The 66,070-nt window shown below is 26.1% G+C and overlaps 5 protein-coding genes across 5 annotated transcripts in view; 2 read left to right on the top strand and 3 right to left on the bottom strand.

Moving 5' to 3' along the window:
* Window positions 1–11,366: 11,366 nt before the first annotated feature.
* On the top strand, window positions 11,367–14,002 carry LOC145838394 (uncharacterized). Its single transcript, XM_082945977.1, has 3 exons — window positions 11,367–12,003; window positions 12,375–12,947; window positions 13,117–14,002. Exons 1-3 carry the CDS (start codon window positions 11,374–11,376, stop codon window positions 13,321–13,323), a joined length of 1,410 nt encoding a protein of 469 aa, XP_082802103.1. The 5' UTR covers window positions 11,367–11,373; the 3' UTR covers window positions 13,324–14,002.
* A 9,710-nt stretch (window positions 14,003–23,712) lies between these two features.
* On the bottom strand, window positions 23,713–25,581 carry LOC145839164 (glycogen synthase kinase-3 beta-like). Its single transcript, XM_082946773.1, has 3 exons — window positions 25,465–25,581; window positions 25,094–25,297; window positions 23,713–24,450 (listed from the first exon to the last, which is right to left on the bottom strand). Exons 1-3 carry the CDS (start codon window positions 25,579–25,581, stop codon window positions 23,713–23,715), a joined length of 1,059 nt encoding a protein of 352 aa, XP_082802899.1.
* Window positions 25,582–37,370: 11,789 nt separating this feature from the next.
* Window positions 37,371–43,680, bottom strand: LOC145837795 (WW domain-binding protein 11-like). The gene is made up of 7 exons (XM_082945242.1): window positions 43,509–43,680; window positions 42,822–42,893; window positions 41,342–41,706; window positions 40,948–40,994; window positions 39,267–39,389; window positions 38,396–38,632; window positions 37,371–38,180 (listed from the first exon to the last, which is right to left on the bottom strand). The coding sequence occupies exons 1-7, from the start codon at window positions 43,662–43,664 to the stop codon at window positions 37,744–37,746; spliced, it is 1,437 nt and encodes a 478-aa protein (XP_082801368.1). The 5' UTR covers window positions 43,665–43,680; the 3' UTR covers window positions 37,371–37,743.
* Window positions 43,681–43,702: 22 nt separating this feature from the next.
* LOC145837796 (uncharacterized) lies at window positions 43,703–45,219 on the bottom strand. Its single transcript, XM_082945244.1, has 2 exons — window positions 45,015–45,219; window positions 43,703–44,650 (listed from the first exon to the last, which is right to left on the bottom strand). The coding sequence occupies exons 1-2, from the start codon at window positions 45,191–45,193 to the stop codon at window positions 44,167–44,169; spliced, it is 663 nt and encodes a 220-aa protein (XP_082801370.1). The 5' UTR covers window positions 45,194–45,219; the 3' UTR covers window positions 43,703–44,166.
* A 19,737-nt stretch (window positions 45,220–64,956) lies between these two features.
* Window positions 64,957–66,070, top strand: part of LOC145839163 (kin of IRRE-like protein 1) — an 8,703-nt gene continuing 7,589 nt past the window's right edge. Inside the window, exons 1-2 of the mRNA XM_082946772.1 lie at window positions 64,957–64,984; window positions 65,956–66,070. The exon at window positions 65,956–66,070 is cut by the window's right edge and continues 86 nt beyond it. Of these exons, the coding sequence (XP_082802898.1) occupies window positions 64,957–64,984; window positions 65,956–66,070 (143 nt within the window). The remainder of the gene's footprint in view (window positions 64,985–65,955) is intronic.

Raw genomic sequence — 66,070 nt, 5'->3', positions numbered from 1 at the left:
CTTTAGTTATTAATACAGTTTAGAAACTTGGCTTTACATAATGCTCACTAAGCTTTTTACACTTTTTGAAAAACTGACAACGCTTTTGAAGTGGTTTAAGTTAAAACATTGTAAAAGTCCAAGTATTACCGGTGGTTTGAATGTATTCCAAAACTACTCTTTGCATAAAAAATTACAGAACTATACAAAAACTAACGGAAATAAACAAGTAATATAAGTTAACTATTTTCAGTACACTACAAAAACTTTTGTTGTTTTCTTAGAATCTTTTGTTTTTGTTTTTAACTTTCCAATAAAGGCAATTAGTTCGACAGTATATACCAATGTTTTGCTTCAAGTGTTTATTTTCTCAATCAATATAGCGCCCGGCCATTGCCTATATTTAACTTTGCTGTAAACATTCAAACAACTACACTAAACAAATTCGCTTAAAAAATCATGTAAAATAAACTAGAAAAAAACTTAAAAAAAAAAGTTAAAGCTTTTGTGTTGACATTTTTAACATGTGTATAGTTTGAAAAAACACAGATTTTCACTTACAGACTTTTAGTTTTAAACTTTAGGTACATGTTAAAGCTTCATGTTTATTGATTTCATTTTCGTTACCTTTAGCCTGAATGTCACATTTTAAGGTCAGTAATTTGTCATGTTTTAGACGTCTGTTCTGTTTTAAAAGTTTAATTAAGTTTTTTAAAAGGTTTTACCGTTGGCAGTAGTTTTGCAGATTTTTTTAATAAAATGACAAAACAAAAATACAATACATAAAAAATAACAAAAACAGTGAAACAATTAAAACAAGGTCAAGTTCAAAATTTAATCGGTTTAAAACCTTTTAAAATGCAACAAAACATTAACTAATTAAAAAAGAAAGTTTTTGTTGATGAGTGAATAACACCACATTCAAAAACTTGAAAATAAAAGTCATAATCTAGGTAACATGTTTTTAATCCTTTTATTCCGGTCTGTTGCTTCTACAAAAACTTATGTTTCTTTTACTACTAGCTGCAATGCTTCTTAATGTATTTTAAACTTTTTGTTTTTGTTGTGTTACGTAATCAAGTTGTTTTCAGAAGCTTTTCGGCTGATTTTAAACGCTTCGCTCGAAAATTCGATGAAAATCAGCTAAAAGTGCTTTAAAATCAGCTAAGAGCGGTAATGGAAGTTTTAAAGCTTAAGTGGCTTTGAAGTTTAAATTTCAATTTAGCTGAAGTAAATAAAATTTAGCTCAACTATGTGACACAACAGCATTAAGTACGCACTTAATTAGTTTCATTTTACCAAAATATAAGTGCTAACATTTTAACTTCTATAAAAAACTATATACCATTGTTTTGTAAACCTCAAAAGTTTTTATCAAACCTTTTTTTTTTTAATTCTAAACCGCTGGTTTTATTAGGGAAATTTTCAAACCTTGAACTTTTCTTCACGCAGTAATGAAAAACCACATCTGTTTTGTAAACAAAGTCTGCAAAAGAATTCTCTTCCTTTCGAGATTCACCTTTTTTATCTTGAAACGACATTCCTAAGAGTTCATTGTTGAAAGTTTCATGTTTTGAGTTACAGCATTGTTCAATAGTTTTGAGTGGTGTTTTGAAGATAGTTATACAGATGTTATACGGTTGGTATAAAAGATTGAAATGTTAAACAGCATCTGCATTATACGAAGTTCTATTTTAGTTTTTTTTCTTGGAATATTTCTAACAAGGATTTGTAAAGTTTTTTCTAAGTCATTACAATTAACTTCATCGGCTGCAATTAAAAATCATTAAAAATACGAATAAACAAAAAGTGTAATGTAGTGACTGTTTTTATTAGATCAGAAATAAGTAAAATGTGTTTTACTGATTTTGTTTAGTAGGTTTTATTTTACTAAAAAATGTATCGATTAAAATATAAAAGCTTTAGTTTTAAGAAGAACTTTGTTTTTATTCACTTATTTTTCTTAATAGTATTAAATAAATTTTGGCTGCTGGTTAAATATTATAAACAGACAGGCGAAAGTAATTTATACTTGTTGTATACTTTAAATAAAGTTGTGGTTAAATTACACTGTTTTTGTTTGTTTTTAACAATGTATAAAAAAACTAAAAACAAAGTTAGATAGAGACTTAAAAAACAATAACAAGTAAAGGAAAACATTCTGATTGATAAATGCGTTATGTCAAAACATATTTCTATTCTTATATACCATTTATAAAAGTAAGTAAAACTTCATATTTTGAGTTTTAAAACAATTTTTTTTTATGAAGTATTTTTAAACGTGTAAAGTTATAAAAGATTTTTGATATGTTAATTAACTTTACGTTTACAGTAACCTCTCGCATCTTTACGCACTCATGACGTTACGCACTCTCGTTTAGTTACGCATTTTAAAATTCTAAAAATTCAAAAAGTAAAAATTTTAGTTATTTTAGATATTGCACAAATTACGTTTGTTGTATTGATTTATTTAAAAAAATGTTTTTAAATGCTATCTCAGCTCTCTATATCTTTAGACTTTGTAAACTTATGTTCCTTGACTAATTGATAATCATTTAATTATACCTCAGTATATCAGATATAATGTTAACAGTAAGAGATTAATCTAAAATTCTTAAAGAATAATGAAAGCGTAATGAAATAATGACATATAAAACACAAATAAATTGTACAGCACTCTTGCCCTTTAATAAGATAAAGTAACACAAATTTTAATATAGACACCATACCATTTCTTAATTGTAAATAAATACTTAATTATATATTTAATTTGCTAAGTAGGATATAATTAAATGTTACATTTACATAAAGATAACATCTACTTATTATAAAAATTAGTAAAAATTTTCTACAAGTTTATTATTTTAAATAAATTTAAATACTTTTTTTTTTAATTTATGTACAGTTTAATCATTTGTTTTCATTTTTATAAATAAAGTAAACAAATTGTTAAAAGTGGGAAAGACCCAAGTATGCTTTTAACTAAAAGCAATTTCAAAAAACAGCCATTATGGTAAGTATATTTGGTATCTCTCGTATCTTTACGATCTCTCATATCTTTACGCACTTTTTCTGTGGACACAATGTGCGTAAATAAGCGAGAGGTTACTGTACCTACTTATACGTTATACATGTTTGTATTGTAAATAGAAAACAACTTTTTATATGAAAAAATTAAATAAACAAGTAATTAAAAACCGTCGTTATATTATATGAAACCATAATACATTTTTACAATTTAAGTTAGTGAATTTACCAACAATGATTATTTTAAATATAAAACGATTAATACATCAAAAGTTCTGCTTAGAACTTATTAATTGCAGTAATAGTGATTTGTTACACAATCAAACTGTCTAGTTATATTATTAAAAGTAGCATTGTAATTAGCTTGAAGTATTGTCTAACTATAGCTAAGTATTGTGAAGCACTGTTATAGTTTTGTGTTTTTGCTGATTGGCAAATATTTTCAATTTTTTTACAAATTTTGCTGAGTTATGCAGTAAAACCTATGAGCTTTAGCATTATAAGTGCATTTAGTTAAGTGTATTGTTTTAAAAATTTTATATGACGTTGTTAGTTTTGCTTCAAATGTAATTTTTTTTCAAATAGAAGTATGTAAAATTTAAATGAGTTCTTTTTTACATTTAATGATAAGACAGTATTTTTTCAATAAATTTAGTTTTTTATAAAAAGTTATTGTTTTTAGTTAAAACTGGTTTAATTTTATTCAAGTGATTGTATGTTAATGATTATTTGATATGATTTTTGTGTCAAACATCAGTTTTTATGGCAAGCTCAAGTTGTTTTATATGATAAAAATCACAAAATATTTCTAAAATAAAAAATTGAAAACTGAAGTTTTATTATTGATGTTTCAATTAAATATGCACCTTTAATTTTATTTACTCGAAAATATCAAAATATGGTGCAGTTTTTATAAACTTTCAATTTACGAGAAAATTGTTACAGACACAATATAACTATGAAAAAAACATTTTATACTTAATATTAACAAACTATAACAATACTTTACTAGAAGTAATTTTCAATCTTTTAAGAAATACTCAAGTTTGAAACTTTTCAAAGCACAAATTCTGTGAAATATATTTCCGAAAAACAATTACGGCTGTTAGCGATATTTTCTACTTATATGGATAGAAATACTTGGTATTTTTCATTCTTTAAGTTTAGAGTTAAATTGTTTTTTACTTTGTTAATACAAATTCTAAAGAAACACATTTAGCCAAAACAGTTTTTTTTTCACATATCATCCTGAAAATTGATTTTAAGTATGCATTTTAAATTGTTTTGATTCGCTCTTTTAACTTGTTCTCTCTAGCACCGCAAGTGGTTGTTTAAAACAGAAGTAGAAAAAAGGCTGGTTATTATCTATCCTATGTACTACACTTCATAAGACAGTTTCAAATACAACTTGCTATTTTTAACTAGCTCTAGTAGTGTGTAGCAGGCTGAGCTTTTATTAGTGTTTTCGTTCATAGCGATATAAGTATTCGCTTTTCAGTTACAAATAAAAGCTTATGTTATTTGCAGTGGCTTTTGAAAGATTCTATTATAATTCAAATACCGAATTTTTTTCTGATATTGATTGATGCAGTGTAAAAGTATCTTGATTTAATTGCACCTTTGTTTTTTTGAATAGTAATAACTTAAATAAAACAATCTAATTATAAGCAGTAAATTGAGTGTTAGTTGACTAGTTCTAAGCGTTTGTTAGGTAACATAAACAAAACAAACTAAAGTTAGTTTTTGAAGGAAATATTTTCAAGTACACTACGAGTTTTTTTTTATAAAGTTAAGAAATGTTTAATAATTAAAATTGTAGGAAAATAAGTTCTAATATCCTTTAAACTCTGTACAACTAGCATTTGGTTATCAAGTAATTCAAAAAATTGAAATAAAATCAATTATTTAAATCTTTTCGTACAACTTCACTCTTACATTACTAGAAGTTAAAGAAAATACATGACTTTTAGTTCTTTGAATTTCCCTAAAGTCATGTTAAATGAAAATATACATGAAATTTGGCTGTCCTAAACAAACTGTAAATTTAATTAGATTTTTACAAGTTATCTGTTGTGTAAAAGCACTTTTAAAAGATATGTATGTAATTAACTGTTTAGTTTTTATGATGTATTAACAAACGTAGAGTTTACAAAAAATAAATATGATGATATATTTAATACAAATATTTTTATTTAATAACTTGTTGCAAAATAAGTTTAGATATTAATTTATTATTATATAAGATTCTTTTTCTTAATAAGAGTTGTGAAAATCAATTTAATTTTGGTTCGTTTGATTTTGAAAATAGTTGTAGATCTTTACTTCACTTTAACTTTAGTAAGTTTTTCAGGTACATACTATCAAAAAGTTACAACAGTTTTTGAAGTCATACAAGTTAAAACACTGTAAACAGTGTATTTAAACATTAAAGCTTTTACATGTCTTACTTATGTTGGTATGTAGATACTATCTTATAATAATGTATAATGCATGTTTTTCTCACTATTTACAAACCAACGCTTTTATAGTTGTGCAAAAAGAGTAATAAAATCAAAAACAAAAGCTTTTTTAAATAGTTTGAACCTATTATTATTTTTTGTATTGCAACACAATCAGCTTCAAAACCAAATAATTAGTTTCAACACGATTTAAAGTTAAAACAAAAAGAACAGAAGAAAAAAAGTACAAATAATTCAGTTAATTTGTGTTTTCAACTTTCAGAAAACAAAACATTTGGCAAAAGAAAATTATAAATTTTTAAGAGAAGTTCAAGAGCTTAACATCATGTTTTAACAAGTTTTGAAAAAGGTTACTTTAGCATTTTTTAATGAAAATGATTTCTTTAACTAATAATTATTAAAAATAAAAAACATATTTTTGAAACAACAAATAAGTACAAAAAGTACTTTACAAAAGAAGCAAGCATTTGGCAACAACTTTTTTCTTAAAATGACAGCAAGGCACAAAAACTAAAAGCAATTTGAAAATAAACGTTTTTACAGTAAAGCACAAAAACTTTTACTCATTGCCAAAAACGTTTTTATTCTCGAATTATAAGTTCTCAAATAACGGAAATTAATTCAGTAATTAATTTCAAAGTTTTACTTCAAATAATGCTTTTCTCAATTAAAAAAAAAACCGACTGAAAATATTGTCTTCTATTAGAAATTATTGTACTTGTTGCAACAACTATAACTTTTTTGTTTTTCAAAAAAAAGCAATTTACATAAATTAACATGAAACTTGTAGCAATAGTGTTTTTCTTTATTGATAACTATAAGGAAGTACTTATTATCATTCAAATTTTGTTCGGTAGGAAAACAATATGATGCATATAATTTAATATATATGGCTTCAGGTATATTTTTTGTTTGTTTTATCAAAACCGTTTAGCTATTAAAGTTAATTATTTGTCATGTAAAACTCATCTGTTGTTTTTCACAAGCCTTATAAATTCTATTTAAAGAGTTTTGTAACTGAAAACAATTTTACATTACATTTTTTAAATAACGCAACTATTAACACCTTGTAATTAAAAATTAAATTACTAACATGCTAAGCGAAAACTTTCAGGTATTTTTCAATGTTATAGTAACGGTAACTAAACTGGCAATACAATTAAAAAAACAATGCACTATACAGATTATTCAAGGTTTAATAAAATTTATACTTGTGCATGGATAAATAAAAAAAAAATTTAAATTGTCAGTATTTAATTGGTAGTATTCGGCTATTAATTTTGTCCTCTGTTAAAATTAACTTAATTAATTAAAATTATACTTATTTTTCAAGTTATCTTGCTTTATTGCGATTTTTTGTATTGCTGTTTGTTACATTAATTTTCAAAAAATAAAAAAAATAAAATATATTATTAATTAAGAAAAAAAATATATGATATTGAAAAAGTAAATAACAAAAAATTTAAATACCGGTATTAATTGAGGATATAAGTTCGGTTATTGCTTTAAGTTCACTGTAAAACGACTGTTTTTTTTAAATTACCTTGCTTTATTGCTTCTTGTTTTTGTTGTGTTTCGTGACCGAGTGGTTTCAGAAGCTTCTTAGCTAACTTAAAACGGTTCTCTCAATATAGTTCAATGCAAATTAGTTGTAAGTGCTTTTAAGCATAATGGAAGTTTTTGAAGTTTATTTTAAGTGGCTTTGACACTTTAGAACAGTTAGCTGCAAAAAAAAAAAAACCGTAATTAGGTAACAAAACGTTTTTAGTTTGTAAAAATAATTAGTTTTTATGTTAACTTGTTGGAAATAATAAGTTTAAAAATTTAGAAATATAAGTAATGGTTTTGCATTTAAAAACTTTTTTCTGTGTTTTAAAACCTAGTACTCTTATTTTGTAGCTTATTATTTTTTAAAACTTTTAAATTTTTAAGATAGTTAAACTAAAGTTAAGTTGGGTTTAGTAGTACATCTAGAAAATTAATTAAAAAGTTTGCGTAGTTTATTCTCTGTTAGTGAATTTCAAACTGAAAAGACGTTTGAACGAAACTAACTTCCAGTTGTTTAAACTTTTTTCAAGTATTAAGTATTTAATGGCATGTTATAAATTTTTTCAATGACTTTAGTTTTTTATTTTATAAAAAAGTTTTTTTTTTATGTAAGGGCATTTAAATACAATTGATTTAAAACAGTCTAACATTTTCATTTTGTTAAACTGTTTTACGCTTTTTATTTAAACCTTGAAAACTTTCATCAACGCAAACAATGCCTTTCGCACTATGAATTTTATCAGTGCATTCTTTCGAACATTGCATTTAGCAGTAATGAAAAACCACTTTTATTTTGTAAACAAACTCTGCAAAGGAATTCTCTTTCCTTCGAGATTCACCTTTTTTCTCTTGAAACGACATCCCTGAAAGGAAAGCGTTGTTTATTGAGTTACAAAGTTTAAGCGACATTTACTTTCAGACTACTTTAACTCTAAATCGCGCTATTAGAGTTGTAAAAGTTTAAAAGAGTTCAGTGGTGTGTTTTGTAGTTTTAAGCTTTTATTGAAATTCAATGGTTCTTTATAAAAAAATATGCTGTTAAAGATTTGGTTAAGTATAAAAAATAGTATGTATTTATTGAATAGAACACTTTTGTTTAGTTTTATGACAAATTTCGCACTTAAGTGTTTTTAGTTTTGTTAAACTATATTAGGCAGTACAAATTGCTAGCCATTAAAACTAAAAGACTACTTTCTATGAAGTATATTTGTGCTGCTTTAAATAAGTAGTGTTTATTTGGTTTTATATTCTTTTTGCTTGTTTTATATAGTGATTAGAAGGTAGTTTGTAGAAATACAAAAGTTTGTTTCGTTGTTTATGAAAACACTTTATGTTTTTTTATTTGTTTTATTAGCTTTGTTCAAATTCTAAAACAAAGTTAGTTACTTTTTTGTAATTTGGCAAAGTGTTCGGTTAAATTGTTTTTAATTAATTATTTGTTTAATAAATATTCAAGAAAATAAAACTACAAACTACTTTACATCATATAAAAGTATCTTAATTTTTCTTCGTATACTACAATTGTTAAACTTAGTCATGTTTTTTTTTGTATGAATTTATTGTATTAACTTTCAAATTCAAAATAGCTTTGCATATGTTTAATTTTCTACAGTAAATTATCAAAAAAAGATAAGGTTAATTTTAAGTTTAAAATTAAATTTAATAAAAGAAATAAATCAACAAGCTTTAAGTACATAATTAAATTCCTTTTTTTCATACAAGTAAGCTTTTACCCTGGCAACTAACAACAGCAAATTTAAATTACAAAAGACTAAAATCACCAACGTTGAAAAAACTTTGGTACACAAAGCCTGAAACTTCTTATCTTGCTGTGTTTTTCATTCAACTAAACTAAGAAAGGCTAACATTTTAAGCACAATGAAAGTTTTATTCCAACTGTCTTATCGTCAATTTAAAAATATGCTGTAAATTTGTTCTTTGGTCAAAGTAATTAATGTACATAATTGTAAAAAATAATTAATCTTTGTAAATTAATGTACATTTTTAAACTTTATTAAATATTACGTCCTTTCACTTTAGGTAGTTTTAAAGCTGATTTTATGAGCTAACAACAAGTATGAACCACAGAATTAAAAACTAATTTACAGGACGCAGAAAACTGATCTAATAGTAATATTTTTTGTGGGGGCAAAGTGGTTATCAAAATTACTAAGTTTTTTATCCGATTATTTTTCAAAAACATCTGATCGAGAAAAAAAAACAAAAAAGTAAACTTTTGGAAAGTTTAAACAGTTGAGAAAAATAAAAGTGACACGCAGTTACTTAACTTTTAATAATACTTTGAATAAGTTTTAATGTTTTAATATATTATTTATTAAACTGTCACTTTTGTAAACAAAAGTTCAGAGACCTTTTTATCAAATTAAACCACTTAAATAGATTAATCAAATAAAAATAGCACACACTTACTTAATTTTCTAAAACATTTCAACTTTTTAAATGTTTCAAAAATATAGCTACTTAAAACTACCAACAAACAATCTGTAGAACGGTTTAAATTAAACCGTTAAAAATAATAAGATAAAAATGGCACATAATTTTTGAGTTTACAAAAAAGTTTTAGTTAGCTTAACTGCTTTGATAGCAAAATACTTATAACTGTCGCTTGTATAGGAAAAAGTAAATAGTAATTAATCAATTTAAACCTTAAAGAAAAGTCAAATAGAAACAGCCCACACTTTCTTAACATAAAAAAGATATTTTTATTTTGTTAACTATTAATACTCTAAACTGCCATTTGTGTGGGCTAAAAAACAGTTTGTGGTAAAGTTAAACCACAAGGTTAACTGGTAAAGCACACAGTTAACATTTAAGACAGTTTCATAACGGACGCTACTTTCAATAAACACTACAGAACTGTTAGCTCAACAAACTAAAACTGAAATGTAAAACGTTCTTCTCTTATTAATTAGGACAGCGGTCGGCAAACCGCAGCTCCCGAGCATGTTTTTACTATAGATGGGAAGCAGTTTGCTGAGAAAACTTTGAAACGTTCACTAGACAGTCAGGATTTGAAAAGAAGAGTGAAAAAAAAAGTCGCAAAATTTACAAAAAATTTGAAACACAGACTTGATATTTAAAGGTTATTAGAGTAAAAACTAGAACTGTGGCCCGCGTGTATTTTTATTATCATAGTTTAGTCCGGGACCACTAAATGCCTGCCGACACCTGAATAACAGCAGTTATTGTTCTTTTTGTCAGTTTTTCAAGATATCTACTTAACTGTTTTTCTTAACCGGTGTCAAAAACTAATATGTATCAATTGCTCAGGCAGAAAACAATACTTTTAGTAAGAAACAAATTTAGAAACATTTTAATATCTGTAAAACCGCAAAAAAACAACGGTTATTTATTATAGTTTATTGAACGACAAAAAAAATCTCTCAAAATATTTAGTCTAGGACCTGGTGCTCGAAGAGCTTTTCGGTTATCGAGTCGGATAATCGAAACCACGGATACATTTTATCTTCTTTTCAACGACAAGACACAACTAAATTAACTAATCTTTTTATCAGACTTTACAAAACACTTTTACTTTTAGCATGACAAAATGCAAAGCTGTGTTGGCAGTTGAGACGGAATTATTGTCCTCTATTACGATACCGCTATTCGTTTTTAAATAGGAATCTTTCGTATTAAGTTGTTATGCGTCGCCATTTTTATGATACGGTTTTGTTTGTTTTCATTAAAAATTTCCTGACCGGTTTTTACCCAGATAAAAGTTTAAACAAACAACCAACTTCTCACTCATCAAGTAAAGCACTTTAGTTAGTAATATAAAACTAACCAGCTTTGAATTTTTTTAAATACTTAAAAAATACTTTAAACTGTCATCTTTTTAGATAACTTTAAACACAATCGTTGCTATGATTTATTAAACTCCACGTATAAGCTGATATTTTAACAAACCTTTAAATTTCGTTACACTTTATCCATCTATTTTAAATAACAAAATAAAGTTTACTCAAATTTAACTGAATTGTCAAAGTTTCATAAAGACATTATTTGGTGAAGTTTAAGCAAACTTTGTAACTTCACCGAAAAAATTTTTTTTTTTATAATTCTACCTGTTTTCGCTAACAAAACATACTTTCAGAGGACTTTAACTGAGAAGACACAAAAAAATTTTTAACAATTTTCTATTCAATTTAACTAACAGTTTAAACTTTTAAGAACCTTAACTTAAATCTCTTTTAAAAAGTTTTATTTTGATTATTACCTAATTCCACTAAGAAAACAATCTTTTTACAGATTTAAACCGTAATGTCACCAAAAATTCTTTATCAAATTATTACCTAATTCCACTAAGAAAACATTCTATTTACAGAGTTTTCTTAAAATGTCACCGAAAAAGTCCTTCCTGGTTTTCGTCTTCCTCATCCTTGCCCTCTACTTCACCACCTACTTTGAAACATACTCCTACCACCAACCAATAGACCTCAGAACTCACTTCGACCTCGGCTGCCCGGACCAAATAGTGTTAACAAAAACAGAATTGAAAGATTTACTGGATTTACTGTACCCGGGAAATTTAACCAGTTACAGCCAGTACAAGGGCGAAACGGAACAATCACCCGAACTTTATCAGATTCCCGCCAAATGTTTGGATGACGTCAGAATAGTCGTTTTTGGCGGGAAGAGCGTCGGGCTGAAGAGGACGTTGAGGGAGCACAGGAACAATTTGATGGGGGAGTTCAAGGGGGAGCACGAGAACCCGAAGAACTTGAAGGAGGGGGAGAAGGGGTGCCGCGAGAAGCGGTGCAAGCTGGAGCCTTACAAGAAGGACGACCCGCAAAGGTTGAAGCCCGATGACGTCATAAAGGACAAAAAACCCGAGAACGATGACGTCATAATCGACGAAGAGCTGGAGAAACTGAAGAGGTTTCATTTAAGTCGGGGGGACGACGACTTGTCGAAAATGCCGGAGGTTTTGGAGGAAAAGATAAAATCGACGTTGGCGGGGTACAAGGTAACCAACAATGTTAAATAATTGTAACTTATCAAGTAAATAACTTTAGGTAATAAAATAAAACTGACAAAATTTACGGTTTTATGAAATCTTTAAAAAAAAAATGCATTATATGTCACCATTTTAGATAAGTTAAAAAAAAGCTTTTATTTAAATTTAAAGCTTCATATATTAGTTAATACTTTTATAAAAATCCTTAAATTTAACTTATTTAATATTACACCTAATACTATTTTCAGTTTGTATAGTTTTGAAATTTAGAAAAATATTTTTAAATATCATCTTTTTAGATAAGCTGCTTTTACTTCAAACTTCACAAACCAGTCGATAAATTTGTACAACTTTCTTTTATAAACCTAACATTGTTCAAGGTTCCCAACATCGTGCATTACGTTTGGTTCGGATGCGGAAAGTACAAGATCTCGGCTTACCTGTCGATGCTCAGCGCGTTGAGGTACCAAAACCCCAACTTGATCCTGGTCCACACCGACTGCCCCCCGTCGGGCGTGTACTGGGACCTTTTCAGGGAAGCGGCCGGGGACAAATTGAAAATCGTCAAGAAAAGCCCCCCCGTTGAGATTTTCGGCAAGAAGATAAAGGTGGTGGAGCACCAGGCGGACGTGTCCAGGCTGCAGATTTTACTGCAAGCGGGCGGCATGTACTTCGACACGGACCTGCTCGTGTTGAAAAATTTAAACTCTTTACGGCGCGACAGCGACATCGTGTTGGGCGAGGCTTCTCCGATTTCGTTGGCCAACGGCGGGATATTGGCGAATGAAAAGTCGTGGTTTTTGAGGCGGTGGTTCGGGGAATACCGGAATTTCGATGATTCGAAGTGGGGAGAAAGTTCGGTGAAGACGCCCATGGCGCTGTGGCTGGTATTCCCCGGGAAAGTGAGAGTGGTCGAGGTGGCGATGATGCGGCCCAACTGGATGGAATACAAGGTTTTATAATAGTTTTATATATTTTTTTTCTCGTTTTCATTACTTTTGATTAACTATCATTGGGTGCTGTCTAAACTTATGTTTTTTTAGATTTATAATTTCTTTATGCTAACTTTTTTTTTGTTGAAAATCTAGTGCTATTTTTTTTCATCTATTTATTTTTTTTCAGATGCTGCAAAAGGGCTTCTTCGATTGGTCAAACCACTTCACGCTTCACCTGTCGACAAGGTACATGGACCAATCGGACCGCAACAGGACCATTTTGCAGTTTGCCGTCCTCAACACTTCTTACGGGGAGGTAGCCAGGCACGTTTTGTGGGGTAATCCCCAGCAGAAGGACATATCTCCGTGGATACTTCATCCTCGCCCTTGCTAGCTTGCCATGGTAACTTCACATTCTTCCTTGTTAGGCTTCCATGGATACTTTACCCTTGCCCTTGTTAGGCTGTCATGGATACTGTACCCCAACTACTAAGAAAAATCAGATTTATCAACCCATATTGATTTAGTATTTACAAGTTATTTACACTTCACCCCAGTCCTTTACTCTGAGAGGTGTAATCACAAGTGCTGTCACTGTGACCTCACTATACTTGTCTCGGTTGCTGTACTCTTGATGTTAATTGCAGGTATTTCTTAATAAATCCTCTTGTTGAAAACTCGAGAGCTGTCATGGACTCTACATTACCAAATTTGATTAGTTGGAAAGTCGATACTTTTGCTGATAAGTCACTTTTTAGAAATTACATGTTAAACCCTAAAAACTTTTTGAAAGAATTGATATAGTCACTAACACTTTTATTGATGACAAATCTGCTAATAGTTATTTCTTCTTCATTTCCTGTTGGTTAGGAAATTGACATTAATTAGATAAAAAGACTCTTTTTTTTAATTGGTAGTGATTTACCAACTTAAACTTTTTATTTGAACATGTTGTTAGTACAAGTTTTTAAAATTATAAATATTTGTAACTAGTTTTTATCTTTCATAATGTGTTAGAATTTTAGTTTTCATTCAAATTTAATTAATGATGGCTTTAAACTTTAACAAACTTTTTAATTAACTCTTTGCAAGTTTGCACTTGAATGCTAGAAATAACTATTTTTTTGATGCGTGCTATTTTACTACACGAGTTATAAATAATTTCTAGGTTTTATAAATTACAAGGTTTTAGTATACTCTGAAATATTTATTTTGTGTGAATACACATAACTTTTCTTTTGGGCTGTCTAATAGTTTATAAGTTGTCTTTAATTATTTAAATAGGTTAATCTCTGTGATTGAGGCAATGTTTTTTATTTTAGTTTAACGTCGTATCTATTATTAATACTGCTGTTAAAAACAGCTATAAACCTACTGCCTAATATATGCACTTTAGTAGCAAGAATTCCCCTTTCTTTCTCTTAAAGAGCTGATTAAACTTTGCTGCTTTAACTACTTCTTAAACATGAAGTACTTCAAGTACTTGACTAAAAATAAAATAAAATCTTACTCAGTAGATTACAACATTTGCTCTACATTGTCAGTTAGTATTTTTTACTATTTAGACACAAAGTGTATTAAAGCTTTAAAAATTTTTGCTTAACTTTATAAAAATGTTACATTGTCTAAAATTTACAAAATTCAGCACAATTTCTTTAAGATTTTTTGACTTGTCTGTTAACGTACTTGGAATCACTTTGTACAAACAATTCGTTAAAATTCAAACAGAATTAAAAGATTGCTAACCGAGCGTGTCTTATACGACGTTGTTACGAAGAAAAATTGTGTTTTTAACAATGCAAGTTTATTATTAATGTTATTAATGAGATTTTATGTGTCTTTAAACTTGATGATACCATTGAAAATGCTTCATTTGTACTAATCTTAACAGTTTTTCACAGACTTTTTATTAAATGTTGATATTTATAAAAAGAAAAAGTAAGTCAAAGTGTTTATAAATTTTTCAAAGCGTGCTTAAATTTTGAAAGAAAACTCTGATAATTTTATTTTTACAACATTACATACTTTAATTAATAAAATGAGATGATAACTGGCCACATAATACTTCATTAGAACAAAACGATGTCTAGACAAGAAAATGTTAAAAGTTTTTTTTTCAAAAACCGATGTTGACATTTTACTAAAAGCTCAATTTTTTTTCTGCAAAGTTTAAAGTTACTTAGTATTTTTTTATCAGTATTTTTGTGCTTTTAAATTTTTTACGTTCTAATTTCAATCTTAAAATCGATTTTAGTAGTGAAAACACAAAAAAGTTTTCTGCCTTACTTGTTGAAAAGCTTTCAAAATTTTTAGTTTAAATTTCTTTAGACAGATTTAATAACTGTTAAAGTTGTTTTTAGTTCTTAATTTTACCGTTTATATATTGTACTGTTGCTTATTAAAACTAATGAGAAACTTGTTTTATTTTTTAAAGACTTTTAGCTTCATTGTGATTTCTTTGTTGAATTTAATATATGAATTTTGCAGTGTGTAATATAAAATTAATTTTTCTTATTCTTTATAGCTGTTTTTGTTTATAATTTTTAAGGACATTTACTTATAGTTTGTAATAATAAATCGAACAGCTCATGAACTAAAATTTTGGATTTATAATAAGCTTAAAACTATTAAAATAAAATTGCTCGAAAGTTTCAATGTGGTAAACTATAACTTTAAGACAAAACTTAAAAAAAAATATTTTTATTTCTGTAAGATATTAATGTTACAAAAAATAAAACGAGTCTTAAATGTTTCAAAAGTTTTTATAAATCAGTAGGAACAGTATAAAAAATTTGCTTTAAATCATAAAACTTTAAGTTAAAGTTGAAAAATTGTACGTAAAAAAATATTTTACCACTTTAACAAACACCTACAATTAATTACACAAGTAACAAACTGACTAAGTAAGATACTTTTAAATTAAAAAGTAAATTTTATGATTAGTAGATTCAACTAGCTAACAGTAGTTTAGAAAATTTTTATAAATAACTAAAAGTTAAACTATAAGAAAACGTTATAGGTTTTCACCAACCATATGAGATGCACAACCATTTTTTAGAGAGTTTTTGACATTGAAGTTAAAATTTTAAAGCCTTTTACTTATTGAATTTTATCTTAAATTCAGACTTCATGTTGTCATAACAACAAGTTTTGCGGTTTTTCTCGGCCAAAGTAAAAACAATATGCTGGTTTAAGTTAGGCTTAATATTGCTTAAAAGAAAGCTTTTTCAGTGCTCAAATTAAAGAAAAAATAGTAAATAAAAAGCTGATTTGTTCAAAGCACGTATTTTTTTAAATCTTTTTATCTTAATTTTGCAAAACTAATTTTCTCGTGAGTTTTGCTGAACATGCTAAAAAAATGTGTTACTGTTTTTTTTATAAAAAAAAGTTTAAAGTTTCAAGATAGCTGTATATATGTGATATTTTTTTACTAGTAAAATTAGTCTTTTATTTTTATGTGTAAAGCTTTTAAAATACTTATTTATTTATACAAGCACCACATTAATCGAAATTCCATGTTTTAAAAATTTTGTGATCGTTGTACACTATCAAATGAAACAAAGCACTAAATGAAAAGATATTAGCTCATTGAAAATTTACGATTTTGTCACTATATAACATTTCAATTGTCACTTTAATTTTAAAATCTATCAAAAGTCATAATAAAATAAGAAAACAAATGTTTTTTCTTTTAATACTAGTCAGCATAAAATTTTTACACTTGTTTTATTTATTATGAATGTTTAGTTTTCAAAACAAAAAGCTTCCAAAAATATAATTCGAAACAATTTTGCATGTAAAATACTAAAACGTTATTTGTACAAGTTCAACATAGTTCAAAATAGTTTTCGAGTGAATTTCCAAACATTTTAAAGACTTCTTCTAAAAGACTAATTCAAAAAGCATGAAACAACCTAGTTTTTATATTAGTTTTAGTTACGAAAAAACTACGGACGTATAAAAGATAATTTTTACAAAGTCGAAGCTATACTTTTGCTGGGGTTTCCCCTAAAACCGCCATATCATCTTAAAAAGTTTTTGCTGTAAAACGTCAGTTGATGATCGTGTGGTGCAGTGACGTGGTTGTTGTGTGTTGGCAAAACGTCTCAGCTTTAAAATATTACTGTTAATTAACTTAAAAAGTTAGTTAGTTGTCAAATTTACTTGTGTTTTGTTTATTAATTTTTTTTAAATAATTTGAAAAGTACTCATACAGTTGAAATCATAAAACATGATATAATAAGAAATAAAATAAACTTTTATGTATTATTATGTTTTTTTAAAATTAACTATTAAATAAAAGTGTTTTTTTTATTTTGCCTTTTATTTATCATTTAAAAGCAATATTTTTTACACTCCAAACTTAAATGAAAGGTTTTCTAGATATCTACTGAATATTTTAATAAAATCCCCTTTGACCTACATATAGATTTATCTTACATGTCTTAACTTTTATCTCTATATGTATTAGAAACAAATCTAATTTAGCATAGAGAATATGACGTATCTTATATTTTACGTAAAAATAATATCAACAACATCAATAAATTTAAAGTGAAAGTCTATCAAAAAATCGATAGATATGAAAATATTGATAAGACATATAAAAGTAAGCACTACAGTCGAAACAATTTTTATACAGTACAAAGTTCTACATTTTTTACTTAAATTTTCGTAAATTTGAACGCTGATATGATAAAAAATCTGTTGGTTGATTTAAAAATACAAATTGTTTGTTAATTTTGATTTATTTTTTATATACTATTAATTTTCGTATTTGTTATAGTTATAATCCATGTAATTTTTATCTGAGTTGTTTAAAAATATTTAAGCTTAATACTAAGAAAACAATTTAATAATACGATGAAAAACCTGTTTGACAAAACTTTTTAGAAATTTATAACAATGACTTGCTTTATAATAATGAACAATGGTCCTCACTACATTTAAACCTGACATTACCCCTTTTTACCTTGAAAATCGAGCGACATTTTTTCTCTTTGTATTTACAATCAATTACAAACAAAAACAATTTTTTAAGTGAATAGTTTTGACAAGCTTTTTTTTCCAGTGTTTTTTTAAGTCTTTTTGGTTGTTTTATTTAAGTTTAAATTTTATTGTGTCATTTAATCACAAGAATTGTTTGTAATGTCATACTAATTCAACGTCAAATTTTTAATGTCTTTTAAACGTTTTTGTATCCTTATTTAAAAAAATAATATTAGTTTACGTAATATTTATAAAATATTAAACTACAGTAGCTATTTTATAAACCTCTTTAAGTTATTGTAATCTCTATAAAACTTGTTTTAATTTGAAAACTTTAAAAATAGAAACATATCTAATAATATTTATAATTACAATAAAATAATTTTAAACAGCATTTTGAGTAGAAAACCCAAAAATTTTATAAAACGTTTGAACTTTCATGATCATTGTCAAAAATGGATTGAATTTAAAACCTTCTGCTATGAAATAATTAAAAAAACTCTTGTTATTAACGCAATGTAAAAACTGATAAGCTCTGTTTGTATTTTATTCTTGTACATTTTTATTTTTATTGTTAATTTTTTTGTACAAACTAAAAGAAGTATAAATTTTTGAAAAATCGAGTTACTTTTTTAAGTAAAACAATTTTGTAATATGTAAAATTCAGTACTTTCGATTATTTGGTAAAATTTTTGTTTTAACTGTTTAAAAAAATATCTATTTACAATTTTAGAAGTAAATTTTCATAATGAATAAGTTTTTTTGGTAAAATTGCTACATAATTTTTGAAGAAATATTAAAAAGCACAAAAATTCTTAAAAACTGCATAAACATTTCTATTAAAATTTCAATATTTACTTCAAATTGATGATTTTTTAAAAACAATGTTTAATTCTCAAAAAATTGCCTAAATACAAAGACTTTTTGATGATAAAATATTAATAACAAAATATGTGACAATTTCCTTTATATATAAGCACTTAGTTCAATAAATTCACACAAACTTAAGTATTTTTTATTTATAATAGGTTATATTTAACGCGACCTTTTATTCAATGTAAATTTTCTCTTTTTTTTTTAAACTTTTAATGTCGTATTTATATAGATATAGCCTCGAGCCTTCAAAATACATAAAAACCATTTGAATTTTTCTTAGTGTTTAAAAACCGATATACTTTGTAAATCAGCAAATTTTTGTTTTTTTATATGATGACAGACAGTTTGATCAAATAATTTGTATCGAGTAAAGTCATAAAGTTTGTCATAAATTAGGTTGATAACCTATTCTTGTTTTAAATGTTTTGTTTTTATACATGCCACGAAACATTATATTATTTGATGATTTTATATCGAATAATTTTCGCAATCACTTTAGTTTAAGCATGCCTGAATACTTTTGACGTTTTTTGGTTTATTACTGTTTGTTACGAGAAATAGTTCTCTGAAGTAGTTTTGTATGTGTTTAATGTTGGTACCTTATTTATTTTCAAAAAAATATGGTTAAAGAAGCATATATTGCTTTTCATTAAATCTTAACTGTCGATTTTAGTTTATTGCTATCACATCATTTGCCTTTTAAAAGTTAAATTCTATAAACTTTTAAAACCATATACAAGCAGTATTTTGGTTATTGGATATTTAAATAAAATGATTTACAAACTTTTTGATTTATAAAAAACTTTACCCTACTAACAATGACAGAAATTACTAAGCAAAACTTAAAATTTTATTATACTAAATAAGTAAATATGTGTTACTCTACTATAATAAAATAGCACTAGTAAACTTACAGCAAGTTAGGAGTAACATTTAGTTGAACTGTAATGAATTCAAAACTATGTAAAACAATTCATAAAACATAAAAATTTAATTCAGAATGTCTTGTATACACTGCAATTTTATACATAGTTTTGAAAAAATTTATAATCAAAATTATAAATAAATAAGATTTACTACAAATACAAATTTGTATTGTAATATTTTTTTATTTAAAATTTTTGTGTTTTTGAAAAACTACTAAAAAACATTAGTAACTTTGGAAGTACTTAAACTCTTTTTCAATAAACATTAAACAGTTTTGATTTTTGTTGTCTTTCCCTAATTTACTGTTTTAAACTCAAATCTAATTATATTTTAATGTCACAAACGGGAACCGCTCAATTTTAACGAGCGCATAATTCCCACCCGATCAAGCCTCTTACCGACCAAGGGTAAGGTTAGAGGGGTACAGTGATAGTAAAGAAACAAATAAATAAAAAATAATCAGATAAATTTGGTTGGGAATTGTGCGCAGGTGGAGTAAATATACCGTCACAAACAGCTACGGTAGGTAAAAAAACTTGTTTTATTCTTTAAAGTAAACATATATATATATTTAACTTACTTGGAAGTAAACGTTTTAAATTAAGTATATTTAGTGTGGGAGATAAGCTGCTCTGTTGACATTAGAAAAAATTGCATATTTTGATTGTAAAAAAAAATGTAGTAGATTAGCAAAATTTGTCTGAGTAATAAAAACAAAAAAAAACTATGTGTTTTTTAAATATTTAAAACTTCAAAAGTGATGCATTTTTTTATAAGCATTATAACAGTAGATAAAATTATTAACAAATGATACTTTATAGTTTTCGTAATATACGATGTTCAATATCGTTCAACAGAAAATAGAAACAAAAATATAATGTAGGAAAACTTTATAAAGAACAACAGTCTTATTTTTACAACCATTAAACATAAAATACATTTTTTTGATAGCTTTATTATCAAATGTTTTTGTTTAACTGAAAATAACTAAATCTTTTTAGCATTGTATTGTCGTCAAGTTTATAAAATCGTAAATCTTAATACAAGCTGATTTACAATTATAAGAAAAAATATTGTCAAAAAAGTACTAGAACTTTATAACTTAGCTGTAGTAGCTATTTATACGACTTATCATAATACATAATTAACTCAACTACAGTATCTTTAAAAATATCTTCATAATTAATTTTAATAAAATTTCAGGACTATAAGAAAATTGCTAACCACTATTACTAATCAATCAAAAATCGTAGTTTTTAAATTTATGTTTGCACTATAATTTACATGAACGAAACTTTAAAGAACTAATTTGTTATTATCATTTGAACAGAGGCCTTCTAATTTCAATAAATTTCTCTTATTTTAAATTTATATTTTATTTTTGTCCATCAAAATTAATCTAACGTTTTATGAATTTAATTTTTTCGCAAACTCATCGTACTTCATTAATCAAATACGTGTAAAAAAATGTTTTTCAAAACTTTAACTACTGTATAGCATACAATAAAAACTCATTTGTTAAAAGGTTCAAAGAGCTGACCTAGTATTATTACTTTGTTGTATTGAACTTTTTTTCTTTGTTGTAGTTTTATAAAACTTTACAAAAATACTAAATTAATAGGTTAAGCTAATATTTGAAAACGTTTTTCTGTTCAACGTTTTTTGATTCATGACTTGCCACTTAATCGGATTTTTTATTTATCATAAGTAGTATCAAAAGACTAACAATAGTTAAAAGCATTCTAAACGCCAGTAATGTATGTAATGAAAGGACTTTTGTAAAAGACGTTGAAATTTTTATGCTTTTTTATAGTTTTAAATATTTGAGAAATTGTTAAAAGTTTCCGAAAAATTTTTATTAGGTGTTAAATTTTTTTCCTGTTAAACGCATTTCATTCATTACTTAAATTTATTAGACGTTATATGCTTTGAATAGACTAGTTTTTGTCTATTATTTTATTAAAACACTTAATATAAGCTAAAACCTCTTTCTCAAACATAAAAAGCAGAGGTTTATTAAATGTGATTAAAAAATCAACGTACAAAAATTTTTAGACAAAGAGCTGTATAGATATAAAAACAATTTTTAAATTTTTTTGAACAAAATTTATTGTAAAATAAATTTTAGGCAATCACTTAATTTATATTTTTTTGTCAAATCTAAACAAATATAATGCTTAAGTTAATGATAAACCATTTAAGTTAATTAAATCATTTTCTTTTACTATCAAAGTATTTTTAATTACTTGTTTATTACATTGTTCAACGTAAATATACTTGTAGAATATTGTTTTAACTTAGATTTAATTAAAATAAACATCTTTTTCGATATTTAAAGAAAAAAAGGGAAGTAATAAATTTTATATTACTTGAAAGTTTAGTTAACTAACTTCTACAACAAGCTTTAGTAAGGATGTAAAACTAAATAGGATACAAAAAAATCTAGAAAAAAAAAAGTTAATACAAAAGTTATCAACTTCTTTGTAAAAGTTAAGAGAAAGTTTATAAGACAAACTTGAAAATAATTATTTACTCGCAAGTTTTATTCTTACGTTTTTAATCTATAAAAAAATAATTTTCAAGTAATCAAAAGATACATTCTTGCAAAAATGTATAAAGTTAAGTTATAAGTAACAGTGTTTAGAAAACGATTGTCTCTAAAAAAGATGCTTCGTTGATGCTAGTCAACAACTTAAAATTTAAAACAAGTGAAAGTTCTTTATAATTATAATAAAAATAAGTAAAAGAGAGCTTACAAAACTTATAGAGTAACCGTAAATAAAACAAAAAATTATTAACAAATCTAAGTTTATGTCAAAGTCAAATGTATACGACTTTCAACAATTTCAGTAAAATTAAATTAAAATATTTTTTTAATGTTTATGAAAAGTATTTAAAAAAAAATTTAACACAAATTTTAAAAGTTGCTTTACAGTCATCAATTTAAAAATTTTATTCAATTTTAAGTAAAAAGTTTAATTAAAAAATTGTATCGATAAAATTTGTAGTAAAAATTGTAATTTTCTATTGTTTTTACAATGTTAAAAATTATCTTGTTTATCTTTAATTCAACTTATGTTTTGATTAAATAAATCTGCTTACTTTTGTACTTATTAAAAAACTGAAACAATCTACTCAAAGTCATTGTTAAAAACTTTAACATAAACTTTAACATCTTTAAACAGAAATTGTTTTTATTGCTAGATTTTTCATAGAATAAAAAGAAACTGTTTTTAACAACTTGCATCAAAGTTTATTCGTCAGCTAAAAATGTTAATGTTTAATTAGTATTTTATTAATAAGAGGTTCCTTAAAAAATTGTTTATTATGAAACATAAGTATTTAAGTGGTTAACAATCTTATTTGAGATTAGCAAGAAAATTAAGATATCTTTTATTTATTTATACACCTTTTAAGATATTGAAAGTTTAATTTTTAAACTTCCAATAAACTTTTAGCTTAAACACTAAAATAAATTTAGTTTGCTAATCTTAAAACTTGTAGAAACTGTCTTATACAAAAACAAAATAGTCTATACTTACTAGGTAAATAAAATCCGATTAAAGTTTTTTAAACGTTTAATAATTTTTGATTTATTAACACATTTTCTGCTTCTGTGACTAAAAACTTATAAAAAAAAGTTAGAAATTAAGATATTAGATTTTAATAGTTTTGTTCGTTTTTGAAATACTAAGCTTATTAAGCTTATTAGATTAAATTACTTTAGGCAGTTTTTTAGAAGTTACTTTACAAAAAAATAACATTTGTTATTAAGCTTTTTATTGTATAAAATTGACTAAAATAGTTTTATTGTCAGTTTAGAGTTTTTAAAATAAAAAACTTTAATGAGTAATAAATAAACTGTGTATTGATATCTAGCACAGCTATATTGTATATTTAAAGGGACTTTCCAGTTTATTTTTCACCCAAAATATAAACAAGTTGCATTTATTTTGTTTTAACGAAATGCAACTTTTGACAACTTATGAATTTATTTCTGCTTCAAACCTTTTGATATTGAAGCCGTCTTTCTGTACAGAACCAAATCTTCGGGTAGCTCCTTCAGTATGAAGCTGAAAACATCAGGAAAGAGCTTACCATTTTTTAACTTATACTTTTGCGTCCTCAGCTCATCAAAAAACTCTCCCGCCATGGCCTCGTGCGCGGAAGGCCTTCCGCTAGGAGAGTAACAGAGCAGACTTTTTATAAAGTTCAAATTTCCAACGGTCATCTCACAGGGAAAGTGTTTGCGAAAAGCCAACACTGGCATGCTTTTTGGGATGAAAATGTTCGGTAACACAGGAACCATTTCGGTGATTTCCCTATTTGTGAGCGACCCAATGACGTAGATAATGTTCTCCAACACGTTTTGGCATTCTCTCCTGTAAAAAAACACCTTCCCCGTGAAAAGTTCGGCCGAAATGCACCCGACCGACCAGATATCGATCTTTTCAGAGTAACTTTTGCTTTTCAACAAAAGTTCAGGGGCCCGGTACTCCCTGGTGCACACGTAAAAATGGTTTTCGGCCCTTTTGGTCAGGTCGGTCGCCAGCCCGAAGTCGCACACTTTCAACACCCCGGTTGCCACGTCAACGAGCACGTTCTCGGGTTTGAGGTCGCGGTGGCAGATGCGGTTCCTGTGGAGGTACCCGACGCTCCTGAACAGCTGGAAGAGGAGAAGCTTGATCTCGTGGACGGGCATCTGGCCCGGAAGGTACTGGGATCGGACCTGTTTTGTTAGAATAAGCATTGAAATAAAAACAAAATTTGAACTGTGTAAGAACAAAAAACGTTCGTTTTTGACAAGTAGCCTAAAAATTTTGTTCGTGAATAAGTATCTAAACATGCATAAAAAAAATGTCAATAGGAAAAAATTGTTTATAAATTGATTGGTAATCAATAAGCATATTCGTTTTTTACTAGTAAGTTGAAAAATACTTTTCCCTAAATTTAGTTTTAGCTTTATTCCAATCAAACTTTGTAATGAACACTGACTACAAATGAAAAATATATATTTAACAGTTTTAACTAGCTTTATATCTTTTCTAGCTTATAATTAAATGAACATTTAAGTACTTGTAAATTATGTTTTTTCCTAATACAGGTTTTTGGGCAAGCACTCATATTTAATTAAGATAAAGCTTAGCTAATCTTTTAAGTATTTATTTTGAAAACTCCTACTTAGTACAAGTTTTTAGGTCGGTACTCATATTTAGTTTTAATTAATTAAGTTAAACTACTTAATAATTAAATATTGTGACCAGATAAAAAAATTTAGGCAATTACTCTATCGCTATAACTAGTTATTATAGTTTAAAATAGCTTTATCTTTTATATTTAAACAAAAACAAAAAATGTTCAAACATTCTTACCTGATACAAATTTTTAGGCAAGTACTCCATGACCATGTGTTCTATCTTCATCTTCTTGTGATTTTCGTAATAACAAAAGTACAGCTGAACAACATTGGGATGATTCAAACTCTTCAGTATTTCAACCTCCTTGCTCCACGGATTGATCCTGAATGATCTCTTCACTGCCACCAAGCGGTCAGATGAATCTCTCGCGACGTAGACCTTGTCATTAAAAAATATTATTTGTTTTAAGTAATTTATTTTACATAAGTTTTTTTGCGTTAAAATTTGTTGAAAAATTAAGTAAAAACTTACTATTTAAATATTATTATTTTTACATAATTTGTAACATTATTATCACTCGTATTGTTTTTATATTTTTATCATACCTTACCGGTAGCTCCCTCTCCTATCTTCTCTATGTACTTTGTGATCTTCATTTGATTTTTAGTAATCTTTGGTTCAACTTTCTTTTGGGTTGAACTTCCCAGTTCGTCATTATTCATTTAATTTAAATATTATTTGCTTTTAAAATTTTAAAAGAGAAATTTTATTTGTTTTTATATTTAAAAAAGTAATTGTATGAATGCTTATATTTAAAACTAAATCAATTTAAATAAATAAATGGTAAAAATTTCTTAACATTGTCTAACAAACTAACAAGACATAAAGGTTGCTTGGAAAAATGTCGAAAAAGTATGAATGTTGTTTTTTGAAAACTATCGAAATCAGTTATTTTGTTTTACAAACATAACCAAATATAAAGAAATCTATGTAGTTTGCGATTCTTTGTTCAATTTTTTTGGTTAAATTACTTTTTGGTTTTTCATTACTCGTTGAGCTTTTTAAATGTCTTTTTAATAGTTTAGTAAGTAAGTTGCTGTATTATATAAACTTTTAACACTAACATTTATTTATTTTAAAACTTAATGTATTTATTTTTCGCGTTTTAAGTAATTTATTTTATAATAATACTTTTATACCAATATAGTAAGCCTAATTATGTATATATATCTATATATATATATATCAACTATACTATTACTTAGTTAAAAGTAGTTTTCAAGTCATCATGTCGATTTTTCTATTTAGTATAGTTAAGTTCTTTATAAGCACAAAGTTCCTTTAATAAAAGTATGCAAAAAAAAATATACCGTCAATATTTTATTTACAATAGGTATTTAGATAAAAATTGGTATTTAAACTTGCTTTTTACAATAAATGTAGTACAAAGTATTTTTTTGACTTTTTGAATAAATTTCAATTAAATAGTATATAACAAAAAAACAAATGCTTGAAATTTTAGAAATACTTTAAAGTGTTTATAAATTGCAAACTTTAAAAAAGTAATTATAGTTTCTAACTACTTGTTTATAAATCTAAATTTATCTTAAAGTGTTGTACTGTTAAAAATGTCTAATGGAAAATTAAAAAAATTTCATTGAAGTATATTAAAAAAAAACTTATAAGAAATGCTTTCGTTTGTATTATTAAGCTAAAAAAGTATTAAAAAAAGCTATATGTAAGTATGTTTTTACAAACTTCTATACAAAAATTTTACGATAAGAACTAGTAAGAGTTTCAATTTTTTTTAATATAAAAACAATACTTTTGGTACAGACAATGTATGTAACAGATTTATAGTTAAACTTGTGTACAACTAACAAAACTAAGCACTTAAACAAACAGAGTTTCACAAACTTTTTATGTATTTGTTAAAAAATGAATTTAAAGAACTAATCATTATTCTTCATATTTCACTATTTTCGGCTACTGTACTCTCTACATTCAATTACAATTCTAGTAATGATTAAACAGTATTAAAAGATTTTGGATATAAAGTATAGTTTAAATTTATGTTTTAGTTTGTAATTCTTACACTAAAAAACAAAATAATCATTTACAAATTAATGTAAACTTTCAACAACATTTTTATTAGTATTGTACGTTCCTTTTTTTATATGTGAACTTTATTATTGAGTATCACTTAATCTTCAAAGTTGATAAACTAAATTTTCCTAAAGAAATGAATACTGGACACTTTAAACTACTTAAAATGTTAAACTTGAATTCTAAAAACGTTGTTTTATTACCTACTTATACGTACAAAATGCAAATTTATAATTTGACATAAACGCATAGTAAACGCTACGTATTATTAACAAATAATAAGTAAACCCTTAGGTTTTTAAACGATGCATTTTTTCTTTATTTTAACTAATATTTATAACAGTTCAAATTTAAGCCTAAGTTAAATTAAACAATTTGTTTACTTATACAACGTGAACTTTTTTCTAAATTAAGTTAAACTTTTTGAAAATACGTAAGTTTAAGTAAAGTTTTATAAAATGTATTCCTTACGCAAAGCAAATCATCTTTAATATAAATAGTATTTTAATGTATTTTAGACTTTTGCTTGTAAATAAATAATTCTTTCTAAAAAAAAAGTTTTTTAAGACCTGTTTATAATTTTGAAAAAAATAAGAGCTTGGTTTTTGGAAGCTCTTAAAAAGTTCTTTTAATTTTTAATGAATTTAGCATAAAAGTATTACAAAAATAAAGTTGCTTTATGCAAATAATCTTATTTTATAATACTAAAACACTTAATAATAAAAACTGTAAGAGTCTAAGCTATCTATAAGAGTCTAAGAAGCTATCTATAAGGCTAAGCTATATCAAAGCAGAGACAATAATTGATTCTACTTTTGTACTTTACATAAATTAATGACTAAAAAACAAAATTAATTACACAATTTGTAAATAACTTTTCACAAAAAAAGTAACTTAAAAAAATAAAAATATTGGCGACTTAAAACAAATATCTTAAAACTTTAAAAAATTTAGACTATAAAATTTTTGAACTTATTGTATAAAAAAAACTACTAATATAGTTAGTTCTAAAATAACATTAAATCTTAAATTATTAAAATAATCTTACCGTTTATAACTGTTGATAATAATCAAATAAAACAAACTTTAATTCAAAGAAACTTTAAAATATATTACCAAGATTTATCTCAAATAAAACTTCAATTTAGAAGTTTAAACGTAAAGCCTATTTTAATTATAGTAGCAAATTAAAAAAAAAAAACTTATATTCTGAAAAACTAGCTATTATACCTTGAAAAACAAATTATTAGGTAGTAATTCGGTTTAGAACTTCGTCAAGGTTTAGTTTAGTTGTTACTAATTTTTGGTATAAAATTGTATTAAGTAGTGATAAAGTTTAATAGAACAGAAATTTAAGTTAAAAACTTTTAACATAAAAAGTTTTCGAAAACGTTAAAAAGTTAGATTATGTGTAAGTTAATATTTGTTAATAAAACTCGCTGAGGTCTGCGTAAAATAAATTAAACTACTTCAAATGAAAATATAAAAATAAATTTTACTGTAACAAAAAACACACTTAGTGTTGTTAAAACAATAACTAAGTTGAAACTTAAAACCGATCTTAAAACTAGTTGAAACTATGAAACTTGAAATTTAGATTAATACTTTAAAACTATTAACCAAAAGTTTATAAACAGTAACATACACCTTCAATTTCCTTTTAAAATATTAGTAGTTCATTGTTTTTCTTTTTGTATTCTCATAAACAAAAACGCTAAGCTCAAAACAACATTTTAAACTAATCTAAAAAAGATACATAGTAAGAAATCGTAGTTTTGATAAAATTTTCACGAAAATAAAAACAAAGTTGAAATGTTTTTTAAAATTAGTATTTTTTATATGCATTTAAAAACTAAGTGTTTTTTAAGTATTACTCATAAGTAAAAAGTTTATTACTATGAATACTTATTAAACCAGCTACTAGATTAGTTTTATAACTTCTTCCAAATCAAATTTAAATTGTTAACTTTGTTTTCCTTTTGTGTTTACAAGAATAAAACACTAAAACTAAAAAAAAATTAATTATTATTATATATGTTAAAGTATATTATCACACGATCTGTATTAAACTTTTAATTATTTCTAAACACTTCATTTATAGTTAGTTGGAAAACTTTTAACTGGTAATAAAATTTTTTTGTTAGTATTTTTAAATCAGATAACACTTGACTATCTAACTATCTATTTATTTTTTTAAGGATTTCCCTTAAAATTAGTACACAACCGGCTTGATGGAACAAAAAATTAGAAACCACACCAGAAAAAGTTTCACACCTTACCAGACTCCGTGAGTTTTGTGCTAAGAAACAAGAGAGTTAAGTCAAACAAACCTCATTTTTTTCTTTTTCCAGAAAGAGTTCTAATATTAATTAAACTATTTATGATGTAATCTGTGTTCGTTAAGTTAGTTTTAAACTTTAAAAAATTTTGTTTTGTTTTTTTTTTGTTTGTTTTAACTCTTTAGTTCGTTGAAGAAAGTTAAAATATGTTAAATCCACAAATAATTAAGTGTACGTTTGTATAATAAATAAAACGCTATTTTGCTTTTATACTTTACTTAAAAAAAAAACTTGCCCAACATAGCCAGATAAGCGAGGAAGCTCTGTACTTTAAAAAAAAAAATATGTGTTTGTAGTAAATAGACAGAACTAAAACGCTTTGCTTCACTCACCTTCCAACAATACTTAATTATGTTTTACAAACTTATGTTTATCGAAATTTGAATAACATGGTATTATATTATATTAAGCTTACAGTTCAGAAAAAGATTTAAACTTAAAAACTTTACTATAACAATTTGCTTTATATGTTAGCACAGCTAATATACTGAAAAATTTTACTTTCGCTAATTGAAACAATTTATGTATTTTACGTATAAGAAACTATTATATAACCATTAAGTCAATATGGATCAGTATTGATTATTACTTTAAATCATTTATTGATTTATACAACCTTTTAAGAACTTATAAGTTTGTTAGGCTTGCAGTTTTTGGTTATGCTAGTTTAATAAAACAGTTTTATAAAGTTATAAAAAAAAATTCCTTCTAAAAAAGTTTATTCTGAACAATAATACTTAACTTAACTTTTTGTTTAGTTAAAAATAAGTTTTAGTTCAATCAACTCTATCTGTAAAAGAATTTGATATAGCTTAGTTACACTAAGTATTATGCAACTCTAATAAATTATACTTTTAGGTTGTTTTATATGCATTTTTTTTTAAGCTTAAAAATTTCTATAAGACTTTAAAATGCGTGATAATTGTGTACGTACATTTTCAAAACTATTGAAAGTAAAAACAGTTTTATCGGCATTCATAATTCTTTCAGTTTTTGTATAAACTATTTAAAATTTTTAAGGGTTCAACAAAGTAATAACTATTTTTATACTTATTTTTAGTATTTCTAAGACTCATTTAAGTGTTTACAACCTTTTTGTTATTTTATTAATCACATTAAGTTAAAGTTAGCATAATTATTGAAGCTAAATAAATTGTTGAAATTCTATTTAACAACTTTTTTTAAACAAAATTTCTTTATATGTACGTCACAAACACACAGTGTTTCATTATTTTTCGCTCTTCAAAACAGTAAGCTTAACAATTAAGATTACAATTAATCTTGTGATTTTGAAAAAGTTCTTACAAGGTTCATCCTTGTATTTTGATCATTGTTGCTTTTTTTCAAGGATCCTCCTGAGAATCGCTCGTTACATCCGAGTGATTGAGGTTTGAGTATTTTCTAAAGTAGCTGTTAGCCCCAACAAAAGTTGAATTTGAAGTTAATATATTTTGATTCCGGGCTTTTTTCCACTTATTTTTCTCACTGTTATTAGAACTACTTTTACTGTTTTCTTTCAGCGAACCTTGTTCACTATTGTAGCTGCTCGTTTGGTGATTTTTAGCAGTTTTTTGTTGGTTTTCTGAATGTTTCAACCTAGCAACATCGTCAGATTTGATTATTATTGGTCGGTGCAGAATTATACTGTTTTCTGTCTTCTCACAAATATAAAACGGAGTCTTCCTTCTTCTTTTTTCTTTTACTTCCAATTCTTCTTTAACGTCTGATTTTGATGTTGAGCTGTGTAAACGCTTAATTCCTCTTTTCGCATCTTTTTTCGAATACTGACTGCTTTTGTTTTCTTTTTTTGCTAAATTGTTTTCATAAACTTGACTATCCACGTCTAACAAGGAATCGTCCGAAATACTACGTTCATCTTGCATTCTTAAACCTTTCGTATTGTTTGCCTCAATAAGGTTTTTGTTTTTGGTTTGCCTTGTTTGTTTTTCGGATAAAAATGTACCTTCAGAATCAAATCTTGATGAGGGATAGTTCTCAGACATATTTTCTTCGGAGTTTACTTCTGAACTACTGTTTCTATCAACATTATTTTTTGCTTGCTTCTTATTGCTGCTCAAGCAACAGTTCGAACAATCACATTCTTTTACTAATTTACTTTGCACTTTACTGTATATTTCATTTTTCGTTTGATTATTAAAAACAAAATAATTGTTATCAAATTTTTTTGACAAATCTGAATTGTTTTCTTTAGGATTTCTGCTATCAATTTTATTATCAGGGTACGGATTCTTATTTTGATATTTTTCTGATTTTCCATCACTCAAATAAGAATCAACGTCGCTAAATTCTGAGCAGAAGTCGACATTTTTCATGCTTGCACTTTCTAGTATGTCTCTGTAATCTAAAATACTTTCTTTTTTATTTTCATTAGTCCCATTGTGTTCTACATTATCAGTTTCCAAAACATCTTTGGAGTTAAAGCTGTCCGGCCTTTGGAAGATAGTTACCAAACTTTCACCAAAGCATTCTTTTTCCTCGCTTCTTAATGGTTTATCTGAAATTTTCTTAGAATTTTCAACAAATTTTTCTAATTTACTTTTAGGAAGGTCTTTAACGGTTGATAGTCTATCAAAAATAAAGCGTTGTAAAGTGTAACTTTTGTCTTCTTTCAACAAGCTGAAATCTGTATTTTGATCTTTGTCTTTTTTTGTGCAACTATATTTAGTTTGTTGAAAATCAATGCGTATTGAATCTTTAATTGTGCTGATTTCGTTGATCACCGTTTTGCAGCTCACCTGTGACACACTGACAATATTTTCATCATTTTTTTCAGTTCTACTGTTATTTATCTTATGTTTTGAACTTTTATCTACATCACCCTTTTTTGCAGAAACTTTTGTCATGTTATACTTTTTATTGTTTATAATATTCCTAATTATTTCATCCGATTGTACGCTAGTATAAGGCTCAGTCAGCTCACTTTCATTACAACTACTAACCATCATATTTTGCTCGATATGTTTACTTTTTCTACTGTAATCTTCAATGTATTTGCTTTTCATTGAATCCTTTTCTATGTTTGAATGATCATCTTTACAAGTAATTTGCTTCCTAGGAGCTTGGTAGTTGAACAAACTTGTGCTTGAGTTTTCTCTGGTCGGTTTCTGGAAGCTGAAGTTTTCAGAATTTAAACGAAAGTTCACATAACTTTTGTCCATTTCTCTATCGACGTCGCTTTTTGTAATGCCTGGAAAAATACACTCGTTGGAGCCATTTTTAGAAGACTCCATGCTTAAATCACTGTTTTCTTTGTTCACTAATTTTATTTTACCTTTTTGATGGATATTTTCGCTTAACATTGTTGCTTCAGATACGTTTGCTTTTTGTTTCTCCAAAGAGCTTGACACATATAAAGTGGACAGTTTTGTCTTAAGTTGATGTTTGTTGTTGTTATTTGATTGATCAAACTTAAAGTCCTGATTACATTTTTCAACAAAGTCAAAACTACATATAGAGTCGGCCATTAAATGTTTGCCTCCTACTTGCAGCGAATCATTTACATCACTGTTAAAATTGTTTTGTGAAAATTTAGTTTTCACAAAACAATCTGTTGGAGTGCACAACGAACTAACTCTGTCTCGATAATCATTGATATTAGAATTATTCGATTTTACGAACTCAGTACTCTGCCTGCATTTACACTTTTCATTGGCGGTATTACATTCAAACTTTACAGCTTTTTTCAACGGTAGTTTATTTTCTAGAGACTTATTGAGACAATTTTTTTCTTTCAAAGGCAAAAATTCACTACTCATATTGGAATTAACTTTATGTTCGTTAAATTTACTCTGTTTCAACTCATCTAAAACTGAAAAATTATTAAAACTACCAGAGAAATGCTGAATGCACCTTTGTAGCGGTTCAACCTTGTCAGTTGGTCCACAATTTTCAACTTCTTTTGTCATTTTTACTAAATATTTTTCATTATTTTTAAGCATTTTATTTTTATCAAAAGACAACTTTTCCTTGCTTTTTGGTTCGTAAATAAATGGAGATAGTTTTGAAAACGTTTGCATTGACTTGCCAAAACTTTCAATCTTATCCATTTTCTCAAAAGCGTTTCTAATTTTAAAGCTATCAGCAAAGATATCGTTCAAATTGTTTTTTGTTTTATTGTTTAAATCAAAACTATATCTGTTAGAGCTTTCCCCACTAAGTGGTTCAACAGCCTTGTAAAAAGAAATAAGTTTTTTTGATTTTCGAGGTCTTCCGTAAATATTTCCACTGTCGTGATTTTTATTTACAAAATTTATATGATTTTTGTGAAAACTATATTCGTTGAGATCTGATCCTAATTTACAACATTTAGTCTTTTTAAATTGTTTTGTTTCCACGTTTGCGTTTTCTATTCCACTTTTATTGTCAACATAAGCATTGCGCTGCGTAGAGGTTCTGTTTTGTCTGTTACCATAAGCTGTTTCTTTTTCATGTGGTACAAGATTCTGTCTCTTTTTCCTTTTCAAGTTCAGTATTTCTCGATAAGTCAATGTTTCGAACTTTCTTGTTGGAATTGTGGCAAAACTCTGGGATGCTTTCAAACTAGACTTGCAGTTGTCCGAACATTTTGAAGTAAATTCCCTACCGACTTTCTTATCAGCAAGTTTTGAATGCTTGCGTTTTTTCGGCCTCTGTTTGAAATATCCAGAGACTTTGGGGTATTTTTCCGTGTGCAGACTTTTTGTTTCGTAATTTTCATTATCGCTTTCATCTGAGACACCTTTGAACATTTTTACAATAAACGAGGGTAGAAACCTTTTCATTTTGGTACTATAAAAGATACTTACAACATCAAACACTGCTTTTAAAAGTTGAAAACAGGTAAAAAAAAAACTATTTTCGGACAAACAAGCAACTTTAAAAAACAGAATTGGCCTTTTTTCTACAAAATTTTAGAAGCCATTTTTTTTAACTTATATAGCCATGACAACTAATTATCATCAGTGTGATTTTCATTTAAACAAATATTTTGTTTTGCAGTCAAAATGTTGCTTTTGTCGTTATTCAATTGCGTTCATGCAATCTATATACTTGTTTTAATAATGTAACTTTCCCTTAAAAACCTGTAAATTGCCATTAGTTTTACGTACATTTTATGTGTTTATTAAAAAATGCAGACTTTAAAAGGACACCACAATAAAAGAAGCAACATGAAAATTAACAACAAGTTGGTTTTCAACCAAAATTTTCAAAGTAAAATTTTCTCGTCTATCTTAGTCTATTTAAAAATGTAAGCAATCAAAACTGTTTTACGATGCCAAAAGTTGTCTAATTTTTTATGATACTAACACCAAAAATTAGAATAACTGTACATGATGTAGTTTTATTAAAAGTTAAACTTATTTGGGTAATTAACATTTTTATAACCCAAAACATGGCGATTCAGTCGATGAACTTGGAAATTGTGTTACTGAGTGGTGATCGATTTAAAAAACATCAACTAGAGACAGTTTGTTAATATTTAGGGGATATTTTTTTGCTTTGAAATCTTTAATTGAACTTACAATTAAAAAATTACATTTAATTTACTTTAGAAGTATTTTTTCTAAATGTTTTAGAAATCTTAGTGAATTTTTTTTCAGATCTGCAAAATTAAATTTCAAAGACTTTTTACTTTAACTGTGCAATAGTTGATGGAAAACGATAAAAAACTTAAAGCCATCTGTAAGCGATGTGTTTTTAACCAACTTATCGATGAACAGTCTAGTTTTGAAAGTCTAGTCTAGTTTTTTGAAAAGATGTACCAATTATAAGCTGTTATTTTTATATAAATTTTGAACATTTGTCACTTATTGATTTTGTAATAAGTTATGTTTTTTTATGAGTAAAATAAAAACTATTCGTTTTTTTATTAGTATTTGTTTGCTTAAGATGTTGACACAATAAAATACAAAAAGCTTAAAAAGTATCTGCTTATATCCAAAGTTATTACCGTACCTAAAGTCTTGCTTACTAATAGTAATTTTAGTACTAAATACACACATTTTTGAACTATAAAATATCTCGTTTAGAATAAAACACCAATCTCTTTTGATAGCTTAGTTTTGAATGTTTCTACGAGTTCTGTCCATTTAAGACAACTACCTATTATAATAGTTACATATTTATAACTGTTTTTTTTTACAACTATTTTACCTATCTTTATATTTTTTGCTAAATAAGAATGTATGCATCTTGTTTTTTCAAAATTTAAAAATAAAGTGTGTTTACAATAAGCTAGTCTGGAACATTTGTTTTTAATTAACTTAGTAAGGATCAAGTATAAAGATTTTGTTTTAGAAACATACTAAAGTGATATCGCTAACAGACGAGTCCTGGATAATGACGTTAAAAGGTATCCAAGTGGTAAGCGACTCGAAAACTGAAAGGTTCTTCGTGCACCAGGTCATTTTGAGCGTTTTTTTTGTCGTTCAGTAAACTATAGCAAAATAAAATAAAAGTATGTTTATAAAAAAGCAATCATACATCGATATCGAACAGCGCATTTACTTTTAAGAGAGTAATCTACGGTTGTAATAAAAACTTGTAAATAATTTTAAATAAAAATATTGTCTATTGATCTTGCGGATCCAGAATCATGTATTTTTAGACCCTACGTGTGGTAATTTAAATACTAAGCGCGGGTCCTTTAATTATGGATCCAGTAGATAAACAAAAATACTAATCAATGGAAATACTCGTTTCTGTTTCGTCAAAGTATATTGCTTAGAAAATAATGTAGCAGCCGTCTTCACATGGTGCTTAAAAAGGTTCTAAGCATGTTTAGGGGAGTCTTGAAAATTACATTCGATGTTAAATGAAAAATTTTAAATACACTAGACTAAAAGTTAAATTTGTACTACATTTCAGGTGTTTATGATGAAGAGCAAATGAAAAGGACTTGAGCGTATTTAAGAGGAGTGTTTGAAAGTTACACTGCATATTACGGGATAACTTTTTAAATTACATAGGTACCTAAGTTGAAAAAAGAAAGAATAATTTGATTACACATTCTAATTTGAAGTTAAACTAAATCCTAACTAATAAAAAAGCTCGGTCTAAACTTTTAAATAAGATTCGGCCGGATATTAATTTTGTGGATCGGTATAGATCACTTTTTATTTGTTATGCAGGAACAGGTTTCACCTAAAAGTACTTTTTATATCAAATTGTTCTTTCTTTTTTTTTGACCTCACAATTTATAATTATAGTTGAAACTAGTTGTGCACACTCATTACAATTGAGAAAATCACTTCAAAAACACTGCAGGTGCAAATATTTTCATGTACTTTAACTCTTACAAGTGTACAATATTGTTTAATTTAAATTTTACTTTGTTCAACTTTTGTACCTGTAAAAGCATTTTCAGTAAAAAACAGTTGTAAACATCATTAAACTCAGTTAAAATTGATCAACTAGAATGTGTTAATTATTACAAACTATTCAATTAACGGTAGACCACTGGCAAATTATATAGATCAAGTTTTTTCAATTGTAAATACTTGAAAAAGAAAAAAACAATTAGATTATTTTTAAATATTAATTTATATGTACAAGTTCTAAGAAAAAATATTATTCAATATCATTTTATTAAAGCCTTATTCACAAATGGAACTTTAACATTACTGATTTGTGTAATTAGTTAAAATGTTTACACCAAGTTAAAAAAAATAAATATATGAGAGACTTTTTGTGTTAAATCAAAATTTCATTGCATTTATTGAAAACATTGGTTAAATTCCACGTTTTTTAATGATATTTGTTCAAAACTCTTTTTTTTTTCAAAATTTCTCGAATTCCAGGTTTTTAGCCTAAATTGTCAAAGTGCAAGTTTTTCAAAAATTACAGGTTTTTTGGTACCCCTGTATCGAGAATTTAGAGAAGTAAAAATATTTCATGCCAAAAATACACATTAAAAACTTCAATTAATTATTTACATTTATAAAAAACCTATAGAAGATATTCCTACTAATAGAAAAAACTTTATAAGATATTACAAAATTATAAAATTAAACAGAAACACCTTTTATATAAGTAACAACAAGAATTTTTCTAAGAATAAAATAGTTTATTACAATAAATTTAAAAATACAAAACTTAATAGACATAAAAAAAAAATTTAGCAACAAAATCCTTTGTAAGCATAACTTTTCAAATACACTTAATTCAAATTTATTTGTATTTAATTATTTCATTTAAAAACATGTTGAGTTACTTTACTAAAAACTTTTAAAGGGTATTGTTACAAAAAAACATAATAAATGTTCCTAATCACTAAAAAAACTGTATGTTTAAATACATTTTTTTTAGATTTATTCAAATATGTCCCATTTATTTACAATTTCTTCCCGTTGAGCAAAGTATATTAGAGTAGACACATTTTACAATGAAAGTTGCCAAAAAAGTGCCGAATTTTGAACGACCGCAATCACAATTATGACGTCACAGCAATCCCTTCATCTCGCTCATGAACGAGTCGTAAGCGTCATCAGCACTCTTCTTCACCTCCCCTTGACCCTTTGTGACGTCATCGATGTTCCTCGCCATGACGTCATCGCTCCTCTGTGACGACATAACAGATCGGTTGCGGGGATTAACCACCTTCTGCCGCTTTACCCTCAATGACGTCGGCATGAACTTGGTGGCGTCGCCGTGGAAACGCGAGCCGTGGGTGAGTTGGGGCGCGGCGGAGATGGTCGCGTCGCCTTGCGGCGGTTGCTGGGTAACTTGGGGTGGTTGCTGGGGAGGTTGTGGTTGTTGGGGTGGGCGCGGTATCAGCGAAGGGGGAGCGCTGAAGTGAGAGTTGTCCTTGGGGGGATTTCCCTGTTTGGCAAATTGTGGCGGAAGGCCCGGCGGTGGAAGTGCCGTTGGGGGCATTCCTGTGAAAATATTCAATTAACTAATTTAAAACAATTAATCAAACTATATACTGCTTTGATTGATTTCAAAAACTTTCATAGTGATAAATAACTAAATGTTTGGCACAACTGAGCTTGTATTGCTACGAAGCCAAAAACTCATTGTAGCATAATTTTTCAATTCACTAAATTTATTTCAATTAAGTAGTCAATCAAATAAAATAATCACAACGAACCAGGCGGTGGTCCCGGGGGTCCCGGTGGCGGCTTGACGTATTCGACCTGGGGATTTCCCTTCTTCGCCGCTTGCTGGGGGACGTTCTGCCCGGCCAGCTTCAGCATCATCGCCTGCAGCGGCGTCACCTCCTCGTCGTCATCGTTTCTGACGTCATAATCGTCTTCCTCCTCGTCGTCGGCGAACCTGATCTTGCGGCGGTGCTTGGAAGACGACGGTTCGTCTGGATTGAAGTCTCCTGGGAGAAAACAAATTTCATTATAACTTTAAAAGCACACTGTATTTTATTTATATTATATGCTACTCTTGAGTGTTATTTATTTTGGGTAGAAAAAAAAACGGTTCGTCAGGATTGAAGTCACGTGGGGGCGAAAAATTTAAATTATCACACTTATGTTCAAATGCTCAAACTTTAAGCATTATCAGCTATGAACCCTTTTTGTCCAAAATTGAAATAATCCTAACTTATAAATCGGAGTTGCCACTCTTTGAGGCTAAAAGCTAATTTGAGTTACATCAAGCCCAAGTTTATGAGAAAACTAAAACATATTAATCAGTATAAGCCAAATTCTGAAAAAAAAAACATTGTTAACAAACTATGCCTAAAATAACAAAAATACAAAAGGAGTTGATAAAAACGCAACTTTTTGAAAAAAAAATTGAAAAAGTAGCCAGAGAATTTAGAAAAATTTCCAAACTAGATTTTGTTTTTCAAAAAAATATTATTCAGCCTAAATTTAAAAAAAAATAAACTAGCCTGATATATAAATTGCAGAGTTTTAATAGTGCAAGACAGAAATGAACTTAAAAACAACTTTAATTTTCTAAATATAACTTCTTGTTAAGGATCAAAATAATTAATAACAAAATACCGAAATCATCATCATGATTAACGTCATCGTCTCTGTGCCTGAACTCATCATCTTCTTCGTTGTAACTTTTTATTTCAACTTTCTTTTTCTTCTTCACATCTTCCTTCATACCAAGGTTCAGTGCTAAGAATATTTATTTATTTAAAATGATATTATTAACTTATTATGTACTTTCAATTATCATTATGTAGTCTTCATGTCAGGTTAAACTCAGGTTCAAATTAAAAAAAAAACAGCTAATTTTAAGCGTACTTTATTAAACAATAAGTTTATATTGCCATCTTAAACTTATGTTTTAGAAATATTAAACCAATTTTATAATTTAAAGTTAATAATTGTTAAAGATATATGGTTACTCTTTTTCATTAATTTGTACAATTTTAGTAATAAACATTAAATCCAAGCTATGTTATATCAAACTAGAATAAAGACAAAAAATTAAAGATTCATTTCAAAGCAGAAAATATTTGTTAAAATGAAAATTTTAAACGATATTTACTTAAATGGTTAAGATTTATACTAATAAAAATCAACTTAAAATGGGTAAACATTAATAATAAATTTGATTGCATAAAAACTTTGTTTGAATTTCAAACAAACATATAATTCATAAATTATAAACTGTTTATATTCTGTTCAAACTATTCAATTAACAAGTTAATAATTAACACATTTTGTATTTTTTAACTTAACTGAGTTTTTACAGCTGATAAAAATTAATAAGTGTTGTAAATTTAAATTGTTTATTTGTTTGTGCTTATGAACAGGATTGCCACTCATTTTTTCAAATTTATTTCCAGATTTTCCAAATTTCTTCCAGGTTTTTAAAAGTACACATTTTTGGGTCTATTTTTAGTTTAAAATTAAGTTAAAGGTAAGAAACTGTGTTAAATAGTATAAAAACATTAAAAAGATACTGTAAAGCTACTCTAAATATGTTTTTTAATTAAAAAAATGTTTGATGATGACAAAAATTTTCTATTCATATGATAGATTTTTTGAGTCAAATCGAAGTTTTACTACTGAAGATGTTAAAACTGTTTAAATTCTAGGTTTTTCCAGGTTTTTTGGCCTAAATTGTCAAATTCCAGGTTTTTCCAGGTAAAACGGTAACTCTGTTATGATGTTTTGTTTCTATTTTATACATGTAACAGTGATTTTAAGTTTTGTTATAAAAACAGGATTTATCATTTAACCTAAGTTTTTTTGTTCATAACACTTTTGTAAAGTTGGATGTAAAACCAAAGCTTTATAAAATTTGTACTGATTTTATCACTTTCGCACAATCAGACTCACTCATTTCAAAAAAAAAACAAAATTGATTTTAAACAATTATCTATACAAATATATAACAAAATTGTAAAATTTATATTCTATATTTTATCTACCATATCGTGAAAGTAAACCAAAGTGACTAACAAAACTTTAAATAATCTTGCAGTTTATTTTAATATCTAAACATAAGAATTTAGTCTACTTTTTATTAACCCTAAAACATAGTTAAATGCAGTTACTATCACAATTTTAAACCATTTATATTAAAAGTGTACATTATCAACTAAAATTAATAAAAGATTACAAAACAATATGTATAACAAGGTTTCTGACATTTTAAATTAAACACATGTTTACAAATACCAATTATACTGCAAAAGTTATTTAAAAGTTAATAAATAATTACCTGCTCTAACAAGGTTTGTATATTCGGCCGAATCGCGGCTTATGAACCTGTAAGTATATTATGGATGATAAAGATAAAATTGTTTTAAATAACTAAAGTTTATATTATAAACTTGTAAGAAAAAAAGTATAAAAAACTTAAGCTTTTTATTAACAATTTTATATTTTAGTGTTTTTCTGATTTGTTAAGCTTTGAAAGTTTTTAATAACATAAAAAATATTAACCACTTATTTATCAATAATTTGCAAAAATACTTCTTACTTGTAGTTAGTTCTAAGCTTACATCAAAAACAGATTAATTATTTCAACATTATAAAAAAATAATAGTTACTAAACATCTCTTCAATATATATTTAAACACTCTAACTAAATTTTTGTTGAAAAACAAACAAACACTTTTTTGCTGGGTGGGTGTCCCGGTGGGTGGCCGGGCGCGTTCATCGAAACTTCAGAAACGTTTTTACTTTCAACCGCGTGGTGGCTCTGCCGCTTCAAGATTCCGGACGGCATCGAATCGGGCAGCGGGATGTCCGACAAGTCGGGCGTCTCGAACGGCATCTCGGGCAGGGGGATCTCCCCAACTTGAACAGTTTCGGCGTTACGGACGGACTCGAAGTAGGTCTCCTTCTGTATCCTGCCCATCTTGTAGTCTTCTATCATCTGGCGCAGCTCCTTACCCTTGTTCGGGTCCTCCTTGCCGTAGAAGTTGACCGTCCTGATGAGCGTCTCTAACAACTTCCTCCGCTTCTCTTTGACTACCTGTTGACCGTTGTTGTTACATTCACAAACTAGAAAGAACAATGGCTACTTGTGAAGTATTATTAAGCACAAGTAAAAATTTTTCGTTTCAACATGTTCAAACTCTTCGACTGTCTTTTAGTTGATAAAATAATGGTTTGTGTTGTAAAAAGTACTACTTAGTTAATTTACGCTTATTTAGTTGTTAGGTTATTTAATTAGAATAAATTGTGAATCGTTAACATAAAAAAGGATGTTAGTATTTTATGACTGAAAAAGCAAGTTTTTATGAAAAACTAATATAGTTTGAATTGATTATCTATCTGCATTAACTCAATACAAATTTAAAATTTGGCAGACTAAAACTTCCTACAAACAACAATATTTAAGAAATAAATACTACATAATAAATACTACATGAGTGCAAACGAAAGTGAAAGTCTAAATTATTATAAAAAATAGTCAAGCTTTGCACATTAAATAAGTGACAAAACTGAAATTATCAATATAAAATAAGCAAGTAACTTGTAATGTATTAGTGACACCTACAAACAAAAAGTTACTGGAAAACATCTTTATGTGTAGTACTCAAATAAACAAAAAAAAATTCGACACAATACTTATAGTTAGACCAGGGGCTAAATCAGTAAAATAGTGAAATGGCCATATCATAAATTTTTGGTGTAAAAAAACACTTATACATTACTTATGATGGAAATTGACCATACTGTTTCAATAAATTTAAAAGTGTTTAATTTGTTAAATATTAATTAAAGTTTAGCTTTACGGATGAGAAAATGACATATTAAAAAATTTTAAGACACAAAAACACTTTTGGATTGAACTAAAAAAGGTTGTTGAACTATAACAATTACAGAACTAGTTATCATATTTTTTTAGTTTTAAAGAAACTTCAAAAGTACCTAGAACCCATATATTTCTTATTAAGTAACAACTAAAGCTTAGAAAATAAATTTAGAGTTTCAGTTTGAATAACAGGTATTTAATACAATTAATTAAAAACAAACTTTCTGATTTACCTAAAATATGGCCTTCAGTTTTAGCTCAATTATAACTTAAAACTATATAAATTATCAATAATAATTTTATAAAAACAGATAAAAAATCAAACAAACTTTCTCATTTAACTGAAATGGACCTTCCGGCTTTAATTCCATGTCGTCCAAATCTTCAAGTTCTCTGATCATCTGTATTTTGAAATTTCTATTAAAAATTGTAATAGAAACCATTTCATATTACTTTTATTAAACTATTTCATCATTTATAAGGTTTATGTCCTTGTTGTTGATGACTCAAAGTTAAACAAAATAAAAACTTTTAAAATTCATTTTAGTTTTGAAACATTTTTTATCAGAAATAAACTCATTTATTTTTGAGTCATTTAATATATCTAAAACAGCATGTTTTTTTTTCTGCCTCAACCTGTGTTTAATTTGGCTAATACATTTATATCCTCTCATCTTATTTATTCTACTCTTTCTCACCTGGGTCTTTATTCTTCATAACTGCTTGCCTGACTGATATCTTAATTATTTTAAATAAATATATATACCAATATATATACATATATATCAATATACTCAATTCATTAACTTCCAATAAATATATACATACAGACCTATTTTATTTATATTCTCACTTGCATTGGGACCTTGCAATTAATAATAGCCTGACTCACTATATTCAGCCTATTCATTTATTTTTTCACATGCATACAAAAAATAATTTATCTTCTCAAACCTGCATGGGGTCGTTATTATTATTTTATAAATCTAGCTTTATTTAAAATTATCTTCTCAAACCTGCATGGGATCCTTGTTCTTGATCACAGCCTGCCTGACTGCATCCCTCTGCTTCTTGTTCTTCTTCAGCTCCCTCCTCCTGGCCTCCTTCCTGGCTTGATCCGTCGGGTTCATGAACTTCCCTCCCTTCGTTGTCTTCTGCGGCCGACGACCCATTTTTTATTATTTAAATGAGTCTATAAACACAATGCTTGGTAATTCGGGTGGTGTTAAACTTTATACCTAAGGTAGTTTACAAAATGTTTATGTGAAAAAAAAAACAATTGAAATATTATGCATTTACATTTGTTTAGGTTGAGGCACATTAATTAATGAAAAATACAGATGGTGGTTAGACATAAGTAAAAGAGTAAAACAAACTAAAAAAAAAACAGCATGAATAAAATAATAAACAGCTATTATTGAAGAAACTACATAATTGCACCATAAAAAAGCTAATTATCTGACATGATAAAGAATTAGTTACTTGAATTGTCTATGATTACACAACTATGGATAAAAATAAAGTTTAAGGCAACAAACTGTATATGATAAAACTAAAATTGATCTTAGGTATAAATGGTTAATACAAGTTAAAAAAATGTGATATATTGTCTTTTATGACAAAACTTAGGGTATACAATTAAGTCTAAACGATCCAAGCTACTCAGTCAACTGTTTATCCGGATCTGCTCAGGGCTTCCTCCCCGTTATAAACGAGCCTCGTCTTCCACGGCACCGGGTTCCTCAAACAAAAGTGAGCCATGCAAGCTCCTTCCGCCTCGTCCAGCAGCTTCTTGATGTCCTCCTGCGTCTCCGGGCTGTCGATCAGCACGTGGGTCTCAACCAAGTCGCACCCGCCCTCGGTCATGTACCCGTGTTCCCTCATGTGGCCCAGGTTCGTCTTGAATATCATCCTCTGCTCCAGCTTCAAACTGTCCACCTTGATCTTCCTGGCCGTCAGGATGTCCGTCAGGTGGGTCATCAGGCAGAGACCGATGCCGGCAGAGAAGTACGCAAGCGGGGGTGGGGCCGTGTCATCGCCCACTGGTGGTTGCTCGTCACAGTTGAGTTTGACGGCGCTGAAGCCGGGTATGTTGACCGAGACAACGGCTGATTTCTTCTGCTTGAGTCCAGCTTCTGCTGACATGTTCACTTCAAACCTGGGAAAAAAATGTATTAGTTTAATAATAAAGTCGTTTTCATTCTGTTTACAATAGATTATTAAAATCCTGGTGTGAATGGATGCTAATAAACTAAAGTATGGATAAAATTTGCAAGAAATAAAATTACACTTGTTCTAGCTGTATATATTTTGTTTTTATTTATTTCATTCGAAAACTAAAAGCTTACAATTCACATAAGCAAAGATGAGAAAATACCAGAATGAATTAGTAGTTCTGGTATGTCTTTTGTAAACTATCATTAATATCTTATTTATATTTGTACATTGTACTTATTGAACAAGTTACAACAACTCAAGCTGAATATCTCTACTGATACTAATAAACAAATCCAAATGCCTACCTGTAAGGTTCAGGGTGCCTTGCTTTATTGAAAGGGGTTTTCTCGTATTGTGTGGCTTCTGGTTGTGTACTACTGAGTTCACCAACATGGTAATTATTTGGGTTTGCTGACATCATCCTTATAGAACGAAGTTTAGGTGAAAACGCCCTGAAACTGCTGCACAACTTTGCTAATGACATGTTTGTTTATTTAGTGGTGTATTAAAACAATATCTGAAATAAAAAGAGTAATTGTAATCAAACTAAAAAAGGATAGTCTTTTAAAAAAATAAAAAGTTTGATAGTGAGTAAATTTATTTTTTTACTTATTCATTTTTACTATATAAACTAGAAACTTTCTTGTTATTCCTTAATATTTCCTTTGTAACTGGAAATATCAACTTAAATTGATTAATATATAACTAAATATTCAGTATTATTTACTTGCTAAACTTGAAGTTAAAAATATATGCAGATTTTTTATTGTTTTAATTCTAAAACAAAGCACTTAATTATTATTTGCACTTTTTATTTTTTTAATGTTTTTCATTTATTTTCATGCACTAAACCAACTAAAATGTCTTGTTTATTCAGTTCTTAAAAAAATCATAAAAGAAGACACTTTATAGAAACAATATTTTTTTCTTAATCTACATGCATACATATAAAAGAATAAAGCAGAACAACTTTTCTTCAACAATCACATGATCACTTACTGAATAATTTTAGTAGCTTGTTATAAATTTCAATGCTTTTGACAAAGTATGTTAATTAAAATGTGTAGGACATTTTTGACACACAGACAAAAATTGATTTCCTATAGAAGATATTATATATTAGTTATTCAGATAATTTTAAGTAACTCTTTCAGGTTTTTTGGTTTTCTTCAACGCTTTAAGTTTTGTTGTTCCTTTTTAGTGAAGGAAAAAATGCTTTTATAAGTGTATAAATTACTGGAAAGATGTTGTTGTGCTTCTTTAAATGCATTTCTAAATAAATAAAACTCTTATAAGGACATCTTTGTTGTAAAAAAAAGTTGTCTTCTATCCATTTTTATTTCATTATTTTATAAATAAATATCAGTTGAAAATTTAGTTCTTCCCAGGCTTTTTATGACTTCTGTTCAAAACTTTAGGTTTTTCTATGTTGTATTTTTTTTAAAGTATAAAATTCCATAAAACTAAATAATTGGAAAATTTTCAAATATAATAAAAAAAAAAATAATAATGTTAACTAGGCAGTAACAACACTTTAGAATATATTATACTTCTTAAATTCTTATCAGCTAAAATTCCAGTTAAAAAAAATAGAAAACAAACTTGATGTGACCAAGGGGTGTTAATATACTTAAGGTATTAAGCTTATTAGTCTTAATTAGACAATAACTTATATAATTACTATCTTATAAATACTAGATGCTATTTTAGACTATTTATACTAACTAGGCACAAAAAAGAGTGGTTATATTATAAAGAACAAGTTAATTCATACACTCTCTGTCACTGGTTTTTAATAGCTATATTGACTTTCATAAATGGTCATTAGTCAACTACATGCAATTGATACATCATAATATTTTGTCAGGAATTTCTAGTTGACTGACACACACTACTGAACTAACATTCAAAAAATTAAACATAATTTAAAAATAAAACCTAAGTCTCATTATGTTCACATATAAATTTTAAATATCAAGTATTGCAATTTAGACTGTTGTGCACATTTAGTTATAAATTACATGTTTTTTGACAACTAAAAGGCTAAACAGAAATTAATTTTTCAAGGTTAAAAAGTATAGTAGCGCATGTGTGCTGTTGATTAAGAAAAGTACAAAGTTTTACTTTCAGAACTAAAACTGGCTTAAACACAAAAAAAATCTGAAATCAACCTGCACTTTGAAAATTTAAATATTTAACAGTGAACAGGGACCTATTTAAGGCCATAGGGGGGGTTGGTAAACCATGTTTTTTACAAGTCAATCTTATTTTATAGTTTTTTCCAAGCTTCAAGATGTTTTTTATTTTTTTGAAAATTCAAATTATTTTTTGAGATATGACCAGTCAAAGTTGGGTCGCATAATAGGTTCCTATGGTAAGGGAAAACTAAAACAGCGAAAAAAGACTATTTCATTTAAAATCTATCTTCTCCTACATTTTTCAAGCAATCTTCTTCAAACTTTCACAGTCTAATCTTTATACAATAACAAAAAAGGTTACTGTGAAATTAAAAAAAAAAATTTATAAAAATATATTTTCTTTTGAAAAAAAAAACTTTTTTTTTTAATTTTTGTGATAAAGTTTTTACTTTTTTAAATTATTAAAATTCTAAAGTAACATTTTTTTCTTATATTGTAAGGAACATTTCCTGAAAATTTGAAGAAGATTACTTGAAAAGTGAAGGAGAAGATAGATTTTTTTTTAGTGAATTTTAAAATTTTGGAGAAAATTAACCTCAAAAAAATTGCGGTCCATACATTTCTACTGGAAAGTTTTTACAAATAATTAAATATCTCAAAATTTAAATAATATTTTTGAATTCTATAAAAACTGGCTTGTAGGTTGTACTTAAAGCTTTCATATAAAAATTAAAGTTAATTTTTGTAAAAAAAAATGTTGGACTCCCCCCTATGGCCTTAACAAGTGACCACTTTAATAGTTAACAATAAGTTAAAACACATAAAAAAAATAATAAAAAAAATGTGACACTTAGTTTAAAAATTTCTCACAACTTTTAAATTTTAACAGAAAAACAAAATATTAGATCTCAAATCTACAAACAAGTTTTTACCAATGCTTCAACTTTTAAAAATACACCAAAAAATCCAAAGCAAACTGATAATCAGCTGCTGCAAGTTTAAACTAAACCAAGCTGTAAAATTTAAATACAAATAATGTACATTTTATCATTTAAGTTTTAAACAACTACCAACTAGTCAACAAATATCAAGAGACATATAAAAAATAAACAGCAATAAAAATTATTTACAAATTATTTATATTTTTAAAACTTTTAGTGAACTAAACTTTAAATAATTCTACCCAACTACTTTAAATACTTATTTCTTTAACAAATAATAATTCAATTTTATAAATGTGGCAAAGTTTTATGGAAAAGAAAAATAAACTATTTTGAAAAAAAATGAAAAAGAATTTAAAAAACAGAGTGCTGATAAATGTGCTAGAATCTGATTTTATAAAACTAAGAACTGCTTGAAGAATGTAGAACAAATTTATGTTTTTTTACATCTATAGTGGCGGCATTAATCTTTATTTCAACCAGTTGTATGGCACATTTATCATTATAGGAGGATGCTAAAACTGATGCTTTTCTACCATTAAAAAATTTTAAATCAATTTTTTTATTCAATAGTTTAGAAAAAAAGAAAAATGAGAACGCTTACAACTAAGTTCAATGGATTGGTGAGGAGAAAGACCTTTTGGTCATTGAGCTACACACTATTTGCTTGCTATCAAAACTTTGAGCTAACTTTATAACAATCATATTTGAAAAGTAATTGTCCTGGACAAGACATTAAAAGGTATCTGTGGAGTGTGACTCAATGACCAAAAGTTTCTTTGTGCACCATGTCCTAGGACCAAATATCTTGAGCACATTTATATATATATATACATAAAAAAATACTTAAGTAAAAAATTCAAGTTTAAAAAATGATAAGCAACTTTTTTAACCCATTACTGCCAATATTGACCATAAAAACCATATCTACCATGGGCTCCACGGCGTCTTCTCCCCTAGATTTCGATTTTTATGAACATTTATGATATTTATTTTCATGACATTCTTCTTGTTGCCCTCTCAACAAAAACAACAAAAATGAAACAAACAACTCATATATATCATCAATATTATTGCACATAAAATTTTTGTGCACAAATGCTTGCAATTTGAAAAAAAAACTTTTTTTTTTGTTATTTTTTGGAGTTATGAGCACCACACATAGGCTTGTAATATCAGATTATATTTTTGTTTTTGTATTATTTTTATTGTTGTATGTTTTAAAAAATGATCAAACAAGCTTTGATATTAGCTTCAACGTTAAATGTTCAAACTTTGCAACACTAAACATTTTTTATTAGTCAGGGTAGGAAACCCTAAGTTTTTCTACAACACCATGCTTAAACAAGTGTAAAGTGTTTATCTTAGGTACATATTTTTTGCTGAGCAAATGTTTATTAAAATTCAAAAATATTTTCAACTAGTTTCTTTAAATAACATATGCAATTTTTTTAATTACAAAAAAAAGCTAAAGTTGTCGCTAAGTTTTCTATACTTAAAAGTTGCCATATTTATGGTTAAAACATCGCTAAAGTGTTAATAAAACACATAAAAATTTAGTTCAAAACATACAAAATTAAATTCAGTGTTCAAAAATTTTATTTCTAGAGCTCTGAAAAGCCTGTTGACGTGTATTTAAATTTAAAACTTAACAGCTTATTTTAAAGTAATTGTTTGCAAAAAAAAGTTTTTTTTAAATACATCGTGCCCGTGCGTTTAGTCAAAGACTTCTAAATTCGTGCTGGATTCGGTCCATAATCTGTAGGTTTCTACTCCTAATGTAGACCATGTATCTACAAATGTTTATAATAATAAATTTATATAGTTCGGAACTGTTCAACTCAACACCTAATATCAAAATTGTTAGAAATAAAGCATTCTTAAAACTCAATGCTTGGCTTTGTGTTTTTATTAAAATATCATGTTTTGTTACTCCATTTGATTTTACGAAATTATTGAGTAACAATGGTAAGGCAACTATGCCTAAAGTTTTTTTAAACTAAACCTATTTAAACAGAACCTATTTAGAAACAGTATTTTTATACTTCAATTCTGTAAAAACATATTCAACAGTGAATCTTACTGCGATTAATTTAAATGGAAGATAACAATACTTTGTATGTAATTCCCTTTTATTTATATTACTATTAGCAATACTTTGTTTATTCAAAGATAAAATAAAAGCGCTTAAAAAGTCTGGTCCAATGACTTAGTGTACGAAAGAGTATCTTAAAAACTATTTAGATTTAGGTTTAACGCTATAATTAAATAGCTTGTTTGTCAGATTTTACATGCGCACCAGGGGCGTGTCTGGACTTTTTTCAAAGAGGGTTCACAATTTTTTTGTTCTTAATTTGCTGCTTAAGTACGCATTTCTTAGGTATGCACTGCTACTTAAGTACGCAATATTTAGCCGAAAAACTCTGTGCTTAAAATGCTTTTTTTTCTGCTTAGAAATAAAAAAAACATACAAGTAGTATTAAAAATATAATATTTTTTTATTTATTAAATTGTATTAAATTTAGAAAGAAAAACTAAAAGAACCAGAAAAAAGTTATGAACTTACAAACTGTATATCAAGTTTCAAATCTGTTATTTAAAAAAAAATAACAGGCATAACTAACTTACTCTACAAAAAAATTACTCTTTTTATCAGAAAACAATATTATAAAATAATTAAAACTATAACAAATTTTTATCAGAAAAATTTAATTTTGATTAAAATGTTAGTAAAAATGGAGTTCTTACAAATTTTAAACTTTTTACATTTATATATATATTTATAATAATAATAAAATTTTTAAGTAATTTAATCTATAAAAACTTAAATTTCACTAATACAAATATTTAGACTTATACAACTAAATTAAAATATCTTTAAATTTTATTTAAATGTTTGCCTGATGGAGCAGGGATTCTAATGATGGTTTTGAAATCTCTTTGAGTTGAAATTTCAAAAGATCAAGAATCAATTTTGTGGCCAACAGATATAGAAAAATAAAACAAATTAAATGAAAATATTAAAATACCATTAAATGATAAAAGAATCAAGATTTATAAATAATTCGCAAATCAGTCCAGGACACAAGTCAATTGTTTTTACTAGTGATTTTTTTCCCTGCATCAGTAGTTACAAAAAATAAATAAACGATGGTTTAAAAATCTACCAGTTTATTGCAACATTTGTTCAAATTAATTTCGGACAACCGTCCTTCATCAGTGATCTTTAAAACTAGTAGAACTAAACACATTCATGCAACAAAAATAAATAAAAGTTAAATAATATAATATGACGTAGTAGTTTAAAACTGTGTATAAAACTAAAATTTTAAAAGCTAGACGATTGTAATGATATTTTTGTATGTAAAAGTAAAATAAAATGAAATGCGTATAAAAACAAACACTTTACCGATATAAACTTTAAAATAAAACCTATCTTAGTAAAGAAATGTTTAATGTAAGTTATTGTTAATAAATAATTACTGCTATCGGCGAAATATAAATAAAAATAAAAACTTAAGTAACATAATAATAAAAATATTATATAAAGAATTAAATTAACTTGTTTCAGCAGCAAATTATTTTTTCTAATATATTGTTTTTTAAGGAAAACATTTTGTCAAATAAACAAACGGTTAAAAATGAAAAAATTATAAAACAAATGATAAAAGAATAAATTGCCAGGTGGTGTAGTTGTCTAAAGATGATATTGAAAACTCTCTGAATTGAACTTTTCAAGGTTTAAACCCAGTTGGTTGACACATAAACAAAAAATATAACTGTATAAGTATAAACACAACATTAATATATAACAACATAACACAACATTATTATATACAATAAAATAAGTAAAATAAAACTTTAGTGATTATATTGGATATTTTTTAAGTAAAATTGTACTTACTAGTTTAAAAACAATACTTAATAAACAGTTATTTACACTAAATAACAATTTATAATGAAATCTAAGATTATCTTAGTATAAAGTTTCCTAAAAAAAAGCTACTTTAAAACTTTTACTTATTATGACGTTATTATTATTAAAATTATATTTAAAATCTATTTCAGCTTGGCAAAAACGAGCATTTTTTGTTAAGGAAACTTTTTAATCTTTCAGTGTTATAAATTCCACATTCATTATTCAAAGTTTATCAAATAACCAAAACAAAGTAAATAATCAACGTTTTTAGTGATATTCTTAGAATCTTTTCTTCTTTTTTTTTTTTTTTCAGGGGGTTCACAGGAAACAGGAAACCAGTCAAAACACGCCCCTGATGTGCACCACAAATTACTCCAGCATTACATAGAATGTTTAAAATCAAACGTACATTCAGCATTCAGAATATTTAATTTAATGTACTCTGACACCTGGTTAAGTCATGTGCTGTCTTTTCTGTACAAATAGAATTTACACATAGAGCAGGGCACAGTTTCCCAAAAGAGCTCCTTGTTGAGCGATTTTAGCAGTGTTGGGGAAGATTACTTTTAAATTTTTAGCAATTATAGAATTTTCACTTTCTACCTTTAAAAAAACTTGATATATTACTAATTTAAGATTTTTAGTATTTGATCTTGAACACAACAAAAATAAATGGCTTGCTAACTTATGTTAGATATTTTGGGGTTTGTAATAAAGAGTAAAAAAGGTTATGTTACAACTAATGTAAAGTAATGAAAACTTGTTTTTTACAAACAATTTATAAATACTTAATGTTTTAAAGCGTAATTGTTGAACTAACACTTAATATTTTTGAAGTTAATACTTTTTCTTAACTTTTTGTTCAGTTTTTAAATTAATAAACAAACAAGTTTAAATAAACAAAAAAACAAACTTACACCAAGGTTGAACCAAATATCTGACTTTATAAAAAATGAAATAAAAACAAGTTGTACAGTAATCTTCCTTTATTGTACCAACATATGTTTCTGTGTGTTAACAAATTAACACACTTCAACTGGGTTCTGTAAAAAATTATTACTGTAATGAAAGAATAGAAGCATAGAATAAAGTAGGTGTATACATGTTTTCATTAAAATAAAATATTTCTACAGATAACAGTTAATAATAGGTAAAATACTTAATTTTAAATCCAAATGTTATAAAACTATATCATAATTGTGATTATTAAGTCTAAAATAAAGTAAATTAAACTAAAATAGACAACAAAACAACAGATAATAATATAAACAAACAACTCACGTTAACGGGAAGAAAAACTGATTCAAATTAATAAATGAACAAAATACATACATTACATCTAATTTCTACGTCACAATATAAATGAGGTTATTTCAACTGTTTAATTAGTATTGCAAAGTAAGTTAATTTAGATTTTATTACTGTTTGTTTTTATTTATATCCCAGTGAAGTTACTTCACTAGGATCTTTTATTTGCAAACGATTAAACCTGTATTTTTGAACAGTTAAAAAATGAAATACTGAAGTAAAGTAAAACTTCCCATCAAAAAACTGCAGTACTAAAGACAAACTGAAAGTATAACTCAGTAAAAAAACAAAGCTTCATTAAACGAACAAAATAGATGCAAAAAACAAGGCCTAAACTACAAATACAGTTTAAGAATACATCAATCTAAGTATAATACATTAAGTTTCAAGTCTATGAAATGTGGTAGAAATGAAAATTAATTTCAATGAAACACCGTACAAAATAAAATTTTAAGTCTGCTGCTAACTAAAACATTTTATCATACGTAGGAAAATTTAGTTTCTATACAGCAAGACTATCTTAAGTTTAGTTGTGAGCTTTAAAAGAAAAGTTCAAGGCAAGTTTCAGAGTTAATGATATTTTTTAAGTTCAGTTTGTAGTTTCAAAAATTGTTTTAGGAAAGTTAAACAACATCAGCTTTAAGAATAAAAAGCAAATGTAAAACTGATTCAAATAAAAAGTAAGTATAGAACGACAAAAACAAAAAAAAATGTGGGAAATTTTACGTTAGACATGTAATAAAATTTCCTTCTCATAAAGCTAACGCAGTGCTAACGCTGAGCAAACAAAAAGTTAATCTAAATACATTCAAAGTTGACAACTGGGATTAACGTTTATATCATCTTTCGAGTCTCGACAAAAATTTAAGATTTTAGAGTGTTTAAACCTTTCTATGACAGTAAAAATATTTACCTTACACGAAATTAAAAAAAAAGCTTTAAGAATGCAAAGAAAGTTTAGAAATACTTTAAATAGAAAAAGTTATACATCTAAAGTTTTAAACTAAAAATGTTTTATAATACTTATTTCAAACTTTTTAGTAAAAAACGAAAATTTTATTCATATAAGATAAGTGCAGGTACAATAAAGAAGAAAAGTAAATCTCAATCCCATTCAAAACTGACAACTAGGATTAACTTTTATCTCGTCTTTCGAGTCTTTGTTTTTATTTGTCGAAAGTTTAGTTTCAAGAGTTTTTTCATCTTTTTCATAACGGTGATAAAAAAGGATAAAGTAAAAACTATTTTACCTTGAAAAAAAAAAAGAATTTTTTGCAATATAAATCGATTTTAAATCCCACATTAACGAACAAAGAATTGAAAACAATCAAAAGAAACTATACATTTTTGAAGTCAATTGGCTAAAAAAGTTTTAATAAGTTTGTTTTGAATTTGAACTGAACAAAAGTGAAATTTTTTTCAAAATTCTTTTTTTGTACTTATAAACTAAACAACTTTTAACATGCTAAAATGTTCTAAACAACATAGTTTAAGTTACTTACATATATTTTCATAATAAGCTATGAAGTTATTATAAATAAATTTAGTCATTTTGTGTCGCATTTATGTTTGATGATAAAAATACTTCTTTATATTTTCACTTAACAATATAAAAAGTCTTGTATAAACAAGCGTTTTTCACATAGGAAGCGGTGCATTATATAAACTTTAATTAAAATAAGTATTTGAAAAGTTGTTTTTACAACAAAACTAGTAGCAAGCTATATTTTGATATAGCTTTTTTTGTCTAAACTAATTGTCTGAATATGTTTTTTTAAGTATGACGTTCGTATACTTTCATTGTGTTAGTAAAATTTCCTAAAATACTTATGTGGGAAAGTTAAAAAGGCTTGGAAAGGTATATTTGTTTATTAGTCTAAACAAGGAATAACATTCTTTTTTTTATGAAAGAAGCAAAGTATTCAATTAAAGTTGAAAAAAAAATACTAAAATTTAATTTGTTATAAAATGTGTTAGCCAGTGTGTTTAAGTAAAAGTTTATACGTAGAAAACTTTTCGTTGTAAAGATAATGATAATTGCAGACAATAACTTAAGTTAGTTTTACCATAGGTTTAAATTTTAAAGACTTAAAATAAATGTATGAATGTTTATTTTAAACTTTGTTATTACAACAAAAGATAGCAACAGTAATCTTGAACTTCAAGCTGTATGCTTAATATTTAATGAGAGTAAATAAGCAACTAGTGATATTTCTACATTTGTCTCTTTATCAACATTATAGTTGTTCAAAATATTGTGTCTATAACTAAACTTTACTTTACGAATTTTTAGCATCTAGTTTCAATGTTAAGCTAGTTTTGTTTCATATATTAATTCTTTTGATCTTTACCTACGTGCATTTTAAAATATTGCCGTTGTTAAGAAAAGTTTAATTCTTTTTTTGTTGTAAAGATTTTGTAAACTCATGTCGCGGCATAAGCTTTGAAGTTAAGAAAAAAGTTTTTCTTAAAAGCTAACGAGTTTTAAAAAGTTTTAAAAGTTTATAAAAAGACTTGTTCTTACATATTACTAAAACGTAAAATCTTGGTTATATTTTTGAAATAGTGTAAAATACTGTAACATATTTTAATTTCTTAATTTCTATACACTAAAGTTTTTATTTTTTTTAGAACATATTTCTTTGTAAAATCTTTTTCAAAACCGTTTGTAAAGATTACAAACTTTTCATTTTTATAAAATGTTTTTCAAAATTTGCATTGTATAATTTTTCTAATTTAAAGTACACATACTAATAAAAATAATATATAATACTTCTGAATTCATAAAGTTTTATTTTTTTGTACCATGTATAATTGAACAGCTTGGAACTAGCAAGTTACAGAAAACAATAGTTGAGCTTAAAAATTAAAAACTTAAAACTTATAAAAGTGTTGTACTAAAGCTTATAAAAGTTCATTGTAAGTTATAAAGTTACAAAGTTAAGTATAAAGTAAAAACAAATAAATATTTCAATTTAAGATAAGAGTTTTACAAGTATATTTTACTTCCGACATTTAACCTTTAACTTAAACTATTGATTTATTCTTAGTAATATTGATTCATTTAGATTTCTTATAAACCTAGCTTTACTTTCAAGCATTATATATTAAGATAAATTGTATGTTTGAAAAACGGTTAGTTTAAGATTTATTAAAAAAAATTAATAATTTTTTCACAGAAGAAAGATATTTCAATATTAATTTAAAACTATTAAGATAAAATTTAAACTTTGTATACACATTTTTAATTTAGTGATTTGAAATAAGTTAACTTCATCAAAATATTATTATAAAAAAGTATTAATTAATATTTTCAGTTCAGCATTATTTTTTACCTGAAATAGTGCTTAAACTATTCATACTTTTTATAGAAATTTTATTAAGATAACTACTTAATGATCACTGTTTTAGTAGCTAAAGTATAGTTTAATTAAAGTTTTTAATAGATTTAACTACTTAATGGTTGTATTCCAAATAATTGAACTGTTAAGATTTATTTAAATTATACCTGTTAACAGTAAAGTACAGAACAGTTTTACGTTCAATTTATAAAACCACTGTTAAGTTTTGTTTATTTTAAAGAAGCGTTTATTATACAGAAAAAAATCTATCAAAATTATGAAGTTATTTAATTTTGACATTGAAAAAATTATGTAGATTTAAAAGACAATAATAAATCATTTTTTAACAAATAAGATTGTTGTGTTATAAAGTTTTAGTTTTTTATAAAAAAACCAGTTTATTAAAAACATTTCTTTTAACTCTGTTGTTAAAAGAAATGTTAGAATGTTAAAATTCAAAAAGGTACTCATACACTTTATTGAGTGTATTAATAGTTAATTTCAGTAGATTTTATTCGAAAAATTGCATTATTTTTTTTTATATTCACTGATATCTTTTTCATAGTTTTCGATAATATAAAATGAGAGAGCCAGCTTTTTTTTCATTCTCTCGTAATATTTCTGTATACGGAATATTTTAGTCAATTTTTTCATGCCGGTCTCAGTCTTTAAACATACTAAAATAGTTGGATTTTCATTTTGCTAGTTATTGTTTAAATTGTGTGGTGAGCAGTTAAAAAAATTAATTTTTTTTACGCATATTGTTTTTATAAATAAAGAAGTTATTTACTGATGCAGAAGTTATGTTCTACAGTTTATTTTAGAAGATTTGTCTTTTAAGTTTTAAAAATACGTCTTGTAAAGATATAATAAAACTGTTATTTTTTAAAATTTTTTATTTATACTAGTCAAGTATCCAGAGCTCCTGGATTGTAAAACTATTGACTATCTTTGTACTACAAATGTAAAAAAACAAACTTTATATGTATGACGTTATGTTATCATTAGAACATTACTAAAGTTAGTTAAGGTATTTTACTAATATTAGCGTTAACATCAATAGATATTCTATAATAAGAGTTTTTTTTTTGGAATAAAATTTAAGCTTTCAAAAAGTTGTCATAAGTTTTCATTGTGTACTACAATACATAACTTATAGCAAACTAAAACAGTTGATCAATATATTTAGCTTTCTTACTTTAGGTTTTTAGGTAACTCAATAAATATTTGGGTAGCTTTTACTTGTGCATTTAGCAACATTTTGCGACCGGCATGTAAAAATTTGTTTTTAAATCTGAAAAGGAAATTAGTATTTTTCATTTCAATTGCTTATTGTTACCTAAAGGTTGAATCATCAATTAAGATTTATTTATTAAGTTTAAATTTTACAATATGATGTACTAAACTCTACTGTTACTCAGTTAAGTTTTATTGAAAACTTTTAATGTATATTAAAGTTAATATTTTAACTACATGGTAAATAAATAAACTTTTCTGATTAGGCATTAAGATTAAAACCTTAATTAGTTAAGCATGATCTTTAATTACTTGTTTAAACATTGAATTTTTTATTTTCGTTGAAACATAATTAGTTTAAGTAGGTAATTTTACACTTTTATTTTTATTTTACTGTAAAGTATTTTTATAAATTAATTAACAGAGCACTACATTGAAGCTTTAGCTTAAACAACAATGACTATGTTAAGTATCGAACATTTAAAATATTTTTTGTTGTGATATCAACATAGTAATTTATCAGCAAACTTTGAAAAAAGTCAACACACTTTACATAAAACAGCTCGTTTTAAGAGCACAATTAATGTAAGAAACAAAGTTCAAATGATCTAATCAAGCTAAATTTACGTTTTTAGATAGTTATTCTTTTAATAAAACTACTTAATGAAGTGTTTAAGTAGCTAAAATTGAATTTAGTTATAAATTTGATACAGATTTTATTGTTATTTGGTTCAATTCCAAATAGTTAAAGTATTTAAATTCGTTTTATGTTTGAATCTATAAAGTCACTGCTAATTTGTTGTATAGAAATACTTTTTATTTTTTATAGAAGCTTTAATCGGTAAGAAAATGTTTAGTCTAAAAATTCTAAAGCTATTTCGTTTTTATAGTGAATATGTATTAAAGCTAGAAATACAAAAAGCAGTTTACAAAAAATATGATTGTTGTGTTATCAGTTTTTAGTTAGTTGATTATAATTACTTTATCAAAAACAACTTTTTAGATTGTATTGTTTAAAAAGAGTAAACTTTTATTCTAAAATATTTGTTTGTTGTTTACTTATTTAATGTATCAATATTTACTAGCTTTTTGTAATAGAATTCAACCGGAAATTTTGTGCTAAAAGTTTTTTTTGTTATATTTACTGATCTAATTTACATTACAAATAACACTTTAATCAATTTTATATGCTGGAATCAGTCAGTTAAACATAGAAAAGTTGTTAGATTTTTTTAGATGCTTTTTAGATTTCATAATGGTAAGCCTTAGAAATATAGTTTTTACGAAAAAAAAAGGTATAAACTGATATAGATACTATTATGTATGATTTATTTAGTATGTGTAGCTTTAAACCTTTAAATACGTCTTATGTCAAATATATTAAGTTGGCTGATTTTATAAAAACTGTTTATGTAACTTAATTTCCTTAAGCTGCTGAGCTGTTTTAATATTGTCAATATTTATCAAAAATATGCAAAAAAATCTATAATACATTTTGTTTTTTAAATGCTAAATTTCTATCAAAAACAATTGAGGGTCTTTTACTGATACTAACGTTACAAACAAAAGGTCTTCTAATAGTGGTGCTTTTTGATTTTTTGTATTAAATTTAAAAAAAATCCCAAAGATTTATACTGTGTGCTACAGTGAATAACTTATAATAAACCAAAAAAAACTTGATAACTATTATTAGTCGTCTTTTTAGTCAGTGTATTTAGGCGCCTACCTTTAAGTTTTTGTGTAACTCGATATACTTTTCCGTTGTTTATTGTTGTGCAAAATTTTTTGATAATTTCCTTTCCACCAGTTTATAAAATTTTTGTTTTTTAGTTTCAGAAAAGCTAGACTTTTTTGTATTTTAGGTACTTGCTTTTACATAAAGGTTGGCTAATTAAAATTAGTTTTAGTTTAAATCCCATCAACAAAGTTCTACTTATATCTTTTAAGTTTTATTAGAAATTTTTAACTTTGTAAACATAATATTATAAAGTATGTAGTAATTGAATAAGCTTTTCTGATTAAGCATTGATATAAAAACTTAATTAGTTAAGTAGGATTTATAATTATATGTAATCAAATTTCGTTCAAACTTTTAAATATTTTGTTTTTATAGAATAAGTTTAAACTAAACTAGTTATAAACTATTTTTAGTACTTGAGGTAGCTTTTATTTGATTACGAAGTAAAATATTTTAAAACCTTTATTAAAAACAATAAAATCTATTTTTTTCAATCATGTATTTTAATTTTTTTTTTGTTTTAATATTAATAGAGTATTTAAACAATAGAGATAAAAACTTAATTAGTTAAGTAGGTTATTTACTTCTTTGGAGTTAAATTTTGTTTAAACTTGTAAGTTTTTTGTTTTGTTAAGACTGAATAAGTTTGAACTAAATTTATTTTAAACTACTTTTAGTATCAAACGCAGCTTTTGTTTTGTTAAAAAGTAAATAGTTTTGAAGTGTTTTTATAAACAACAATAACTATTTTACAATCAAGCATTAAAAATATCAACATTTTTATGTGTTGTTAGTATTACATTAGTTTATTAAAAAAGTAAAAAATAACTACACAATGTTCTTTCGATACAGAGTTTGAAAACTTTTCAAATTGTTTATACCATTTTATACATAAGTAATTATTTTAATAAAACTACCCAATAAAAGGTGTTTGAGATCTAATAAAGTTTAATTATAAACTTTATATGACTTAATTTTATTTGGTTATGTTCCAAATAATTAAAGTATTATAACTTGTTTTATTTTTCAACGGTATAAGTTACTGTAATTTTACCTTCAACCTATAAAACCGCTGCAAAGGTATTGTTTAGAAATGCTTTTGATTTCTATAGAAGCATTAATAGTTAAAAAAAAAGTTGTAATTAAAATACTTTAAATACTCTAAAGTTTTGTTTTACACAGTAGACATATAATGTAAAATCAAAAGACAATAATTTTTTCTGACAAGTGTGATTGTTATGGTATCAAACTTTAGTTGCTTTATTATAGATTAATGTATTAAAACAACTTTATACATTTTTTTGCTAAAAAAAAGTAAACTTTCAGTCAAATGTAAATAAATAGGTGAAACTTGTTTTCAATAGATTTTAACATAAAAGTTTTTACTTAAGGTTTTCTTTGTTTTGTTTCAATATTCACTGATTTATTTTACATCTTTTAATGATAATACAAATTGAGAGAGCTATATTTTTTCATTCTCTCATCTTTTTAAATTTTTCTTGAATACTTTATTCATTTATATATGCTAGACTCAGTCGGTTAAAACATATAAAAGTAGTTAAGTTTTTTGTTTTGTTAAAGAACTTTTAGGTTGTATAATGTGCAGCTTTAGAAATTAAATTTACGAAAGCGTAAAAAATGTATAAATAAGTGAGGCAATAACTAGCGGAGATACTTTTTTGTATGATTTATTTTAGTACGTGTGCTTTCAAACCTTTGAAAATATTTTTTATAAAGGTTAATTCAACTCCTTGTTTTTTACATAAAGTTATTTATGCTATTTATCTGTATGGAGCTCCTTGTCAATATTATTATTAGCCATCTTTGTTCTGAAATCTAAAAAATAAGCTTTAAAGTGCGACTTTTTTAAAGTACATTTTGAGTTAGTTCAGGTTGTTTTGCTGATATCAAAACCAGCTAAAGCTAATATTTTTTCGATGTATGTATATTATTTTACATTAAGTAAAATTAAAAAAAAAATATTGTGTGCTAAAGTAAATAGCTCTACACTTGATCACTTTTTAAAGTCGTCTGTTTTAATCACTGTTTTTAGGCGGCACCCGTTAGTTTTTGTAACTCGATATGCGTTTCCGTTGTTTATAGTTGTGGATTGCAACATTTTCAAAAATTTTTTTCCCCCTCCTTATAATACTTTAGTTTAGGAAAAGTGTTAGGCTTTTTTGTGTTTTATATACTTTACTGTTTAAATGTTAAATCATCAAGTAAGACTTATTTATTACTTGTACTTTTTAAAACATGATATACCTAATTATCTTCTTAAACAATAGAAAAGGCTTAACAACTATACTATAATAAGTTTATTAAAAGCCCGTAATTCAATAAGCTTTTGTTAATTAAGTAATACGATAAGAAATTTTGAGGTCAAATTGCATCTCTACCAAGGTTTATAGAAACTTACTTTATTTTTTTTTTTGCTTTGGCTGAGACAGAGCCAAGTTATAACAAAAATAAATATAAAGTTTTTTTTTTTAGTATTTAAGGCAGCTGTTTATTATTTTACAATAAATTAAACTTCAATCTTTTGTTTTTATTTTTTTGTTTAAATCTTTTGTTTGATACACAACAATGACTATTTTTGAAATTAAATCATATTTAAAAGTGTGTTAGCATTTCATTTTTTTTGTGTTGATACTATTATAATACTTTAACAGATGGCTTCTTACAAAAAAAAATAAAAATTTTATTTAAAGATATTACGCATAATAAGAACAATTGAATTTAATAAGATACTTAGTTAAAATGCACTTTTTTAAACAATTTCCATAAATAACGTCATAATGTTCAACTTTCAAAATAAATTGTTTTATAATACAATAAACTTAATTCTATATATCTCAAGATTAGTACTATAAATTGTTGCAAAGCAAAGTCTTCTTTTTAAGTTATAACTTTTCTACTTATTTACAGCTTTTAACTATTAGCTCTTTTCTTGTTTTAGCAGCCATCTGTGTTATTTTTTTTGTAGCTTGATACATATTTTCGTTGCTTATTGTTGTGCATTGCAACATTTTTCAAAAACTTCCTTTCGATTGTTTTTTTTTAGTAAAAGGAAATGGCTAGGTTTTTTATATTACAGTAACTTATTTTTGCCTAAAGGTTGGTCAGTTAAATGCAAAATTATTTATTTGTTGAACTTTATAAACTCGATGTATTAAACTCTGCTTTTTATCAGCTTTAAAAAAAGAAACTTATAAAACAATAATAAAAATTGTAGCTCGTGACTAAAAAAACGTTTTGAAATAAGTAATCAACTTAAAGTCAAGTAGCATCTTAATTAATTGTTTTATAAAACTTTACTTAAACTTTTAAGCATTTTGTTGTGGTTAAAAAGAAGTCATTTACAAAAAAACTTTTTTGGATTATTCTTTGTAAGATAGCTTTTTTTTTTTTAAGTATAGAAGTATGCTATTTTGAAGCTTTTTATATCAGCAAAAAAGGTTTTTTTTTTTTAATATTCGTAAAAAACAACTTTTTCTTTGCGTTGAATTTAGAATAAAGTTTTTCACAAAAAAAAAAACGTAAACAAATATCATTTAAAGCAGCTGGTTTATTGAACACAATTGATGTTAAAACCATAGTTAAAGAAAGTTTATTTTTAGAAGTGATCGTCATAATTAACGACATGCTAATCCACGTTCGAAATTATTTACTTATATCGAAAGTTTAATTTTACATAAATACTAATAAGTACAAAAGTTGCTATTTTACAAAAATACTCTGTAAAATGTGAAAGTTTTTTTGCTGAACCAATACGACTATACTACTATTTCAAAGCTTTTAAATAATAGCTCTTTTCTATTTTTGAACAATATATAATTGGAAAATTTATGCTCCAAGCATGTCATTTTTGGAATCAATTTCACAGTAAGAGTTTGAAATGTATCATTTCACGCTTGAAAAGTTTGCTCACAAGGGCACAAGTTTAATTTAAGTGTCTAAATTTTGGTAAATTTTTCAACTCGTACCTTGGAGATTCATTGAAAATGTTCTGTCTTTATTACAGTTGTAGAGTTTTACACTGAATAGTCTTAATGACAAGTTGGATTAACTTTAATCCCAGTTTTGTTTTCATTCGTGCCTTTTTAACCCTGTAGGCGCCAATATATTTGTACTCCGTTTTAAAAGGGGGTAAAAAATTAATAAAAGTTCGAGAAAAGTCAATTACCTCGACATTATTGTTTTGGTTTCTCACGTTTTATGATGTAATAATGCTCCGTTGTTTATAGTAAGAGCAACAATGTACTGTTTACACAATCTTTTTTAATTCAGAGATTCAAAGTGGTATTTATAACAAACAAAAATGAATTAAAAGAACTTTATACTTTTGTCTACTCGTTGGAGTTATTTTTGTTGTTATTATAAAGTAAAGTTGTTGACAAGTTAAACAAACTTTAAAAAATTTAACAGGATTTTATTTCTTGTTAGAGAGTTTTTTGAATTGATTTCTTATTTTATGGGTGAATAAACTTACACTTAATTAAGCATTTATTGTTGTGTAAACAACAGATCAGCTTTTGAGTACTACTTGAAATTTACCTTAATATTTTTTTTTCGAAAATGAATCGAAAAATTTTGTTATAAATTAATTCATTATCTAGTTTTTCTTAATAAACTTTGTATAGATCTGCTTTCTGAAATTTAGCTTAACATTTTTTTTTCGAAAATGAATCGAAGTCATCATTCATTATCTAGACTTTATTTCTTTAGTTTTATATATATCTACAATATTAATTCTTTTTTATTTTGATTATAACAGCATAATACTTTTATATAACATAGCACAACATATTACTTTCTACAAATTTGTCTTATACTAATTGAAAATATTTAGTTAGTTTTGTGTGTTACGAAATAAGCTTTTTTATTACCTTAAATTCAAAAAACTTATATTAATCACATGAAGAGCTTTAAATGTGCAACATTAAACTTTATTATTAATTTCATAATCAAAGATTTTACATTTAATTACCAATTTTTAAAGTATTTAAACTATGCGAACTATAAAACTGATGAAAAACCAAAAAAAAAGTATTTACCACTTGAATTATACATCTAACAGAATATTTAAACATATACACATTTGAAAATATTCAGGAAGTTATTTTTTTTCGAAAGTTTGACAGTCAAGCTCGTTATGTAGATTATCTCAGGGAAGCAATTGTGGTTAAAAGCTCATAAAACTGCTTTTAAGCGCATTCTCAATGCTGCGAGCTTTTAGACTAATTTTGTTGATTACGCTGATCTTTTGAAACTAAAAAAAAAAGCAATTTAGCAGTATTTATTTTTGCGACTTAAACACATTTAGCGTATAACTGATTTTGCAAGTATGCTTTAAATGTTTTAGAATTTTGTTATCGATATAACATTATAAAGCTCATAGTTAAACACTTTTTTTTATATAAGAATAAACTTACCTAAAGTTTTTTTTTTAATTTAAAAAAATCTTTAATGATTGTAAAAATGCTGAAACTATTTTTAGATTAAAAAAAAATCTTTAAAAGTTAAACAAAAATTGTAAAATAAATTAAATACTTTATTTTCGTTTTCAGAAAATTTAGTTAGTTACTGAAAATAAAACTTTACCAATACTGATTTGAAGTTTATGATGAAAGCGAATATAGTTCTTTGGACAAGTAAGTACTGCTCAATATTGTAATTCTTAATAAAGAATACTGTCCTTGAAGTTTAAATTAAAAAAGTTCATAAAGCAATCGAGTCTTTTTTAATTTACTGATAAGCATCTTTAATGAGATTTTGTAAAACCAAAAATGAGTTTTCTAATTGTTTATTTTTTATTCCTTCCTTAGAATTATTATTTTTTTAATATTTAAGATAAAATAAAGTTTAATGCAAAAAGCTAAAAGAAACTTAGGTAATAAATTAAGTGGTATGAAAAACAAAACAGTTTACATTCATTTGATTTTATAAAAACAAAAAAAAAAGATTTTTGCTAACTTGTCTTATGTTTTTACTTTTACTTACAGTAAGGTCATTTCAGTGTGTTAAACTTGAAAACATTCTTACAAGTTTGAAAAATTTAATTCCAATTTCAATACTTATACTATTTACTTTTGCATTAGTTTTGTACAAAAGGCGTAAAATGTATGCATGAATTAAATTGAAACAAAATTTACAGTATCAAGTTTTGTTTTGTATTGAATAATTTATACGCGTAAAATATATAGTTTTTTTTTACATGCCACATAATATAGTGCATGATTAAACTTAAAAAAAAGGTTTGTGACCTTTTTATTGTTCTTTGTATAAGAATATTGTGTTTTATTTACTTTTTAACTATTCACAACAAAATCTAAACATTTTGTTTTATGACAAAAACGTTTAAATTCATTGAAATTTAAGTTACTAAATTTACTGGGTAAAAGTTGAAATAAATTGGTATCAGTTGGTAAATTTTCAATATCAGATTAAGAACAAGTAAAGTTACAGGAGTTTTAATTAAAACTTTAAATGCTGTACTAGTAAAATATGTAGATTTTTTTAGAAAAGCTTGTAAAAAACTTTCGCGCTGTGTAATTAGTTAAACGTTCAAAGTTCAAACTAATAATCATCATTATTAAATCTAAAATTGCTCAAAAACTTGCAGTACTTTTGTCAATCGTGGCTACAGTCAAATGCAGTAACGACGTTTCAATCACTCATCATCCAGTTGCAAAAAGTGTCATGTTAGGGAGTAGTGTCACTATTCCTTGTAGAATTGA

This window comes from Thalia democratica, chromosome 6, assembly GCF_965202585.1.
Source record: "Thalia democratica chromosome 6, ktThaDemo2.hap1.1, whole genome shotgun sequence".
Taxonomy (NCBI): domain Eukaryota; kingdom Metazoa; phylum Chordata; class Thaliacea; order Salpida; family Salpidae; genus Thalia; species Thalia democratica.
Note: the sequence above shows the minus strand (reverse complement) of the source record. Positions and strands in the feature narration are given on the sequence as shown.

Excerpts from the sequence above, each read along its gene's own strand:
- LOC145838394 (XM_082945977.1), top strand. The coding sequence starts at position 11,374 with ATGTCACCGAAAAAGTCCTTCCTGGTTTTCGTCTTCCTCATCCTTGCC. Across the intron at positions 12,004-12,374 it reads CGACGTTGGCGGGGTACAAG|GTTCCCAACATCGTGCATTA; the intron begins GTAACCAACAAT and ends ACATTGTTCAAG. Across the intron at positions 12,948-13,116 it reads CCAACTGGATGGAATACAAG|ATGCTGCAAAAGGGCTTCTT; the intron begins GTTTTATAATAG and ends ATTTTTTTTCAG.
- LOC145837796 (XM_082945244.1), bottom strand. The coding sequence starts at position 45,193 with ATGTCATTAGCAAAGTTGTGCAGCAGTTTCAGGGCGTTTTCACCTAAA. Across the intron at positions 44,651-45,014 it reads AGGCACCCTGAACCTTACAG|GTTTGAAGTGAACATGTCAG; the intron begins GTAGGCATTTGG and ends TTTTTTTCCCAG.
- LOC145839164 (XM_082946773.1), bottom strand. The coding sequence starts at position 25,581 with ATGAATAATGACGAACTGGGAAGTTCAACCCAAAAGAAAGTTGAACCA. Across the intron at positions 25,298-25,464 it reads GAGAGGGAGCTACCGGTAAG|GTCTACGTCGCGAGAGATTC; the intron begins GTATGATAAAAA and ends TTTAATGACAAG. Across the intron at positions 24,451-25,093 it reads TGCCTAAAAATTTGTATCAG|GTCCGATCCCAGTACCTTCC; the intron begins GTAAGAATGTTT and ends CTAACAAAACAG.
- LOC145837795 (XM_082945242.1), bottom strand. The coding sequence starts at position 43,664 with ATGGGTCGTCGGCCGCAGAAGACAACGAAGGGAGGGAAGTTCATGAAC. Across the intron at positions 42,894-43,508 it reads AGAACAAGGATCCCATGCAG|ATGATCAGAGAACTTGAAGA; the intron begins GTTTGAGAAGAT and ends TTCAAAATACAG. Across the intron at positions 38,633-39,266 it reads TAATCATGATGATGATTTCG|GAGACTTCAATCCAGACGAA; the intron begins GTATTTTGTTAT and ends GTTTTCTCCCAG.